The 72,089-nt window shown below is 37.7% G+C and overlaps 1 protein-coding gene across 3 annotated transcripts; it reads right to left on the reverse strand.

Moving 5' to 3' along the window:
• Nucleotides 1-334: 334 nt before the first annotated feature.
• Nucleotides 335-46,810, reverse strand: GALNT3 (polypeptide N-acetylgalactosaminyltransferase 3). 3 transcript variants are annotated; one of them, XM_046019462.1, is made up of 12 exons: nucleotides 46,189-46,327; nucleotides 28,739-28,779; nucleotides 24,834-25,454; nucleotides 20,742-20,914; nucleotides 16,041-16,190; nucleotides 13,934-14,168; nucleotides 13,307-13,424; nucleotides 11,621-11,821; nucleotides 8,871-9,002; nucleotides 8,555-8,656; nucleotides 3,535-3,687; nucleotides 335-2,666 (listed from the first exon to the last, which is right to left on the reverse strand). In XM_046019462.1, the coding sequence occupies exons 3-12, from the start codon at nucleotides 25,343-25,345 to the stop codon at nucleotides 2,544-2,546; spliced, it is 1,899 nt and encodes a 632-aa protein (XP_045875418.1). In that variant the 5' UTR covers nucleotides 25,346-25,454; nucleotides 28,739-28,779; nucleotides 46,189-46,327; the 3' UTR covers nucleotides 335-2,543. The 3 variants fall into 3 exon arrangements, with proteins under 3 accessions (XP_045875418.1, XP_045875420.1, XP_045875419.1); XM_046019464.1 differs by lacking the exons at nucleotides 28,739-28,779; nucleotides 46,189-46,327 and adding an exon at nucleotides 46,670-46,810; XM_046019463.1 differs by lacking the exon at nucleotides 28,739-28,779 and having other exon boundaries at nucleotides 46,189-46,321.
• Between the last annotated feature and the right edge of the window lie 25,279 nt (nucleotides 46,811-72,089).

Below are 72,089 nucleotides of genomic sequence, written 5' to 3' on the forward strand. Positions count from 1 at the left end.
AGACTCCATAAACAGATTCCTTTTAGCATTGTTTCAAAATTCAGACTTAAAAGATACTACCTCTATCCAGAAGGGTAAATCCCTAACGAAATGAGTTTTGTGACACTTGAACTGAGGCTGCTAAATCAGGTAAGAAGGACCCTACCTTTGATACATTTAATACAGCTACAATAAAACCAACTAATCTAAATAGATTTGGGGTTGAATCTTGACATGACAATGCATGCCTAATACACAGCCGGCACTCGAATTTTTTTTTAAATATGATTTTTATTTACAAAATATCTTTGAGGATTTGTTTTGTGAGATATAATGAACTCTAAGAGCAGTATTTGCTCCTGGATGTTTACTCTAGAGTAACAAACTGACAAACAGGAATTGTGCATGTGAGTGGGCACCAGCGTTTGTTTCACAATACATATTAGTATTTAGCTGTGGTAATAAAGATGTCTTCTTAAAGAAATATCACATATGAATAAGCTGTCATGTCATGAAATTAAATCATAATGTTACTATGCTATTTCAAAAAAATTTTTAGAGATTTTATTTGAGAGAGCGAGCGAGCCCACAAGTGTTGGGGAGGGACAGGGGAGAGGGAGAAGCAGATTCCCTGCTGAGCAGGGAGCCCAACCTAGGGCTGGATCCCAGAACCCTGAGCCAAAGGCAAACGCTTAACCAACTGAGCCACCCAGGCGCCCCTATGCTATTTCAGAATCATTTGTCTCTCTGCTCTATAAGATATAAGCTCGAAGACAATATAAGACTCATTCTGCCTACCATAACTTTGGCACGTTAAACATATAATAAATATTAGTTGAATTGAAATAAATGTTGGCATTATAATAACTTAAAGAATGCAGGTCTTTTTTTTTTTTTAAGATCTCATTTATTTATTTGAGAGAGGGAGAGAGAGAGAGGGAATGCAAGTGAGTTGGGGAGGAGCAGAGGGGAAGGGAGGAGGGGAAAAATATGTTCAGCAGACTCTGCACTGAGTGCAGAGCCTGACACTGGAAGTTAGTGCTGCTCAACCTCAGAACCGGAGATCATGACCCCAAGATTGTGACCAGAGCAGAAACCAAGAGTCAGTTTTCTAACCAACTAAGCCACCCAGGTGCCACAAATCCCCAAGAATGCAGGCCTTTTAATGCAAGTTCAAAGTTACAAACAATGAAGTGATAGGGCCAATGATTTAAAAATATTTTCTTTTGTACAACTGAGGATCAGCAACATTTCAAATATGAAGCCAATCATACTTTAGTTCTTAAATAAGAATACAAGAGATCTCTATATAAAATGGGCCAAAAAGAAAAGTGTTAAATCTCTGTAGGCATCACATTTTTAAAAAATTACTCCATCAGATGCTCAAGGACTATCAGAAATTAGTATAGAATTTTCAAAATATCGAACACACAAAATCTTCTCCATTCCCCATCTTTTATGCCATCATCACGAAATACTTGCGTATTCCTTAAGAAATACCTGACGGCTCTACAGTAGGTACTTAAGTACAAAATTCATGCTCCCCCACTTAATAGGAATTATATATTTTATCCAAAAGAGGAAAGAAATTTAAATAAAAAAGTTACAACAGTGATAAGGATTCATTTTATTGTGTTTTCCACATAGAAGATTTTTTTGATGAAAAAAATCTTTACAAAGATGATCTAAATTGAATCAGTAACACCCAAAATTTAGCTTTTAAATGAGTCAAGTATTCTGCGTTTGAAATTCAATTCCACAAACATTCAAGATTAGTGAATTTTGGTAAGGAAAAAGGACAAGTAGAAAGGAAAAAGACATCTTTTCAACAGATAGTATAGTTTGTTTTTTTTTAATTGCTTTGGGAAAACACACGGTATAGTTATTTAAGAAATATACTTTAAGCAAGATTTAAGTGCTTTAAGTCAAGTGGACTTCAGACTAAAAAATATTTTAAAATTTGCCAAGATACTGAAGTGTTAAAAATATCCTTATTCATTTAATTTCATGTTTAAGGAAACCTATGACAGATAAGAAAACAAAAGGCAAAAAAGTTTACCTGCATTTTTATATAATAAATTCTAGATCTATAAAAATTTCCTGGTTTATACACAAAGGCCAATGCTTGACCTTCATTGATCCATTTCTATGTAGTTAAAAAAATACAGTATCAAATCTTTCTCCCTCCCCCCAAAAAACTAGAAGAAATATTTTAAAGTGTGAGTGTGTGAATGTAGCTATGCATATCTTTAAGTGTACAAAACACACAAATATCACTTTACTTAGAAAATTATTTTCATCATACTGTAAACATCTCTTCCCCTACATCTGGACATTTCAAAATAGTCTTTGGTATTATTAGTTATTGTGCTTTGAAACGGAAACTTAAAAGATTTCTGTAGCAATGCTACATAGATATTTTAAGACATAAATAAGAAAAATGCACTTGGAATAAGTTACAATTAGCTGCTTTTGCATAATTTTCAAAAACTACAGTGTATGCCTAGTCACAGTTTTATGAGAAAGAATATCTCCTTTTTCAACTCCTTAATTTTAAGGAACACTTAATCATTTTGGCTAAAAATCCATTTTTGGAGTGGATCTGATGGATTGCATGACACCAAGCTCGGATGCTCTCCATTTGCTGAAAGGCACATTTTTAAGAATGGATTATATAGAAGTTGATCCTAGAATAAAAGGAAACACAACAGACATTAAATTTCAAGACTCATGGTTAACTGATAAATATGAAAACTACATCATAGTCTCATTGAAGCTAAAGGACACTCACAACCAAATGTACACAGTTCTTGACTTTTAATCTTTCTCAGATCAACCTTGTCTGATAAAATCTTTCTGGTTTCTGGTATAAACCATATCATTTATGCCACTACTGTTCAATTCACAGGAGGTATTACATAAATAAAGAGATGTATAGAGAGTAATGTCTGAATCAAGTTTTCAAATAAGAACCATTCCATTGTTATATCCATTAGTGACAAACTCTTTAAAAAATTATGTTATAAAAATCAGTCTTTTAGTATTTTAGTAGGGTACAAAATAATTTTCAGGTAAGGACTGACTGCTATATTCCAGCTAGACTTTAATATATATATTTATAAACAGCAAAGATTTTTTATGTATTCCCTCAATTCTAAATTCATTAAAAAAGCACAAAAACAGGAGAAATTAATCACTTTAGGGAGGAAAAAGATAATGATTTTTTTCTCTCTGCCATGATAAAAAAAAAAAGTGACTGCTGCCAGAAGCATTGTAAGAAACGCTAAAAAGACAAACATAAGCCACTATTATTAATAATTCACAAAAGTGTTGACTGTATAAATCATGCTTTCATTAAGCAACTTGTTCCTACGAGTATTTAATTCATAGAAACATTCTCTCATCACATTGGTAGACAGACACAATAACAAAGTTAACAAAGAGAAATACTGACGGATCACATTTCTATGCTATGTTTCATGCATTTTCCCAGATAAGAAACTCGAGCTAATCAAAATAATTATGGGAAGGGGTGAATTAATTGCACTGAGGTACCTTCTGGATCTCCCATATCTGTTCTCCACTGGCCACTGTTCTGTGACCTTTGTAGGCACACGCTCTCAGCTGAACAAGACCTTGAGCAGCATGAAGACATAATTCCTTCTGGATGTTATGTCGAATTTCATGTTGAGCCGAGTATTCAAAATACTGTGAAAAGAAGAATGTTGTTACTGACCTGTATCCTCAGCTGCAAAATAATGGTCCAATAATAATAATTTTAAAAAATCAGCAACTTACTGAAGTCCTGTGTACTCAACAAAATAATACAATAAAAATAGGTGTTAGAAATATGAGTTTTACGACAGAAGATGCTATAACCCCTTCCCAGCCTATCACCAGCAGGTAGTTACATAACAAGGTACTGTCTCCCTCCCATGTCAGAAAGGGGAAGTAAATCAGGTGGAATGGAGGTTAGGTAGGACAGGTACACCACAGAAAAGGACCTGGAAACTTCTAGTAAGCACATTAACCACCTCTTCTTCCTCTCCACAAGTGTTCCTTCTTTCTTATTCATCTCAATTAATGGCATTTTCACTTACACCAGGAAGAATTAAATGAGGTAATCTCCATGTCTCAGTTTCCTTCCCTGTAAAATGGCTGATTTAATAGTTTTCCTGCCCCACAGGGTTATGAGGCTAAGAGGACTAATCTATGTAAGACATTCAGAACAATAACTGGTACCTGGTAAGCTTTTAATTCATCTTAGCTGCTATGACTAGGATTAATGTTTCTCTCCCCCCATATGTCCAATTTATTAATCAGCCCCTGAGCTCTCCTGAATTTCCCTCTCAGATGTCACCATCACACTTTGCTCTGTACCTCACTTCTCTTATTCCAGCATTCAGAAACTCCACTGTAATACTTCCAGCTACCTGCAATTTCTGCAATTTCACTCTGCTGCCAGTTGGTCTTTCATAACACTGATTTGATGCCCTACCTCCCTTCCTCGAGTGAGTCACTACTGCTGCTAAGAGGAAGTTCACACTCCTTAACAAGTATATGAACTCCTCCGTTTTCAATCTTACATCAGCCACTGCCTGAACCGTACACCATGTTCTTCTCACACAATTTTACCAATGTAGAATATATGCATCCATAAGTCTAAGACTGCTATACTGTGCTCCGCCTGGAATATCCTTCCGGATCCTTCTCTGCCTAGCTAATTCCTTTTTTATCCTTGCAAAGCCAATTCAAATGTTACTTTGCTTCTTTGATTTCCCTGAGTTTGTCCTACTGAACTAAATCACACCCTTTTCAGGCTTCCTATAGTACATCAGAAATAACTTTTATAGCAGTCTATTGGAATTGTGAATGTAGCTTGCTGGCTTCATCATAGACCAAAGTCAGGCAGTGTATCTAGTAATAACATCCCTCACAAATCAAATATTCCATAATATTGACATTCCAAAGATAAAATAAGTGAACATAATGGATTTTCAATAATGAAGTAATTAGTCTTAGCACTAATATTTATTGAGCCCTTCTTATGTGCTAAGCAGGGGTTTTTCTAAACCCTTTATGTGTATTAGAGTAGGCACTCCACAAACATTAGCTGAATTAATCTTGAGTTCCCCTGGTCTTGGCCTCATGCTTAATTTAGCTCCTTCCACAAATATATCCATCATTTTTATAACTGATAGTTCTTCAGATGAAGACACTGAATGAAAATGAGTGTAGATCATGAAAACAGCATTTTGGCTATACTTCTTGAAGAGAGATAAATCTTAGGATCTCAAAGATGGTAGGAAGTCTGTCCAATATTTTACTTCACATACATCATTATTTTTTTTTAAATCATTAAAAGGCAAGTTATAAGGAATAGGAAATAGTTGAAGATACTTTGGCAATCAAAAAGAATATGCAATTAGCTACTTGGGAACACTAGAGAAACATAACCTAGAACCAGGACAAATACCCTGGAATAAGAAGCCACAGGAACAAAGCCCAGTGTTACAAAGCTGTAATGACTTACACGGCACTGCACCAGTATATTGATCAATATAGCCACATTATCAACATATTTACTTTTAGTTGGCATGTACAAATACTGTTACAATGGAGTTTTATGTTATACAAAGATCATTATCTGGTCAAAACAGTAAAGGGGCACATAAAGAAATGGTCAGGTTAGATGATATCTCAAAACGCTTAGCACTCAAGGAACTAAAATTTGCAAAGCAGTTTAAATGCAGTGCTTGACTGAAAAAAAATTTAAAGAAAATAAACTAAAATAAAATCGATGGCTATATTACAGTGCTAGAAATCAGAGTCAATTTCTTAAAATATAAACTGGGAAATAGTATCCTCCTGCTCAACACCCTCATATGGCTTCTGTCAAACTGAGAATTAAATCCAAGTTCCTAGGGGAGGCCTGCAAAGCCTTCTATGACCAGGCTTCTTATCCATGTCTCTGACCTTGTTTCCTACCCTGTCTTCCCAGACCACTCCTCTGCAGCCACACACTGGCTTTCTGACTGCTCCACTGACCCGCCCCTGGTTTCTAGCCTTGCACCCCCTCTGCCAGGATGCTCCCCTCCTGGAACATGGCTCCTCTCCAACTCCTTTAGGCCTCTGTTCCAAGGTCGCCTTCTCATAGAGGTCTTCCTGAACCTCCAAAACCAAACCCCTCTCCCACTCCCCAGGTTCACATTATGCACCTATCCTGCTTCATTTTTCTTTATGCCCCAAATTACCCTTTTTCCCCTTCTTGAAAAACACAAGCTCCACAAGGTAGAGATTTTTCCTTTTTCACTACTGTAGCAGTGCAAGTGACATTATAGACATTATAGACAAATATTTATTGAAAGAATATGTGAACTACTTCTCCATTCCCAATGGAATTTTTAAAAGACAGCTATGTTGTATTTATAATTTACAAGTTTTTTTTTTTAAAGATTTATTTATTTATTTGACAGAGACTGAGAGAGAGATCACAAGCAGACAGAGAGGCAGGCAGGGGCGGGGGGTGGGGGTGGGGTGGAAGAGACTCTCACTGAGCAGAGAGCCCGATGTCGGGTTCGATCCCAGGACCCTGAGATCATGACTTGAGCCAAAGGCAGAGGCTTAAGCCACTGAGCCACCCCGGCACCTACAAATTATTTTAGAGATAAGACTATTATAAACATCTTTATGGCAATGACAAGAGAAAAACATATAAAACAACATGTAAGATATTTTCAAATTTTATGATAAAATGAATGTAATGATAGAGGAAGACTGAGGAAAATCTGTGATTAGATTTTTACAAATGACAAAATACTTCTCATTGTCCCAAAACTTAATTTTAACTAGCACAGTGTTATTTCCAAAAGAATGCAATTATTTATATAATTATTTTCTTCTCATATATAGAAGGAAAATTTAAAATATGTATATAAATGTATTTATATATGTATTTATAATTGTATTTACACATATACATATTTTAATTTATTTCTTTAAAGATTTTATTTTTATTTATTTGACAGAGAGAGATCAAAAGTAGGCAGTGAAGCAGGCAGAGAGAGAGGGAGAAGCAGGCTCCTCGCTGAGCAGAGAGCCCGATGCGGGGCTCGATCCCAGGACCCTGAGATCATGACTTGAGCCAAAGGCAGAGACTTAACCCACTGAGCCACCCAGGTGCTCCTGTATATACATATTTTAAATTTTCCTATATATACACACATATACACATGTGTAGATATATATGTATCTAGATATATAGATACATATGCCTGTGTGGGTATCTGTGTATGTGTATCTCCATCCCATTTCAGAATTATAGCTTAATCATCCAGCAATGGATCCTGTTCACTATATATGGCTTCTGGGCATCTGTGCCACCTACCCTTGGTAGACTGGCTCATTTGGATGAGTAGGGATTGGAACTAAATTTAGCTGAGGCTAATGAGTAGGAAGAAACATGGAAGAGGACAGACCAGGAGATAAACGGACTCTTCTTAAAACTGACATCACTAAAGTTCCATCCTGCTAAAATAGAACATCATGAGTATTTAATATTGTAAACATCCTCCACACACATCTTGGACTCCCTACCAAAACACCTGCAATTCACAGAAAAAAAAAGACATACCAGCTCCTCTCCTTTGTAACCCCCTCTTCATACTCTTCTCATCCTGTTCTCATTCCAAACAGCTACCTCACTAACTCCTATGCGCCTTCCAAAAAATGTTTTCAAATGTCTTCTCTCCAAGGAAAATGTATGGGCACCCAGTCTAATTCATTCAGATGCCCTCCTTCATACTCTTGAACCGCTCTGAAGTCTTTATTCCAGACCTTCCCATGCTGACTGTGACCACTGGCTTTGAAATGTAGATTTCCTGAAGGAGTTAGAATCTAAATTGCTTAACCCAGCAGAATATCCTTCTGGCACGCAGGGGTTACTCGATGAATTTGTTGAATGAACAAATGAGAGGGTCCCATCTTTCCAGGAGTAAACTTGTAAAAGGCAAGGCAAGGCAGCTAAATACTAAAAATGTTATTTTTCTAAGTTCTGTACCCATGGCAGGCCAAATACTCACAAGTAACATTTGAGCAGGTATACCAGTGAAGGGTAATCAAGAACAGGCCCTTATTCAACAACATATTGAAACACTATCATGACCCACCAAGATAACTTCTAATACTACTCTTTTGGTATTTACCCTTAATACAATTTGCTATTGAATGCAGTTAAGTAAATGTAGCCTTTACGTACAGTTTTGCAAAATCACCTTGCCAGTAGTCTCCCAACATCAAAGATCCTCATAGAAGATCTTGTTTTTAAATTTCAAATGGCTTTATCCTATTATTTTTTCATTTGCCGTTCTATTGAGTAACTGAGCCATTTCAAATTGTTTTCAGAACCAGACTGAGAGTCAAAATCAAGCACTCAGCAACTTTAATACTAATTGCCACACTTAACCCAAAACATTTTAAACACCCATTCACCCGAGTACAAAGGTGATGTGGGACTTCTGACAACCTACTCGTGCTTGCATCAGTGAGAAGGGAGGACTTTTAGCGCAGGGCTCACCTGGTTTCCCCCGAGTCCATGACACGTGTACAAAATTAATGGTTTGCCTCCTTGATTATTTTCTCCAACATCCAGACACAGAGGCTGACCAACGCTTTTAATCTAAAGGAAAATTTTCAAGTTATAAAAAAAATGTAATCTATGTGGTTGATATGTATTTTTTTCAATTCATTCCAGGAAGCAGTATTAATAAATAGTACATGTAAATTCTCAAAAGCCATAAACCAGAAAGTATGTCAGAAATTTTCCCTGGACCACATAAACGTTTGTGGCAAAGGCATATACACCAAGCAAAAAGGAGCCGGAAAATACTCACATATCCAGATATAACAGGATTAAGGTCTGGCACATATGCTTCTGGATAAATAGTGTTCAGGTACCATGTAAAATTTTTACATTGAAGGCGGTGCTTTATTTCAAATCTCTTTGAAAGATCACCAAATGACTTCTGGAGAAAGATGAGAAATACAACGAATGCTTAATCAAAACAGCACCAGTAAAAGAGTTCAAATGTTTTGTATTTATATTTGGGCCTTAAAAAAAAAATTCTGGCCAAAATGCAAGATGCGTTTTAATTGAATTCACTGTTTATTCAGGCAATAAGTATGCCTCCCTGCTTGTTTCTTCCTTGAAGGAGAACCAAGTTACCAGCTTGGTGACATAATGCTATTTTATTCTTTTTTTGTGTTACCAAACCTCCCTCGCTGGGGCAAAAATCTCTAGAGAAATAGTAGTGGGAGAATCCAAAATTGATTCTAATTTTACACCCAAGAATGATCTGTGAAGTGAGGTGTGAGGAAGCAGGTATAAAGAAACAGTTGATAGGGCACCTGGGTGGCTCAGTCAGCTAAGCATGACTCTTTCTCTTTTTTTTTAAAGATTTTATTTACTTATTTGATAGAAAGAGATAACAAATAGGCAGAGAGAGAGGGGGAAGCAGGCTTCCCGCTAAGCAGAGAGTCTGATGCGTGGCTCGATCCCAGAACCCTGAGATCATGACCTGAGCTGAAGGTTTAACCCCCTGAGCCACCCAGGCGCCCCTAAGCATGATTCTTGATTTTAGCTCAGGTCATGATCTCAGGGTCGTGGGATCAAGCTCTACCTTGGGACTGAAGCTGCAGAGAAAATATTTACCTTTATTGAAATGATGAGCTTAAGTATTTAAACTACATACATATTTTATATATATTCTCCCTCTCCCTCTGTCCCTGGCCTCCCCCACTCTCTCTCTTTCTCAAAAAAGTTAAATAAAGAAGTAAAAATACGGTTGCCAATACAGTCTAATTTATATCTCTTCTCTAGTCAAGACTACAAAAGACAACACAGTTGGGCATAAGTTTTTTCTAGTTGTCACTTACACCTTAATGATAACAATGTATTAGCAGAAAAAGGCAAGTTTTTAATCAATTGCATTTTACTTTCCTTTATTTTAAAAAGACTAAGAAAAAAAATTTTTTAGAGAACACTATTAAACTGAAAAGGTATTGGGTCTATAGGCAAAATTTTAAAGAAAAACTATATTTGGTACCTAAAAATATGAAAAGTTTAAACATTCGAGCTCACTATTTCAGTTAGGTAAATATTTTCTCTGCCAACACCAATGTCTTCAATCCAGGGGTTTTAGCAAAAAGTGTAAAACTCTAAAGGACTTCTGGCTAACTTACGTATTTTATAACAGGATCTGTTTGCCCTGTGGTAAAAACAAGGGTTTACTGGCTTGCTTGCCCCTTTGTGGGTGACAAGGGAGTGTAAGCTGCAGTCAGCGCACACCTGCCTGCTCAGCCACGTTCCCGTGTGCAGTGCACAGCCTGCCCAGTTTGTTCTGGCGGCCTTAGATAAAAAGATAGCGAGCTAATCCACTCGTGCTCTGACTTCGCATCTTACTGACATGTTTCAGGGAGATACTGGAGACCAAAGAAAAGCTGGAAAGAGGTAACCAGACCTTTTGTTCTCACAGTCAAAATGTTGACACCCTTTCTTCTCAATATATACCCCCTGCAAATCACCACTTTTCTTCCAAAGGGTTGGAAGCCATTCACTGAGGCACACTCCTAAAATGTCTAGTTCATTTACCACAACCAATACTGAAACTGTTGGACCTCAGGGCCAGTGTATTAAGCATCACAATTCTGCAGAGCTTTTGTCCATGACAGGTCAGTAACAACAGTGCCATACATTTGTGAACACTTACTTCTTATTTCATAACTACTCTGGGAGACATGCAAGTATGTCATCTCTCAAGATGGAGAAGCAGAGAGAAGAAGGTTGGCTGAGCATACACCCCATGCTGGGCCAACTTCTCAACCACTGTATGAAGTGTCATCCCGTTCTACGTCTCAAAGGGGCTTTGCCAGGGTAACCCCTTCCAGCAAGCAGTAGAACTAGAACTTGGGAAAAAAAAAAAAAAAAAAAGGCTTGGGGCACCTGGGGTGGCTCAGTCAGTTAAGTGTCTGTCTTTGGCTCAGGTCATGATTGGGGGGGTCTGGGGATCAAGCCCTGCATTGGGCTCCCTGCTCAGCAGGGAGTCTCCTTCTCCCTCTGCCTCTGCCTCTCCCCTCTGCTCATGCTCATGATCTCTCTCTGTCCTTTCTTTCTCAAATAAATAAATAAAATCTTAAAAAAAAAATTTTTTTTTAAAGTCTTGATATTCCGGTTTATTCTCCTGCCACATTCTGACACTGTCTCCATCCCCAGTTCAAAAAGCCACTTAGCACCTTTCTTTGGATGTTAATCTCATCATCTCAAACCAGTTACAAGTGGTTCCACTGAATCTTACTTTTCCTTGAGGAATATCTTGAACTAAGGCAGTTACAAAAACTAAGTATCTTCCATATTTAAAGAGCAACATCAAGTGGAATGCCTAAATTTTTATTTAAAAGTTTACTTCATTTTTTCCTTAAAAAGAGAAAAACCTGGCATCAATAAGTTATATATTTTGAGTTTAAAAACCAACTTCAGAAATAATTTTTTACAATGTTTTATACTTGAACTGACTCAAGTAAGTAAAAGAATATGAGAATTTGGTGTGGATTTTTATTATGATTTAATTATTTAGCTCTAACTTACTTGTTTAACAATTTTTGCTGCATCTGTGTTTCTCCTATAAAATATTTCCTTGTATTCATCCATCCAGACTTCTGCAAGGCGAACTTGGTTGCGAGCAATCACCTGAGTGCCTTTTGGAAAGCTATGAGGGCTTTTGCTGCGAAAAACATGTCCAACAACAGAGCAAGGCATAATCTCCAACTGCCCACCACATTGCCATACCTGATAATTAATGATATTTGTTTAATTTACAGTATATTAACAAAACCAAGTGTTGCTTTTAAATTCATCTTTAAGATACTAATAAAAACAAAATATAGAAAAATAATTTATTAAAACTATAAATGGTCTCTGTTCCTGGCCAGTTCAACTTAAATTCTTACATATAAAAAAAATTTTTTTATGAAATAGTACAAAAACTAAATACAACAAGGACATATTTTCAGAAAGTAATTTAACAAAACAGTGATTTCGAATCCTTCATAAAAACCAAACCCCATATTTCTTTTTTTGCAAACAATTATGCCAGCACTCTAATATATACCAAAGACCAAAGGCTCTTTTGTATTTGACTTCTATCTTCTTATATAAGAAACATGGCCAGTTTCACTTGAAACTGTTCACTTGAAACAAAGATTCTCTCTTCTATGGCAGGAAGTAGCAGTCTCGGAGTAAGTGGACCCAGACTACATTTACCCCTTGCATATTCAATTTTGTAATTAAGAAAATAATTCCAGATAATACGCAAGTACAAGCTTGTGAAGTAGTTGGTCGTCGCTTAAAAAAACTCATACCTATTTAGAGATAGTAGGTCAAAAAACTTATTTGGGAAATTATTAAATCAATACCTACTCACTTAAATACCTTGGCAATCAGTTCTGCCATAGTCACTAAGTGAAAAACCGAAAATGAAGACATGTTTAATAGTCTGTGCTAGTGTTAGGGCAAGAAGTCATATTCTCTCTTTTTTTAAACAAATGAGAAAACTCAGTGGTATTTTTAATTCAACAAATTGTGCCTGAAATCTATCATGTGTTAGGAGTTGGGAATACTTAAGTGAATAAAGAAAGGCCCTTCCCTTGAGCAGCTCAAATTTGGCTAAGATCATCATTGCCATTCTGTGTTGGAGCCAGAGCTAAAACTTAAATCTTCTAGTCCTAGTTCAGTTCTTTTCCTACTACATTCCAGCCTAATAGATGAAAAATGAATGATAGAGTCATTGCAGAAAATGAACTCATGAAATCAAATAAGTATATTGGAGACCATCCAAAGTTTTTGTTTTGTTTCTCATATTAACTTTTAATACGCATAGGAAAAAAGGAGCTCATTTAATGCAAAGAGTTAATGTCTTTTTAAAATTATACATAAATGTTTTTCCATTCTGACTCCCTTGATAATCAACCCATTTCCTGAAGCACTAGATTGAATTATATTTATCTTGGCTGGAATTCAGTAGCTACAAGTGCATTAATTGGTGTTATTGGCTGGACACAGGCATTTAACTGATTCCTCTTGTTACATTGGCAGCAACAAGTAAATATATTAAGTTACATTTTAAGAGAAATACCCTTATTCTAAAATTTCTAGCAATTAAATTTTAGAAAGCACAAAAAGTAAAGACTGCACACATCTATGACAATCTGTATCAGCCAGTTAGGATGAAATGTGTATTTTATTGTTTAATATGTACTATATTTATAAACTTACTCTGAAAGACATTTCTATATTTTCACCTCCCCAGATTTCCATTTCTTCATCATAAGTTCCAATATATTCAAAATATTCTTTTGATATGGAAAAAAGGCCTCCTGCAAAAGTGGGTGTTCTGAAAAATAATCCATTGTCAAACTTTGTTAAAAAAAATTAAATAAGAAAAAAGAACTTACTTAAAGAGCCAATTGAAATAAATTCCCCCCCCCCAAATTAAAGAGAGATCACAATTTCAAAGGTTTTACATAGATTAATAAAAATGAAAAATCCTATCTTCAGTGTCCAGTTTTGTGGGGGCACAGGGATGTAGTTTAAATATCCTCTCTCAGCAGAATAAAATTATGAAGTGTCTTCTAACCAAGCCTTAAGATTCTGAAATAATGATTATGAGGAAGATGAAAGACCTCACATACTTCTAATTCTGACTTGGTAATATCATGCGTAAGTAAGTATATATATATAGATATATTCATAAATGGCTTTTTTTATTCTCTACATAGAATGTGTGTGTTCTTTATTTTGTTAGTGTGAATGACCTCGGAGGCAAAAACTGTAAAAAGCAAAGAGTGAATACGTATTTAAATAACTGAACTGCATATACAACTTAGAGAGCAATCATCTTACTTAATTGGGTAGGTTTCATCTTTCCTTCTTTGCCTCTCATGATCAGGAAGTGATTCCCAGCCAAAGGAAAGACTCCAGTCAAAGTTTCCACGGTTGTGATTACTTCCATAAGGAGAAGGTTTGTTGAATTCAAATGTGTTTAGATCTATGGATGCAATATCTGGACTCACCACGGCCGTGTAGTTCTCAGCGATTCTGGCCAACAAAGGTTCTAACCAGCCATAGAAACACTCACCTGGAAGGAACACAATTCTAATCAAGCCAATGAAAACACCGAGGGTTTTCTATTTTGTTTTTTGAAGACAGTTTAGAGAAACAAATAATAGTCAATTGTATTTTGAGCATTGAACATTGAGGATATTTCTTTTTTCATTTTCTTTTTTTTTAGATTTTTTATTTATTTGACAGAGAGAGAGATCACAAGTAGGCAGAGAGGCAGGCAGAGAGAGAGACGGGGAAGCAGGCTCCCTGCTGAGCAGAGAGCCTGATGCGGGGCTCGATCCCCGGATCCTGGGATCATGACCTGAGCCGAAGGCAGAGGCTTAACCCACTGAGCCACCCAGGCACTCCTAGGAGATTTCTTAAAGGTTTCTGTGAAGAGATGAGAGTAGAGTGAAAAAGGTAAAGCAAAATTCAGCACAGTTAGGAAAGTTTATTTATAGGAGATGATTTTTTTTTATCTTAGTGAGCAGGTAAAATGACTCTGGAGTATTTAAGTTTCAGATCTGTGTTTCCCTCTGAAATGGGCTAGGAGTCAAAGGTAACTATTTGCTGATTTGCGCCACCTAACTCCATAAGTGTTCTGATTTGCTAAAACTTGTCTCCCTAAGTAAGGTACAGTAATCAAAATCCTCATTTCTCTAACTGAGCCTTAGGAGAAAATAAGTCAAGGAGCAGAATATTTTGATTTTAGCAGTTGGAGAAGTACCATTCAAACCTGCTCCAACCCTAATGGAAAGTGGGGGCAAAAGAATGCTATAAAAAAGTCTGGGCCCTGGTTGTGGGCCAGGCTCACTGAACACACAGAATTCAGGAGAGTCAGTCCTATCCGGGTCTCCCCATCAGGAGAGTTTGGCAGTTATTAGGAGGACCACTTGGCATCAAGGAGATGCATCAGATACATTTGCCTGAGAGGAAGAATGCCCAGTCTGACATAATTGTAATTTTGGACCATAAGAGGCAATATTGGAGAATGAACCATTTCCTTTTTAAAACACCTCTCTTGGATTACCTTCAGACCTCTCTGTTCATTTAAGAGCCAGGTATTAAGAGAGTACTGGATTTGAGAGCTCTAAAGAGACTCAGCAAATCCAAAAGCCCTCTGTAACAACTAGCGTATAACCAAAACCATTTGCCAGGTCAAACATAATCGAAGGGCTAGCGAACTCAATTCAAAACTAAATACTCATACAAAGAGCATAACCCACTAAACTTACAGCTGAGGGACTAACTGACATTTTAGTAATTCCTAACATGCACTTTAAATATGGAGTCTAAAAATGCTATATGCTAATTTATTTTATTTAAAATCATTGACACTGGAGAACAAAACCATTAAAAATAAAAGGGAAAGAAACAGTAGCAATAAAATAAAAACTGATAATATTCATTAAAAAATGCCAAAAGAAGTTGGAAGGGGGTACCCCTAATGTAGCACAAGAGAAGTGTGCAAATCTTTGAAAAAAGAACTAAAATACAGAAATTGAAAGTATCAGGACCAGAACAAAGTTTAAAGATAGAATTCATTGCACTTAAAACTTTCATTCATTTTAAACTGTAAGAATCAAGAATAATAAGGAAAAACATTTTTTTCCCGACAGAATGTGCACCTGAAAAAAATGTCCAGGCAAGAATAACTTGCCAGGGAAGTTGGTCACTGAAGGATACTGGAGTTGAGAAGCCCAAAACACAGAGGAGGTAAGAACTCCATGTAAGTTAAAGGAGGTTCCTACCCAGAGCTGTAATCTGCTTCAGACATCATTGCTATAATCACCAGTTGAAAATGATGTTAAAGAAAATACAATTAGTCATCTAAAGAAAAGTCTTCCTCACTTTTCAAATTATACAGAGGAAAATGTTACAACTATGTCTATACATACATACTTACAGTGAGCATCTAAAAATGTGAGTGTTTCAGCTGTTGCAACTGTTGCTCCTAGCAACCTTGCAGTGATCAGACCTTTTCTCTCTCTTTGTCTGACTATTTTTACTATTGAAAATTGTTTTATATATTCTTCTAGTTTATCATGTAAGTACTCTGTAAGAAAAAAAATCAGGATTAATTCTTCCTAAGTTTATATTCATATATAACATATGGAAGCTAATAAACCACAGAGCAATGATATCTCTACATTCATCATCTCAACAGTTGTACACATTCTTCCATTAAGATGAAAATTGTATCTTTAGTTCTTTAATGAAAAAATAGCCATACACACAAATCTTAACTTCTGAACTACTATAACACAAGATGTTATAACACAGACTTATCCTGTACATGCAATATCAATAAATATATTTGGGGAAAGCAGAGATTTCAAATGGAGTAGACCCCAGGAGTTAAAAAGACCCCAGTTCATTTAGGGGTCTAAGAACATTAGTTAAGGGAGTGAGGGAAACTGAATTTGGCCAAAAACATATTTGACACTTTTTAAAACTGGGATTTAAATCTGGAAATTTCAAGAAAAATGACAAGTATCAAAGGATTCTGATACTTAGTGATAAAAATAATTTAAAACCAAAACATTAAGGAAATTGGCAAATAGAAAAGTCCAAGGTTATAACCGTTGGAAATATTTTTACAAAGAGTTAGCATAAAATTTTTTGAAAGCCCTGGAGTCCCCTGACACAAAATCTTTTTTTCCAGTAAAAATATGCCAGAAGAAATGAGCATGTAAGTGAGGAATGAAGCTAAAACAGGCTAAATCTTATTAATAGGTATATAATTTAAGATATTCAATATTCCAATTTGGATAAGAGACATGAGAAGCAAGAGTTAAAACAGTAGGTAAAAGAAAACACATTAATCACGTTAGTCAGGTGTTGCTCATATCTTGAAACAACTTAAGTCTGCTTTTTTCACCATTAAATTCATGATTCTTTATTGGGTATATAATATAGTTCCTTAGGTAGTCTTCTTAGGCCCATACTATAGCCTCAGAAAGATCTTGGAATGCTGAGAACATCAATCAATGTCCTAGGGTAGGGGCACCTGGGTGGCTCAGTCTTTAACAGTCTGCCTTCTGCTCAAGTCATGATCCCAGGGTCCTGAGATGGAGCCCGCATTGGGCTCCCTGCTTGGCGGGAAGCTGGCTTCTCCCTCTCCTACTCCCCCTGCTTGTGTTCCCTCTCTCCCTGTGTGTCTTTCTGTCAAATAAATACATTTTAAATTTTTTTAAAAAATGTCCTAGGGTAGATGTTCGCTTCTGCGGGATTTCAGAAGCATAAATGACAGATGACTTTATCTGTGATTATGTATGTTTTCTTCCTATTCTTTAGTGGTACAGATAAATGAGTTGCTTATTCAAAGCCTAAACATTCATAAAGGAGGTGAGAGTCCAGGAACAACTTCTGTAGAAAATAAGTCTAAACACTATTGCCATAGAGTAAGAGACTAAATTTTTAACCCTCTTCTAACTACCTCAGAATTAATTCTCTGAAAGACAAGCAGGATTGTAATTTGTCTTAAAATATAAATCATGGATTTTCCTGTTTTAACCATAGACTTGACCTGTACAATAGAAACGTATATAAAAACATTTCAAAGGCCTTAATGGAGATTGATTTTTTTTTAATGGAGTCACTACAGATTTCTTTAGTGAACTGCCCCACTGTTTGATTTGTTAAGGCATTTTTAATTTACCCACAACTTCTGAACTTCCTATAAATTTTTATCTGCCCTTTCAATTCAATCCCCATCCATAACCATCTTTTTGTGAGGTTAAGAGTGCAAAGCTGTGAAATCAGATCTCCTGGGTTTATCTATTTATAGCACCCATTACTTTTAGCTGCATGACTTTAGGTAAGTTATTTTATTTTACCTATACCTCAGTGTATCTCTAAGATGGGGATAATAACACTCTCACCAGGGATTGCTGGGAAGATAAAATGAAAGACTGCTATACAATAAAGCATTTAAGACAGGGCTTACCACATGGTCTATGCTCTGAAAATGCTGATTATTTTTTGTTTTACAATCGTTGGGACTTACCTATCTCTGTCACTTGATTATCCACATATTTTTGCTGCTTTTCCCTAAACCAGCTGAAATCAGGGATTATTGTTTCTACCTCACACACTTCTTTAGACTAGGGATACATTTTCCACAGTGGGTACTTATCATTAGACCATTTATTCAATAAGACAAATTACATTAGTATGCAAAGATATCCCTCATCAAGAAAATGGTTGCAAATTTATTATTTAATTATAATGAAGAATTATAAAAAATATCCAGGCCCTTTGACTAAGCAGTCTAACCTACCTAACAACATAATTCAAATAGAGGAAAATAACATGAGCACAAGGATATTCATTACAATATGATGTATACTAACACTGTGGAGTGAATGAAGGTGAATGGTTAAGTGAAATGCATCTAGTCCATCATGGTCATCAAAAATAAAGTTCTGAAGGTGAACGAAATGGGCTATTAAGAATAGTACATGAAAATGTCAGATTTCAAAATTGATTTCTTAAAAAAAAATAAAAAAAATCAAAATTGATTTCTTGCATGGGTATAATTAGATAAACATATGTTTATTTAGGCAGTAATTAAAAGAAATAGAAAAATTAAAATAAAATAGGAAGATTATGACTGGATATCACTTTTCTTTATTTTTTAAAAAATAATTTTATTTATTTGAGAGAGAGCATGTGTGTGAGAGAACATGGGCTGGGAGAGGGAGAGAGGGAGAAGCACGCTCCCCCGTAGGGCAGGGAGCCCAATGCTGGGCTGGATCCCAGGACCTTGGGATCATGACCTGACCCAAAGGCAGATGCTTAACCAACTGATGCATCCAGGGTCCCCACCTTTCTTTCTGATTTCCTTTAAGTCTACTAATTTTATTTTATAATTAAATTTATAAATTAAATTTTATATTTTTATAAAAAATATAAATTAAATTATAATTAAATAACAGAAGTTACTTTCAACTAAAGGCTACAAGTAGCCTTATTGTGGCCCTAATTTCTCACTGCTTGAAAAATCAAACAAAATAAAAATCATTGGAGAAGAAAGCTCACAAAACCAAAGCAGGAATTTTTTAAATTTTTTTTTAAATGACAAAACATATGAGAGACATTCAGAACTTGAATCTCTTAAAACTCTATGGACTGCAGACCAAGTAGAAAGAATTGGAAAAAATTCAGAACACCATAGACAGTAAATAAATTCGTTGATTACAATTAAGTGGTGATATAACCTGGGTAAAAGGACTAGAAATTCAAGTCAGAGATCTGTATGTAGTGTCACCCATAACGAGGGTACTTAAATTTAAAAACTTGCCCATTTGGTGAATAGGTTTCACATCCAGGTCAAAAATCTCTAGTGATAAGCAATCTTATTCCACCTAGATACTAATGTAACTTCAAAACATAATCTCAGTTCATTCATGGTATTTTGAAATTATAGAAATGTTGAGGATTGTATGAAGAAATAATTAAATAAATCAAGTTAATAATCTTACACTCTATTGACTTATTATCATTTCATAAGTCTGGATAAATCTTGTTATTGGTGACATGTCACTTAATAAGCAGTAACTTTTTCTTTTTTCATAGTACATAAAATAATGGTTGTACATAAAATAATAGATGTTGCTTTGGATTTGATGAAAGAGTATTACTATTCTCGTTTTATAGATGAGGAAATAGCTAGTTAGAATTGGAGTTGGAATTTGACCTTAAAGAATTTGGATCCAAACCCAACTCATTCAGGAATAAATTTTGTGACCATTGAAATAATATGTATCTAACTGGTATTTAAAATACTTGTAATATTTGAAAATTTAGCAACTTAGGGTATTTGATTAGCCTTGTGATTCCAATTGAAAATGTATAAATTAGTAACTGACAATTGACTTATAATTTTAAGTATAAATGCATTAAAGAATTTAGCTAACTTTGTAAACAATATTGGAATATTTAGCAGCCAAAATAAAACAGAATGTAGTGACTCTTTAATGATTTTTATCTACTCATTTATATTACTAATCAATGTATTGTCTATATTAACTCATCTTATCTTCAAAATAACCCCATGACTTACGCATTACTTATGTATTTCATCACTCCTAAGCTGCACAATTGGATACTTCTTATAATCAATGGCATCTTTGCTTAATTGGCTGTGTTTTTTATTTAAGTGGTAAACAAACTAATGATGTATTATACAATAAATTTGATGAAATATGGCATTTCCCCCATTTTAAAGAGAAAGAAACTGAGGCATAGAGGGATTAAGTAATTTGCCCAAATTACACGCTGGTTAGGACCAGAGCTGGGATTCAAGCTAAGGCAGCCTCAGTCAAGGCTCAAGTTTGTGTTCTTAACCGCTACACCTTACAATAAAAGTCTTACACTGAGGACTACAAAGTTATGGATCATGGTACATCATACATTTCTGAACTCTAGAATATTTAAATATGGACACCCTTAGATTCTACTTTCGTCCATCATACCTACCATTTACGGTATTACACTCAAGTTCTGAGGTGGCATACAGAGAGTACAATATAATAAAATAGACTTTGGACAACATCACATGGATTTACTTGGCAAACAATCTAATTTGCATGTGCTTTCTTACCATCTACACTAGCATCATCCACCAAAATGATTTCCTTCAGCAGTATGGCAGGGGAAGAATAAAGCACACTGTGGACAGTTCTAAGCAGCGTGGACCAGGCTTCATTATGAAAAACTATTATGACACTGGTGGTAGGCAGGGGAGGACAGCGCTTAAATTTTTGTTCAATGCATCTAGAAGAAGTCAAAGAAGTAGAAAAACAATTATGAATTTTATTACTTTATTTCACAGCTATGTCATTACTAATAGCATCATTATTTAGCCTTTATCACCATAGAAACAATAGTGGACAAAATTTTTTCTATGTAAGTTGATCTTAATGTTCTGTAAATATAAATAAATCACAACAAATTTTTCTACACTGAGATCATATCCGCTGATACAGACATATCAAAAATTAAAATATGTTATTGTACATTTTCTCAACAAGATAATTCTAAAACACAAATAGTTTTTTATAAAAAAGTAAAATAACCTACAAGTGAGACAACCTGTAAAAATAGCAAATACTTGTAACTGCTCAAATAAAAACCAAGTTTTTCTCCTTCCTTGTAGAAATCATTCATTTTTCTCATTACTTGCAATTTTTTAAACAGTGCAACTTTATTAAATGAATATATATCTTTGCAGAGATTCTTATTTTCCTAAGTATGTAATAATTTTCAAGTTTTTAAAACCAATTTAATCTATACTTGAACCAAAAGGGGAAAAAATGGCTTACCATATAATCTATGTTCATGATTCAGCAAGACTTATTAAGTTGCTACCATATGCCATGCTGTGTTAAAGATTTTGCTCCAATAATCTGATCGATCCATAGTTTACTTAACTAAGACCTAGCATCTTAAAATACTAAACTTAAGAATTTTAAATAAAAATCCCAAGTCCATGTTAAAAATCCTGTGATCCTGTTGTCTTATGAAACATTGATAGGCACAAGGAGAGCGATCCTAAATAGTTTTTGATTGATTAATGGTACTACCCCCATTAGTTAAACACATAAATTATAAATTAATCTTGAATTCATTTTTATAATAATGTCTTCCTCGATGAAAATAATCTTCATATGAAGCCACTGGGTGTGGACGGCTCTGTATGGTCTCCAGTCTTTGAGACTGAAGCTGACCACAGTCCCTCACCTACTGAGTTGGAAGTGAGATCAAAAGATTTAACATACAGCAGAGGGCTTCAAACCACTACAAAACCAAACAAAGTGACCCTGGGGCACAAAAGATGTGTGGTCTATGGTAAAGATAAATAAAATAACTATCTTTAAGTTCACTTAAAAATCATAAATGGTTTTACAATTTTAGACAACAGAGTATAAAATCCTCCCACACAGTCAAAAGGTACAACAAATAGTGTGTGTGAACAATCCAACAGTGTTGTTCAAGCCCAAAGATAAGGACGTAAATCATTCACTTATGGAGATAAGAGCCAAGCGCACTTCAAATGCTCTGTGAGGGTCAATGGAGAAACCAGAACCCCCACTATGATACCAGAGGCCTGGGAAAGCCACCCTGAGAGAGATATCCTATAAACTCTCATGAATCACTCTCATAGCCATACCTCAGTATGAATGTGTTTCAGATCCTTTTCTGAGAAGAGGTCTTTAGGGTGGAATATTTGTAGTGATAAAAAAAGGAGTTAGATTGAAGATAAAGTTATTAACAGAGTATGTCAACACTGCTGAGTAAGAAAAGGAGAGGAAGGTTATAAGTGAAAGTGATTTTGCTCTCTCATGCTTTCATGATTTCAAATAAATATGCATAGTCAGAAGCAAATAACTACATTCATCCTCACTGACAGATGAAAGCAAATGATTTATTTTAGAATGAATTTTGGATAAACTCAATTAGAGATAAAGTCCAAACACAAACTACCTATTCATAATTACTCTTGACTCATAATTACACAGAAACAAATGACTAAATATAAGCTTGTATTTTTATGACATAAAGGTTTACAAACCAATATAAAGTAAAAGTAAAAATTACTAAAAACCCCATGCTATTTTCCTTAAAAAAAAAAAACAAAACAAAACCCTTATGACTTAATTGTCTTATAAACATTTTGGGAAGGGAGTTTGGGGATTAAAAAAGAAATTCCCCTATATTTATTTGTCATGTGACTAATTAATATACTAATTGAGAATTACAAAAAGGCTTTAAAATTTTAAATATGAAACCTCACCAAAATTCACATAAAATATGATCACTTTAATCTTACAAGACTTCCCCTCAGTTTAAGCTAGGATTTATCTGCTTAACTGATAACTACTAATATCAAGTAAAGGTGTCATGTTATACCATTAATGCAAGTGATAAAAAGAATTTCACAGTACGATTTCATAAACCCCAATTACTCTAAAACAATAAAAAAAAGCATGTTAAACTTGTGCTTTAGACATTTTTTCACATGTCATTTAAAGTAGTGAAATCAAATAACTTGCCAAACTGACTGCATATTCCCAGTCAAACCATTTGGAAAATTTGGGATATAGATGGGTGCTTAAATGATCAATTACAGGAACATCTGTCTTTGGGAGACCCTGGATCTATACTTTTAATGAGCACGGAAAAGAGCAGCAATTCTTCAGAAAATGTGTTCCTTGCTCATATAGGTTAAATTTAAAGTAAGAAAGTGTTAAATCTTCACCAATTCTTCACAGTTTTAGGTATCCAGTTCCTACCCAAAAAAGGTTGTTCTGAGTGCTTAGTTGTTTTTCACTTAAAATGATTTCATTAATTAATATTATTGTACCTCCTCATGCTTTACTGGAGGCGGAAAAAACTTACTGTGAGCTGACATTGTTACATCAAAGAATAAAAATTATGCTTCTTAATTTGTGATGTGGATTGCTTTTCATTAAGACCTCTCCCCAAATCAGTCAAATGCAATACTGCATTTTAACTATTAACATAAGAAAGAAACTATTCTGTGCCTTGTTATAAAGGCAGAATATTTTATAGATATTCATTGTTTCTTCACACATTGATTTAAAAATGATGAGCACCTTAACTTTGAATCACACAGATTAGACTAGAGAGACAGAAGTATAACCTACACAAGTTCAAAACTGAGGGATTCATAGTGAGAATGAGAGGGTCTCTCACCAGGTATTCATGATCATAAATCTAGAAAAAAGAAGTGAAGCCGTAGACTTAAGTCTATAAAAGTTCTTCAGGTTCACTTTCAAATATAATTCTACCATAACCAGAAAGCAAATATGCGGGCATCACTTCTAGTTTGTCTACCTTACACTTTCAACAAATGAACAGCTGGTTGGAAAGTGGAATTTATCTTATTTTTAATAAAAAGATAAGAATTTATCTTAGCCTATTTGAATTCAAATAGAGCATTTGAACACTACCTCAAAGATAAGTAAGGAGAGCATAGTAGGATCTGGAGGGAAACCGTAGTAAAAATACTGTGTACTTGAGATAACATGGAAGCAGTGTTGGCCTCTCAGAAGCTAAAGGGAGACAATTCTATACATAAGATACTCAACAAAACGCTAGAGGAAAAATAAATCATAATTGAATGAGCAATTTAACAATATTGTTCCTTAAAAGAAAGGTTACAAAATGTTACACGGCATTGTGAAATACAATTACAATATTGAAAGTAGCTGCAAAGTCTGTGACTTACTTCATATAATATTTTTATCTAATAGCTCCAAAGTCTTGGCATTTTTTAAAACATTTCTATTTATTCCATAACAATACACAGAGGAACAGAAACAGCTCCTCTGCCTCCCACATTTCCTGTAAAATTGCCCCCTATTCCCTACTTAATAGATTAGAAAACTAAAGCATTTAAGAAGAGAGGATTTATATGTGGCTCTACAGAAATCAGATCTAAAATTCAGTTTTCCAATTTGTAAGGTAACAAATTCTCACATCTACAATGGCTCATCGAACATAGGTATGGACAACCTCAATAATAAGGAAAAGCATAATTAGACAAATTAAACAGCAATTGCTGATATTTTGCCTCGGCGTGGCTGAAAAACAAGCACATTCCTTAGTTAATCTCCCTCCCCTGAAACCTCAATTTTAAACAGTAAACAACAAATATTCTTCAACATACTCAGGAGGTCGAGTGTCTGGTCCAAGATCTCGGTGTAAAGAAATCCTGTCACTTGCAAAAGCATTAAAACAGTGTTTTGCTTCTCCACGTTCTTTTTCCTTCTGTTCTTCAACACTTAAATTGGTTGTCTTGAACGCTTTACCAGAAGCACCAGGTGCATTGGAATCCTGAGGTGGGCGGTCAAGAACCGGTTTCAATTCTGCTGCTGTGTAATATCCTTGCAAACAGGGTCTCTCACCAGCATCAATGTTTTGCCTGACAGGTGCTCCTATTTGCATTTTTGGCATCGCATCTTTAATATTGTTTACAGCTTCTAACATTAAATCAAACACCTTGTTTTTGTTTATATTTCTTTCCATCCTTGATTCCTCTTTGGAATATTGAACACTCACTTCTCTTTGCATTAAAATCAAAAATATTATAAAGAAAAAAATTACTGCACCAAGCTTCCAGAATTTTTTATGATAATGTCTTTTAAGATGTAATTTTACTAGTCGTTTTACGTGAGCCATTCTGACATTAAAAGCTTGCCACTTGAAAAATAACAGTTATAGTTTCTTCTGTAACTTATATTTTTTATCATAGATTTGCTGGCAAGAAGATTTCATTAAAGGGTAATACCTATAAACAGAAATGATAAATGGCATTAGCAGCTATTCATTCCTTTAGGCATGGCTCAATTCATTCATTCAACCAACAACTAAACATAAGCTATAAACAATGTATTCTTACGGTTAACAAAAATACAAAGATACCTTGCCCTTAAGAAAATTACATTTTTGGAAGAACACATTGTTATAATTAGCTATAATCTACTGACTCTATAAAATATTAGAGATTTCTCTCCAGTAAAAAAAAAATACCTTGTAAACTGTGGCTAATATCTATTATGTGATAGGCACACAATTATTTTTATAAACAAATTTAGATTATTTTTAAAAAGATATCTTAATGACCAAGGGGCCAAAGGACTTCACTGAATTGATTATAAAGAAAGGGGGAAATCCATAAGAAAGCAAAAGTATATAGGTAGTGTTAGGCATACATCTAAAATAGTGGCTTTTATTTTATGGAATTTGCCCTCAACTTATGAACCTCTACTCCAAATGAATCAGTTAAGATTACAAAGCAACTTCAAAAACTCATAAACTGGCATGTTCTCAAATTTGTTCACCTGATAATACTTGTGAATCCTGACAGAACCAATAAAGACTAGAAAATTAAAAGCATCTATCTCATTGTTATTCCACAGCTATTTTCAACAGCTCACACAAGTACAAAATCTAACAGCAAAAAGAAGATGGCACTAAGCTTTACTTGAAATGACTCTAAAGAGGCAACAGAGATTTGCCTTACTTTGAGTTACAAAAGCAGTGTCTGGTTTAATACAATACTGCTTGCAGTTGACCGTAAGAACAGAGCAACATGTTTATTAAACTCTAATATGGGCCACCAGAAATGAAAGAAAGAAAAAGATAAAAGAGAACATTGATGGCAGCCTGAGTCACAGATAAAGCTGATTTTCTTTACAATGATCTTTTAAAAAAATGGTATATGGAAGAGTTTCAGCATGTAATTACATACTATGGACCATTATACTCAATCAAATTTGCAGGCAAAGGGGAAGGAAAATTACTTTTTCCTTAAATCCTAAACATATTTTAGGTATTTTAAGTCAAATTTAATTTAAATAAGTGGAAAACTACATTTGACACTTCATTCAGTTTCCACAGATATTGCTAAATTAAAATTAAAAAGCCAAGTTTTATGATGGATTCTTTGTCTTTAGTAAGACATTTTAAGCTAAATAAATAAAATAGGCAGATCTTAGTTCTATATACTGCTTCTATTTGGAAAGATACATGTATGTATGTGTAGAATATACACTTTGGCTTCAAAAGATAATTATAATGTATATTGCTCATAAAAATGAGATTTTAACATTTCTGAGTTTCTGTTGCTTTAGGAGACTCATGTGAGACTTAAAATGACCTGGTAAGCTTTTTACATTACTTGAAGACATAATATAAATAGTTTCAGAACCACACAATTGTTGCTGTCTAATTTCTCATGTAGCAAATGTTGTGCTAGGCTCTGGCTACCAAATTAAAGATAGTTCTTACTCTCAAGGAGCAGAGATTAGTATGAAATATGGCACGTCAACCTGCAATCACAAAACAATGTGACATGTGCTAAGATGGAAGACTATGAAAGCAATATGGGAGGTAAACAGAAACGTTGGGGAATTTTTGCCAAAGATAACACTGGTGAGCAGTATCCTAAAAGATAAGCAATTTTTAGGCAGGTGGACAAGAGAGAAGAGAGAGAGAGAGTGACTGATGCAAAGACATAAAAGCAAGACAAGACATGGGCAGTCCAAGTGGAAGACACAGATAGGAAATAGCAGGAGGGGACACTGGGATGTCACTTAAAAACCAGCACACAAAGTGACACTGAAATCCACCAATTTTATTCTGAGTGGAAGGAAATGGATGATTTTAAGGAAGACTCATAACCATATTTATGTTTTAGATAAGTCAGTTTCCTCCGCACTGGTAAAGGCGATGAATACCAAAGAAATGAGGAAGGTAGAAAGGATGGAGAGGACTAATCAGGAGCCCAGGAAGTAGAATCAAATAGAAGTTGGTGAGAGAAAGCGAAGAATGGAAGGTGGATGGTTGACGTGATGACATTAACAGAGGCAGGGAATACAGGAAGAAGGGTAGACTTGGGGGTGGGAATTAGATAATCGGTTCTGTTTGGGAGACAAATTTGAGATGCTGATAGGACTTCCAAGGTGAGTTCTCATGAGCAAAAAGATACACAGGACTGAAAATCAGAGAAAAACTCTGTGCTAGAGATGAAAATGTGGGAGTCATTCTTGGGGTATAGAAGAGTTCACCTACGGTATATACAGTAAAGAGGCCAGAGAAATAGCTACATTTAAGGGGTAGGTGGGAAAAGGATAAACCGGAAAGAGCAAGGGGATTATAAAAACAAAATAGAGGGCAGTCAAGGGAAAACAGGTTAATAGATAACGTATCCATGTCAATTGGATATAGCTTCTACAACTTGCAGTTTAACCCTTTAGAGATGTTAATTCTTTGACAGTTCGTTCATCTTTAAAAGTAAACTGCACTAGACCTAGTCCAATGGGCTTTAGGCAACACCAGGAATGAACTTGGCAGAGAATCCACTAGACTTGTTACAGTCTTGCCTCCAAGATCTAGGGTGCATTCAGACTAATGAGTGCAACAACCTGATTTAAGGGATTCCAGGAAGATAAGAACAGGCAAAAGTTGAAGCTTCATAGGATAATTGTCACCTATGAATTACTACCTGATCACCTTTAACCACAGTTTGATAAACAGATATAAATCAGCCTATGTTCACCCTCCTTCCTATCACTGAGTCAATGCCAAAAATCCCCTTCTGCAGTGCTGCTAGTGATACTAGATCTCCTGAGCAACCAGATGTAAACTAGATCGGGAATTAGACAAGGAATGAGCTGTTCTCCTTAGGATGTTTCAACAACACATAAACCAGGAAAGGGTGCAGAGAAAGTACAGAGTAAAGGGAGATGACTGAACTAGATACTTCTGTAACAGTGATGGTTTTCTCAAAACATATGGCAGGAATCATATTTGTGGTTAGGGTGGGGAATGAGAAAGAAGGATGAAATTAATGAGGAAAGTGGAAGAAAGTTCTTTTTTGGGAATAAATTATAAACTAGAGAAGTTCTCCATCAATAGGGCAAATAATCCTATCATTGTGTGTGTTTGTCTACCTAAGGAAGTCACTCAATTAGTCTTAGTTGAGGATGTATCCAATGAAGGAGTCAAGGAAAACTCATGAAGGACACAAACAGTGTCTCCCTTTTTCACGGTTGTTTCTCTGGTACTTACCAGAATGTTGGTGACACAGTGAATACCCAGTATAGGTTTGACTAGAAAAGGAAGAAGAAGGACCAAGATTTCATATATTATTAGAAATAATAAAACAATAATTTATTTTTGTTCAATGTTGATTAGGTCCCTGATACCTTCACATTACACAGGTTCTCATTTAGTCCTCCAATAATCTTGTGAAGTCATTCCCATTTTACAGACAAACACGGACAGTCAAACAAATTAAGGGACCTGGTCAATGCCATTCTTTTTTTTTTTTTTTAAAGATTTTATTTATTTATTTATTTGACAGAGAGAGATTACAAGCAGGCAGAGAGGCAGGCAGAGAGAGTGAGAGGGAAGCAGGCTCCCCGCTGAGCAGAGAGCCCGATGCGGGACTCGATCCCAGGACCCCGAGACCATGACCTGAGCCGAAGGCAGCGGCCTAAACCACTGAGCCACCCAGGCGCCCCTCAATGCCATTCTTTTAAGTGGAACGGTAGCATTCTCCCAGCTGTGTTCAAATTTGATATAAATTACTAAACTTTTAACTGAAGTTATCTGAAATAGACCTTTAAGGGTCAAAAATTGATACTCTAGGGACTCCTAGGTGGCTCAGTCAGTGAGGGAGCTGACTTGATTTCGGCTTGTGATCTTGGGGTCTTGGGATAGAGGCCTGAGTCAGGCTCTGCACTCAGTGGGAAGCATGCTTGAGGATTCTTTCTCTCCCTCTCTCTCTGCCCCAACCTTGCTCGCATGCTCTCTCTCTAAATTAAATAAATAAATCTTAAAAAATTTTTGATGCTCTAAATGTAAGGACATAAGGGAAAAACCTAAGGAAAGAACTACAAATAGCTTCATATCAGGTAAGGTTTTCTGGACAAATGAGTTAAAAAGGGAAAAAAAAAAACTGTTTCCAGAGCATATTTTTAGAAATAAAGATTCAGGATGAGACTGTGGATTTTAACAATGGAGGATTCACAGATTGAGACCTTTGAGTAGCAAGAGTCTACTAAAGTTGGAACAGGATGCTTTCCTCTTTTCAGATTATTTCAGAAGGGAAAAGTCTACTTTTATCAGTTGCTGATCACTTAAAGAATCCAACATAGATCTCCCAGGAATTTTTATATGACTCTTCTGCCCTTTGTTGCTAATGTGCACTATTAGGCTTCCATTAATGAAAATTACACTCCACATCAAGCATATCTATCAGTGGTCTTCAACTCTGGGTACACAGTAGCAGAAAGCTCTTTAAAAAGAGAGTCTCAGGCTTCCCCTCTAGAGAGTTTGATTTAACTGTTCGAGGGGCAGGAATAGGGCCTGTTTTTGTTGCTATTTTAGGCTCTCTAGATAATTCAAAAGGGCAGCAGGTGCTAAGAATCACTGGTCTAGGTCAGAAGATTTTGGGCAAATCAAACTAGCACCTGAAAAAGAAAAGGACTGCGTCCATCCTAAGGCAACCACACTATTAATTTCTAATATTCCAAGGACAGGTTTTTCAAAATAGATTCTTGATATAAAATGAGCAAGAGTGGGGTGCCTGGGTGGCTCAGTTGGTTAAGCGACTGCTTTCAGCTCAGGCCATGATCCTGGAGTCCTGGGATGGAGTCCTGAATTGGGCTCCCTGTTCAGCAGGGATTCTGCTTCTCCCTCTGACCCTCTCCCTTTTCATACTCTCTCCTCTCATTTTCTCTCTCTCTCAAGTAAATAAATAAAATCTTTTAAAAAAAATGAGCAAAAGTTATTTTGACTTAGAGAGATTAGATGAAATCCAAAGCACGAATAACCCAAAGTTTCCTGAAAAGTCTTATTAGAGATTAATGCTGATATAAATGAGGCACTAGGGTTTTATTGAAAATTATGGTGCTGTAAAATCATTTTTAAAATATTTTATTCCCATCAGACTCTGAACAATAAAATACATAATACAACATAATAAATGAATGAATTAAAGAAAACCAGGACTCTTAATTCCCATTCCTGGGAATAACATCATGTTCCTAGACCTCACTACTTAGCAAATTTGAAGACCTACGTGAAAACAGCCAGTGAAACAAAACAAATTTCTCCTAGAATCAACTTCCAATTAAACTCAGAAGTTTCAGAAATGAAAAAACAAAAATCAGCACAACAGCAATTTCAGGATATAGAAATGATTAGCAGGTGAAGGTCTTGTTCTTATTGTACATTCTAAACCTTTAAATACACCTATCTAAAATGGTCGTTTGCTAATTATAAAACATCAGATTCACAGGAGATAGGAATACCATGAAATCATTTTTTAAAACTAGAAAAAATTAATTTAAATTCAAAGACCTTCTAAATTCTAAAGTATAAATGTCTAAAATTAGAAAAAAAAAATTCCAAGGCCTCTGGTCTTAAAGAATATCAATCTATATCCTAGTATTATATGTAGACATTACAAGAGGGCATTAATAATAAATAAAAATATCCACAAAATGATATTTTAAAAGGCTAAAACAATATGCATGAATCTAACAGTCTGTGAGACTGGGTTAAAATCAATGGATTACTCTTAGGGGTAAAAATATCTTTCTCTCTGAACAGAAAGAACTGAAATATCACAAATTAAAATAACTACAAAGCTGTGGCTACCAGTTCTGTAGACTATGGTTTCTCAAACTCAACTATAACAATGAATCACCTGAGGATGTTGTTTAAATACAGATTCAAATAGGAAAAGATCAAGATAAAATCCATCTTTAGTCTCTGTTGTCCCTTCTGGGTGGAAAGGACACATTGTAAAAACATTAGTTGTTAAATTTAAAAATTCCAACTGAAGCAATCTCCTAAAGCAGTGAAAACAGAACATTTCATAACTGCACATGAAAGTAACATTTAATAAAAGAAGAAGAAAGTGTTTCTTTCCATTTCTTGTTCCTATATTCCTGACAATAAAACCTTTTTTTACATCCTCAGGGATTTAGGGTCTGGTTTCAGGTGACTTTAACTGGCACAAAGCCTAATTGGTATATGAAACTTGCTTGCTACCACATGAATGAAAGCATGTTATAAAGGGTTAAGGGTAATCACAAAAAAGCAAAAAATTACAAAACTCTATACTTATAGTGTAGAATAGATCGTAGATTAAGAAAAGTATACCATTGCAAAATTAATACATATTGGATCATTGCCACACATTATCATCTAGATTTCCTAAGCAAATTAAAAAAAACAAAACAACAACAACAAAAAACTTGCCCTAATAATAAACCTTATGTGCTTGGGCAGAAATTTTATTAAGTGCCCTCATCTGCTGGTTAGGGAAGGGAGGAGTGGCAGGAAGTAATTCTGCTTGTATTCATTGTTAAAATCAAATTTCACAGTGACTTGCTGTTGTGGTTTGTTAGTTTTGATTACGTTTAAGTCTGTGTCCACATCCTTGTCTGCAGTTCTTCTGAGCAGGAAGTGACTTGTGGATGTATGACAGGTGACAAACACTGATGCAAAGCAAATTGCACTGAGATGGCTACATGCTGCCTCCCAGGAGGAGGAGGCAGAAATACTCCAAAGATCCCAGCTAAAGACAAAGCAGAGTTGCTCTGGCTGGCTGGAAACCACCACCAGCAGACAGCTAACTGCATGTAATTGTCATAGAGGAAGATGACTTTCTGAACAGTCATCTCTGCAGGTTATGTGACAAATAGCCTAGTGATAGAGCTGACGTCCAATAACTTAGAGGCACAGGTTTTAATATAGGAGAGCATGTGGTCAAACATCCAACTTCTCAGCTAAACCTGGTCAGATAAGTATCTCCATTAACAGTATTATCTTTGAAGGTGAAAGGTTATAGAAAGGCTCTTGATTTCTGGACCAGTCAATTCTACCTTTACAGCTTGGAGCAAACAAGTAATTATGGAATTATAATACTCTTTGGGGAGAGGGCAGGATGATGGTGAGGTGAGCTCACTTACTCTCCAGCTACTGTGAATGAATCTGCAGCTATGAAAGCTATATACGGATAATTTATGGCATAGTAGACAGTAATTTTGAGGAGTGATTTGAGTGGTCCTACAGATTACCCACTTACCTAGTACTTTCCCTGGACAGAAGAATTACATTTTAAAAGATTTGTCTGTGTATTTACCTTGTAAACATAATAGATGGCCCTCAGATTAGTAAGGAGACAGAAACTACAAGTGATTTGAAAAAGGAAAGTTTAATCTATTATTAAGAGAGGACTGGAGTAACAGGGAATTGGTTAGTGAGTGAAAGAGAATTCTAAATAACATAGTAGTAGACATAAAGGGCAACCACTATCCACAAGGCTAAGATGAGGGCCCAAGGAAGAACCCTCCCCTCACCAGCACTGAGAACCAGAGATCTCTACCGAGAGAGCACAGTGTTGGCTTCCTGATGGTGGAAAACTGACAGATGTGTCTCACTAGTGAAACTCGCCCAAAAAATCTGCCCTCTGGAATTCCAGAAGAAGCCTGGAACTTGCTATGAGCTGAGGATAACTGTTGGCTTCTAGGTGCAGATGGCCCCTGGAGTTAAAAAGCTGTCCTCTACAGTCTAGTGCACTTTCATGTATAGCCTGGGCCACTATGGTGCCAAACTGGTCCCTGGAATAAAATTTGGGAAGCAGGCTCCCTAGAAACCCAGTTTTGTGGGGCCCCCAGTGTGCACATGTGTGGGGCTAAACAGAGAGTGTGGGGATCGGTGATTTAGGCTAGGAACAGGTCCATGATGTCTATGATCCCAGGGTACAAATTACTGCCCAAGTCAAGCTCTGGAGAAAGTGGAACGGGCCAGGGCTGTGCCAGCTCTAGAGAAAGATGTACCATGCAATTACCTAACACTAGAGAAAACTATGTGGAGGCTGAGAAGTAGAGAAAAATTATGCCCAGAAAGAGTCTAACCAGGAAGCCACCCTGAAACCAGGAAGGGAAACACCTTTTACTTTCAGTGTCCCTCCAGTGCCCTCTATTGATAAGGCTTAACATCAATGCCAGTCGGCAAAGAAGAAATATCTACAGGGCCCTCATCCATTACTGTAGAGCAGAAGAGAATAAATTTGGAACTGAGAAACAATAAATTGATAATAGCATAGTCTACACAGTTTTCATATGCACACACTTTCTCACACATTTGAACTCCTGTACAATTACAAAACAACTCTATATTCCACCAAACAAGATGCAATGATCCTCCTTACAAGTGCAGAGGAAACCTCAACATGCAATGCAGAGTGCCAACAGCCATTGTACCCATTACTGTGACAATATGAATTACTTTTCAAATTCGGTCACAATCCCACCCAATGTTTTTACCTAAAGACTAAATTATAAACTTAATATCTAACAAAACCAATGTAATAATTTGTTAAAAGAAAAAGAAAATGGAAAGGAGAAAAGAAAATGTTGCCTCCAAAAATAAAGGTCTATTAAATATATTGACAACTGAATGTCCAGAAATGTTACTGAAGTGCTCCCAAATTTCTGTGGGTCTGATTATCCTCGGGTTTTCATATACTTCACAAAGACATCTAAAGTACTTGCTACTTCCTGTTCATCAGATACAATCAATATAATATTATCAACATAGCAAATCAAAGTGATATTTTGTGGATTGTTGGGATAATTAAGATTTCTAGGACAGGAGAACTGACCTGGCCTTGGCTGTGCTAGATAAAAGCCAATTGCCTTTGGTGGCCATTGTAAATTGGTACAGAGAAAAATTAACCAAGTCAATAGCTACACACCAAATGCCAGAGGCTGTGTTGATTATATCAAGTAAAGATAATACATCTGGGACAGCAGGCACACTTGGAATCATCCAATGACTAAGTTTACAATAGTCCATTCATTCTCTAAGATTCATCCAACTTCTGCACAGGCCAAATAAGGCAGTTAAATGAGATACGATAGATATCTCAAGTCTTATTTTGAAGCTTTGATGGTGGCCCTGATCTCAACTATCCCCTTGGGGAAACAGTATTATTTCTGATTTACTATCTTAGAAGGAGGAGAAGTTCTAAGGTCTTCCACTTAGCTCTCCTATCACAATGGTCCTCAGTCTATGACTTCAAGAACTGATATAGGAATTCTGCCAGTCATCCAGAATGTCTACCCCAATTATACATTAAGGAAATGGGGAAATAGGCACAGGGTAGATCTCTGACAGCTGAGCCCCCTATGAGTCAGACTTGAGTGAAGACTCCATCTATTACCTAACTACTGTAATTCCCCATTATGATGAGAGGGCCACAAATGGTATTTTGGCTCCCTAGGAATTGGTATGAAAGGTCTGAGTATTTTCTTCTCCCCAAAGCATGGCTACACGTCCATCGGGAGAAGGCTTTTGAGGAAGATCTGTGTTGTACGCTTGAAGCAGTTGTCGAGCCTTCCTCAAGACGAGGCCTCAAATTCAATCGAAGGGCTCTGGGCCTAAGACCGACTTACGTCTGGTGATGACACTTATCAGGTGAGAGGTAATGATGCTCAACTGTGGCAACTGAAGTCAATGTTTCTCCACTACACCTAGAGTTTTTTCTGCTATATACACAAAATGATACTGTGGTACTGTCCATTTATTTCATTCATCCCATTTGCAAAACAAATGCCTTCTGATTACATCTCTGTCTCTGATTCCCATTATTGTGTATATCCCTACTTTGTTTTTGGTGATTAAATAAATGCTGCTACTTGTCTTCTGCTACTATGGTATCCCACCATCTCCACTGAAACCTGGGAGCCAATCTTAATGGCCTACAAAGGAGAACAACCACCGATTTTTTTTTCCCTCCACTAATGCAGGCACTTCTCTCACTGATGTTTTTCTCATATCTTAGCAAAGGGAGAGTGTACTGGACCTGTCATGGAACATAGTTAGAGGATGGGGATGCAGGTTCCACAGAATAAGTTCATTGAACATTCATTTTTTTGAAGGAGTCCCAAAACTCACAACTAGTAGACAATTGCTATCTACTCATTCTCCCTTTCGAGGCCTCAGAATTTTAAGGGAGAGAGGAATGCAGGAGCAAGTGAGTGAGACTGCTTGCTGCTCAATGGTTGTCACTTAGCACTCACTTTCTACAAGCTTATCTACAACTCGGTGGGTACTCATCCTCCACCTCTCAGCTTCCATTCCTCTAGAAAAAGTGTCAGCAAGCTTTCTACAAACGCCTAAATAGTAAATGTGTTTTACTTGGTGGACTGGGTAGTCTCCATTACAATTACTCAACTCTATTTTTATTTTGCAAAAGCACTCATACACAATACACACATGAATGGGCACAGCTAGTTCCAATAAGATTTTGTTTATAAAAACAGGTGGTGGATAGAATTTGGATCAGAGGCTGTAGTTTGCCAACTCCTGGTCTAGAAATCCAAAAAGGCTTCAACCTGAAATTTACATATTTCCCTATACTTACCTAGTCTCCATTAACTTTCACATCCCCAGATGTAAAAGAACAAAATAGTCCTTCATAAATCCATAACATCATTTTAAAAATAGGCATAAAAGCAATGTCTGCCTTCGAGATTAGGCGATTTTGCACCTATTCTAAAACATACAATATCCCTCCACTTATCTAGTCACCATTTGAAATTCCTACATTATCCACCCCTCACAGGGAAAGAATGAAAAAGTCTTGTTAAAACATGTTTCAGATGGGGGCGCCTGGGTGGCTCAGTGGATTAAGCTGCTGCCTTCGGCTCAGGTCATGATCTCAGGGTCCTGGGATCAAGCCCCGCATCCCAGAGCCTGCTTCCCTTCCTCTCTCTCTGCCTGCCTTTCTGCCTACTTGTGATCTCTCTCTCTGTCAAATGAATAAATAAAATTTAAAAAAAAATGTGCCAGACTAAACTTTAATTCTTTTCTCAAAAGCTGACCTCAGACAGAATAATTTTCCTCAGGACCATACACAGACAATTACATAGTGAGGTCAATAAGAATGCTGAATGCCAAGCTCCATATAGGGAAGAGAGGGGTACCTAATTCTGTGGGATTTGTACTTAATTCTTTAGGCAAAGGGGAGAGGCACTGAGGGATTTTAAGTAAAGTGATGACCTAATCTCATAACTGAAATTTAAAATGGTTATTCTCGAAGCTGTGCTGAATATGGATTTTGGGGGAAGAGGGAGGCATGTCAGAAAGAAGACTGAAGGTGGTTAGGAGACAATTATAAGTAATCCATGTGAGAGATTGAATAGGAGGGGTGTGGAGTCTTGAGAAGAGATCTGGAAGTTAGGGTTAACTGACTTCAGCAAATGAATCAATGTGAAGCTTCAGAAGGTCGTTAATGGTCAAGTATGTGAAGATGGGTTCTTGACTTGTGTGTTCTCTGTTCTAGATTATCTGCAGAGGAAGACCTGGAGCTAAAATAACAGGGCAAGAGGCCACGAACGCTAAAAGAGGTAATGATAAAGGGTAATGAGTATGAGAAGGACACTGAGGTAATGACAGCAACAAGTCTTAACAAGTTCAAAAAGTTGGGTCATATCTGAAAAAACAAAGGTCATGGTCAAAAAGCTCAAATAAAACAAAGAAAATAATAATTTGCATCAGAAGCCCTCTCTGCACTATTAACGGTCCCGGAAGGACCCACCCTGCCACCAGGTATTTAGCATCAAGTGTTCTTTTACCCTTTCCCCAACCCATCTGACTCCAAACTTTCAAGATCTCATACTACTTTGCCTCCATCAATGTATCAATCAAGTGTAAGGATAACGTCTGGAAATTTACCCCACAGATATGCTAATATGCTAGTATCCAACATCAAAATGCTGAAACAACTGACAACTCTACCAACAGAAGAATAAATTGCAAAAGATAAATAAATCATGATAGGTTCATATGATGGAATAGTATGCCAAGTTAAAAACAAACAAGGTGGGGCGCCTGGGTGGGTTAAGCTTCTGCCTTCGGCTCACGTCATGGTCTCAGGGTCCTGGGATCGAGTCTCACATCAGGCTCTCTGCTCAGCAGGGAGCCTGCTTCCTCCTCCTCCTCCTCTCTCTCTCTGACTGCCTCTCTGCCTACTTGTGATCTCTCTCTGTCAAATAAAAAAAATAAAATCATGTAAAAAAAAAAGGCACTTTACATGCTGATATGAGGGTATCTCCACAATAAGTTAAATTTTAAAAAGATTAATTTGCATTTTTATGTATGCAACTTATATATATTATGTATATACACATATGCACATAAATATAAAGAAAGCACTGTTTGCTCACAGGGAGGAAAACCAGGTGTCAGAGGGCAACAGTCAAAGGAAGATACCTCCTTTTTTTTTTTTTTTTTAAATTTTGGACCATCTGAATAGAGTAACTACTTAAAAAATAAGATGGAAAAAATTGAAGGTAGAATAAAGATTTTCTGACATATAATATCTCAAATTTCTTAATTCCATTCATCATTTCTCAAGAAGCTACTGGGGAATGTATTCCATCCATATGAAAAAGTAAATAAACAACAAATTCACTCATATCTAAGAAATAGGGACTCCATCAGAAATGTCAGTAAAGAGAAATCCCAAACAACTGCTGTGGAATAGGTCTAGAAAGCAATAGTCCAAATTCGAACAAGAGGATAGAGAGCTTCAGAAGAAACCAATAAATTTGTGTGATTATGTAGAAAAATCATACTGAGATGATGTGGGAGTATATAGAAATAGAAATTATATGTGGAAAAACCAAGCTATCTTTTTCTTAAATGGATTATTAACTCCATGATTAAAAAATTTTTACTCAGACTCACAATACACTCATGTAATTAATTAGCAAACAATATGTACATAATAAGCATAAGTAAATACTAAAATGGAAACAATAATGTGAGAATTATATTGGAGGTGGAAGAAGGGAGAGCAAGGGTTATGTGTGTAAAAGAGCTAGATAGTTATCTATTTTAATGGGAAGTCAGTAGATAATATAAAATATTGATAAATTAAGAAATAGCAGTATATGCATATTATTGCAAAAGGCAAATACTGGAAGAAACACCTAAAACAGTTTAAAGTTGTTGCCTGGAGGCAGCAGGACTGGGGAAGATGAGAGCTGACTGGATTTTTTTATTTTCTATTCTTAATTTTTTTAGAAGATGTATTTATTTGACAGAGTGACTAAGAGAGCAGGAAGGGAGGAGGCAAGGCAGAGGGAAAGGGAGAAGCCACTGAGCTCCCCACTGAGCAGGGAGCCCAGCACTGGGATCCTGGGAATCCCATAGATATGTTAGTATGCTAGTAGAATGATAACCTGTAACTGCACACTAAAGCATCATTTTTATCGCCACAATAAGTTAAATAAATAAAAAAAGAGTTGAATTTTTGTTGCTATTGCTGTTGTAAGCCTTTTAATAATTCTTTCTAATTTTATTTACATATAAATAGGATACAAGTACAGGATTTGGAATCAGACAGCTTGTATTTGAATACATTTCACTGGCCTTGTACACAGATGCAAATTACTTAATCTCTCAATTTTCCTGTCTCTAAAATAGGGAGAAAAACAGCATGTACCTCGTTAAGTGGCTTTGAAGATTAAATGTTTAATTTATGTAAATTGCTTAAAATATGCCTGGCACATAAGTGCTCAATAATAAAATAGTAAATAAGAGCTAAATCTTAAGACATCAGATATTAACTTTTGTTACTTAATAAAAAATATAAAGACATTAACGACTAAATTCTAATTTTAAAAACATGAACCACATATTAAAGTTTGCTCCCTTTGTGAGAAAACTCACAAAGTTAACACTCCCAGGTACTAAGTCGGACTTTATTTCTTTTTTTTTTTTTAAGATTTTATTTATTTATTTGACAGACAGAGATCACAAGTAGGCAGAGAGAGAGGAGGAAGCAGGCTCCCCACTGAGCAGAGAGCCCGATGCGGGGGGGGGGGGGGGGGGGGGGGGGGGGGGGGGGGGGGCTCAATCCAGGACCTTGAGATCATGACCTGAGCTGAAGGCAGAGGCTTAAACTGAGCCACCCAGGCTCCCCGTGTATATATATATATATATATATATATATATATATATATATAAATATTTAAAGATTTTATTTATTTAACAGAGAGAGCGATCACAAGTAGGCAGAGAGGCAGGCGGCGGGGTGGGGGGGGGGGCAGAAGCAGGTTCCCTGCTGAGCAGAGAGCCCAATGCGGGGCTCAATCCCAGGACCCTGAGATCATGACCTGAGCCGAAGGCAGAGGCTTAAACCACTGAGCCACCCAGGCACCCTTCCCCTAATATTTTTACTTCACAATAGGCTTAGAGGAAAGAGAAATATTCCATGCTTTGCAAATCTAAAGGTGTGTGTGTATGTATGTGTGTGTGTGTACAGGCACAAAAGCAGACTATATTAAATCATATATGTAAAGTGCATGACAGAATAATGCATAGGACATCTCCCCCCAGCTCAGGTGTATGTTGAGGTGTGTGTGTGGCCGGGGTACAACTTCCTAAGCGACGTGAGAACTGAGTCTTAAGAATCAGAGTTATAGAGGTAAAGATAAAAGGAAGGTATCTCAGAAGGGGTGATTAACAAGAGAAAAGAGCACAGGAAAAAACAATGAAATCTGTTGTTGGAATATAAAATTTTGGTTTACAAAGGACAGATCCAGGGTTAAGCAAGGGTCAGATTTTGTGGACCATTTTAAGGGTCATGAGTTCTATCCTGAGCAATGAGAAGTTATTAAAAGATTCTGGGTACCTGGGTGGCTCAGTGGGTTAAGCCTCTGCCTTCGGTTCAGGTCATGATCTCAGGGTCTTGGGATCGAGCCCCACATCGGGCTCTCTGCTCAGCGGGGAGCCTACTCCCCCCACCCCGCCTGCCTCTCTGCCTACTTGTGATCTCGCTCTCTCCATCAAATAAATAAATAAAATCTTAAAAAAAAAGATTTAAGCAGAGGAAAGAGAAATTCAGGTTTACATTTTTTTAGAGATCATTAGCTGAGGGGTTCTGATGAGGATGGATTTGAGCTTAATGCCATCTGCTAAGATATTAGGTAGCAGGTGGCTATGGTACCCCAGTTAAGACTTGATAAGACCTTGAACTAGAACAGAAGTAGAATTTGTGGGAGAAGGAAAGGCAGAAAATGTTAACAGATTCAGTGATCTGATAGTTGTGGAGGTTAAAAAAAAAAAGATGGGGCGCCTGGGTGGCTCAGTACGTTGAAGCCTCTGCTTCGGCTCAGGTCATGATCTCAGGGTCCTGGGATCGAGCCCCGCATTGGTCTCTCTGCTCAGCCGGGAGTCGGCTTCTTCCCTCTCTCTCTGCCTGCCTCTCTCTCTCTGCCTACTTGTGATATCTCTCTAAAAAAAAAAAAAAAAAAAGAGTAAAAAAATGACCTCTGAATTTCTGCCATGACAGTTGTTTAGTGGTACAGATCCATAAGCCATTCTCCAAAAATCCCTGGAGCCAAATACATTTTAAAACTCAGAATATTGGGGTACCTGGGTGGCTCAGTGGTAAAGCCTCTGCCTTCGGCTCAGGTCATGATCCCAGAGTCCTGGGATCAAGAGTCCTGGGATCAAGAGTCCTGGGATCAAGAGTCCTGGGATCCGAGCCCTGCATCCGGCTCTCTGCTCAGCAGGGAGCCTGCTTCCCCCTAGCTCTCTGCCAGCCTCTCTGCCTATTTGTGATCTCTATCAAATGACTAAATAAAATCTTTTTTAAAAATTCCTATCATTAAAAAAAATAAAACTCTGAATATTTTGAAAGAAATCAGAATATTTTGGATGTTAGAAAGGAGATATGGTTTACATACCCAATATAAGAGTGTACCCCCAGCAGTGCCTGGAACAGTACCATGTAAGCAAATAAAGCAGTGTATCTGTAGCAAGACACATTCCACCAAGTGGAATAGATGATAAATAGCTTCCTGACCGTGCATTTAGGTTTCATAGCAAATTGAGTTCAAGTTTTCCTGACAAATGAGTTACCAAAAACATTTTGGTTTTCAGGGATTTTTTTTTTTTTGGGGGGGGGAAGGTTGGAATTGTGGATATGAAATGTTAAAAGTAGTAACACTTATAAATAAAATATAGGAAGTAAAATAGGTTGTTTTTGTTTTTGTCTTTGATGGGATGAAGTTTCTGGTTTACTCATGTATAAACTCAGATAATTATGACATCTTAAAGATGTCCAGTGGGCAATGGGATAGATGAACAAACTGGTTGGAACAGTTTAAAACTAAAACAATTATAGGGAAAATGTACTCTAGGGGGAATATTCTCTATTTGGTGCCAAAAATGTGAGCCCAACTCAGAGAATGACTCAAGGAAACTTCATCTGTCAATAGTTACTAATGACCTACAATTCAGAGTCCTACCTGTCTCTGCTTTACCACATAAATTAATGCATTTGAGGCTCTTACCATTGCTGGCATTGATTTGAGTTCAATGTTGCTATTAGCAGTACATTAATTATGTTAAAATTACTGAAATTACAGAAAATGAATTATTCTTATATTAACTAGAAGCATAATTAGGTGATTGATAATACGTCCTTCTCAATCAGAGTTTCTAGCCATAAAAGATCTGTCATAATAAAGGCATTTCTACATTTTATGAATGAGAGAACTGAATATGTTCTAAAGATGATTTGCACATTGATCATTTGCAAAATATTAGATATGCTAATTCTCTTTTGGAAATAAATTCCTTCTATCAGGAGTGAAAATTAAAAGCTTCTTAATCATCCCATCAGAGTTTCCAAGTCTATATCCCTACAGGTCACTTAGGGATCTCATCCAATCTCTCAGTCTCCCAGTCTAGTCTTTTTAGGGGCTAGGAGTCTGATTTCTAGAATTTGTCTCTTACATCTGTTTCATAGTGAAAGAAAAATACATATAAAATGTTAACAGACTACAAACCAACAATAAACTGGCTTATGTTTACTCTAATAATTTTTTTTAACATCCCATCTAAGCACTATTAACATGCCATAAAATTTAGGACTTAGAACAGAGCTGGAAAGAATTAATTTTCTCTCAAACTTTCACTTGATAATTGTTACCATCAAAATCCCCTGAGAAAAACCCTTCCGTTTTCCCTGTCCAAACATACTACATGAGGTTGAAGGATCCATTTAAAATACGCTAACGTACAGTGAAGTTTCATGCTGTTCCTATGTTTGAGAGATTTAGTCTAGCATCAGGCCCTAGAGTCTCAAACCCTAAATGTTTAATGAGGATCAGAGTATAATTTTATATTTTTAAAAATGTACAGTTTGGTTTTCTTTCTTTCAAATATGTGTGTGTACATGATGCAGTACGCTAATAGAAAAATCAACCTTCAAAATCCCAATTCAATAGAATGCTGTTATTTTGCAATGTAGGTTCCAACCCATTTGTGGTCATAAAAAATCAATCCAGTACGTTAAAACCAGAATTTTTTTTAAATAATAGAGAAAATCCACGTGGTGAGGTTAAATACTGTTTTGTGAGCCTTGTTACACAAACACATACACACACACACTGCACTGAAGCATAGAATACATTTCTTAATGAGGATTGCAGTACAAAAAGAAGTTTTAAAAATACTAATGTTGAAGAAGTGTGCTTGCCCGTCAAAAATCTAGAGTGTTGCCAATGGAGGGATGACCCTGGGTTGCTGCCTCATAAAATATATTTTAAGCCAATATAATAAAAGATCAGAAGACTAAATTATGTTGTCCGTGTTGACTCAAAAATTAACTATGGATCTGAAATACCAAGAAAGGATTAAACATCTCAATCCACATGGCATCTTCAATACGCATGTGGTCCACAGTAAGAGAAGAATGACATCCTCACTCATTCTCCCTACAGTCAGGCATCATCTGGACAAGTAGAAATTAAGGTAAATCAGAGCTGGACAAAGAACAACAGACTATTCTGTACTCATAAAGGTCTTACAAACTGTATGAAAGACAAAAAGATAAACGTCTTATGATAAGTGGGATTAAGGGTGGTAGAAGAATAACACAGGCCTTGAGTCAAGTCTCTGGAATAATAATGCCACATCTACCACTAACTTGCTGGCTGAACTGCCCTTAGAATCTCTCAGCCTTGGTTTGTCACCAACTGATTGGACTGACTGAGTATCCAAAGTGAGAAGAGGATCTCTGTAATACTAGGACAGGGGGAGATTCCTGATTTAAGGCCTCATTAACTTAATCTAGGGAAGTATTTTTTTTTTCTATTTTACAGATAGTTTAACAGAGGCACACTGTTACTCTAATGTAAACATATTACATTTCTCCCTTAAGAATAAAGATAGTGTAATAACATCTGGCTCAATAATCCGTGAAGTTTAAATTAATACCCTAAGCTTGAGGAACAACGCCTACCTCTAATTATTAAATAGTATTTAACATATGTATTTCTCTGAATGGAGATAAGATTAGGAGGGACAGCCAGGCTCTTTTGACAAAAGCAGAAAGCACTGGTTGAAAATATCATTAATAATTTGGGGCGCCTGGGTGGCTCAGTCATTAAGCATCTGTCTTTAGCTCAGGTCATGATCTCGGGGTCCTGGATTCGAACCCCACATTGGGCTCCCTGCTCAGCGGGAAGCCTGCTTCTCCCTCTCCCACTCCCTCTGCTTGTGTTCTCTCTCGCTGTGTCTCTCTCTGTCAAACAAATAAATAAAATCTTTTTTAAAAATGTTAAAAAAATAATTACACCCTGTTTGTGTGGTTGACTTTTTACCTTTAATTGCACATTAAAAAAATAAATAAAAATAAATAAAACAAAAACAAGAGAGGGAGGCAAACCATAAGTTTTTTCTTAACTATGGAAAACAAACTGAGGGTTGCTGGAGGGGAGGGGGTGGGTGATGGGGTAACTGGGTGATGGGCATTAAGGAGGGTACGTGATGTGATGAGTACTGGGTGTTATATAAGACTGATGAATCACTGAACTCTACCTCTGAAACTAATAATACTGTATATGTTAATTAAATTGAATTTAAACAAAAAATTTAATAAAAATGAATAATAAGCTGTAGGATTTGCCAAAGACATTTTGCTAAATGTGCAATTTAAAACATTTTTTTTAAATGAGCAAATATAGCAGTAAACAAATGTAGGCACTGGACTTGCCATTTATTATTAGAAATCTCTATGTAAAAATGCTGTAGTTAAAGCAATATAAAAAGAAAGATGCTTGGTACAAATAAACTGTCAGAATGTTTAAACCATTATGTATGCTAGACTTCGGGTATGAAAAGCAAAAGTTCAATTTAAAGAAATTCTAATTGTAGGGTATGACTTTAACCTCATGTCTTTTAGCCACAGACTCAAAGAAAATGTATACAGTAAAAGAAACAACATATTTTCTTACAACCAGAAATTCTCAAATGAAAATACAGCAATTTTCTTATTTTTTAACAACAGAATTTGAATTTAAATGTCTTCACTATGTAGTATAACTTTTATAGCAAGTTACATTGGCTTAATAACATTTTTCTAAAAATCAGATAAATAGTTAACTCTATGGGGTTCTAAAAACAGAAATAGTTATTTGATGAGTTTGAAGTGTTTTTGATGAGTTTTGAGAGAGAAGGAAATAAAAGGCTAAGGTAAAGGACCAGTTTCATCCTCATTTCTTAAGCTTCAAACGCCTAATTAGGCAGGGAAAGGAATTTGGGCCTGGCACACCCAGGTTCAGTCGTGGCAGGATCCCGAAACAAAAGTTTTTCTGAACCTTTGAGTCATATGCCACGGGCAAACCAGAGCCTCGATCTACAGGTCGTTAAGTCAGCAGGTCCTTTAACGAGATGGTGTGCGGTTGGTGAGTGGCAGTTGGATTTCTTCCTGCCAAGAAGAAAATAACTCTTCTCGATCAAACCGGAAAGTGGGCGCAGCTCTGGCTTAGGGAGTGCACCCGGAAAAGTGTAGAGACCAGAAAGTAGGAGAGAGAGGGAGAGAGAGAGGGATGTCCGCGTCCCGACCACAGAGCGCTTTCCAAACCACTCGGAAACCATTTAAATGGCTCAGGCGGCCGCGGTTTCCAGCCTAGGACTGTCTGGGGTCCGGCTGGGAAAGTTGCCTGGCAAAGCCATGCCCTTTCCCGTCGCGGACTTGCCCCCCCTCCACACCCCCCCGCCCGTCCCGGCGCAGGGACCAGAGGAGACCGGCAACCTGTTAGCACGCGTAGAAACGCGGCCGTCTCGCGCCTACCCAGCCCCTGAGACCCCCACTCTGAGACTCTCCCAGGGTCAAGCTGCGGACCACCGGGACTTCTGCCTGGGTCTGGCTCCTCGGGGGCCTCCCTACAGAGACTGCCAGGGGCGACAGGGCTACCCTCGGAGCGCCACCTGCCCCGGCCTCGGGCGCCCCTTTCGGCGTCTCGGGAGGGGCAACTGAAACCCTGCTCTCGAGACCACCTCCAACCGGCCGCTGGGACCGTACCCCTCTCCCCACCACGTGAGCCTCGAAGTCCGTCCTACCGCCCCCTCCGACGCTGCCCAGGGTCTACTGGCCCCCTTCCCCTGGCCCGAGCGCCGGCCCGCCCGCTTACCTGGCGGGTGGGCACGGCTGGACGGCGGGAAGCAGCGGCCGGGCGGGCGCTGGACTTGGGCCGGGAGCCAGGTGCAGGTGGTGGCGGCGGCGGCGCCTCTGGTTGCTGTCGCTACAGTTGCCGCTCAGTCCAGCTCCTCCTCCGCCGCCGCCGCCGCCTCCTGCCTTCCCGCTGGGCCTCCTGCGTTGCCAGGAGAGGCCGAACCGAGGCTCCGCTTCCTCTTGGAGTCTCCCAGGTGAGCTCCAGCCTGCGACGTCGGCAGGGGCGAGGCCCCCGTCCCGCGCCTGCGCGCCAGCCTCCCGCCCCGCCCAAGCCCTACCTGAGCGCTCCAGGTGAGGACCGAGCGCGCCCCGCCCTGGGTAGGGGCGCGGTCCGGGCGGAGAGCAACCGCCGCGCCCCTTCTGTCTCCGCCGACAGGGAAGCTGGCTCTCCAAGCGAGGCGCGCCTCCGCCCGTCTACATTTGAGGAGTCCTGCACTGACCTGGTGGCAGTGGTCGCCTTGGAACCAGAACTCAGTCTGGGTCCTTGGGGAACCAGAAGTCTGTATTTCCCTCACACACGTCTGCCTTTCTCTGCGGTTCTCCAAAATGAAGGGGTGCGCTGTCCGGAGACTGGGGGGCCCAGTGCCCCCGAGAACCACCTCATGACGGCTGCAACTGTTAGCTCGTATGGTTTCCTCGAGCAAGGTTCAGCAGCTTCTGTCACCAGTTAGGTTCGTGAGCTATTGGGTGAGCTTCCTTCCCATGTACTAGTCTTGATTTCATCACTTGACTCACTTCGGCACAGCTAGTGGTTTCCGTTTCTGTAAGCGCGCGCTCTGGTAGGGGCGCCTCACGTCCAAAGGAGGAGCCTCCCTCTTCCAAAGAAGAGCCTCTGGTATTTGGCAGAGCCCCGCTAACTTGGGGCGCACCACCCCTTCCTGGGTTGCTATCGGAAGGGAAACCAATTTCCAGACAGAGAGAAAGCATCGACAAAAGAAAGAAACCCGCTGTCCTTGTTTGGAAAGACACTGGTTTCCTGGAGAGGTTTTCCTTCTACTGTAGGTTTGCTTGAAAGCTCCCCATCCATTGAGAGGCTGACAATGCAGACTCTAGGGAGACAGGGGGTTTTGCCACTGTTTTTAAAGACAGATTTTTTTTAACAGTATTTTTTCCTTTTATGATATTTACAACCTTGTTTCTGCCTTCCTTCTGTTATGACAAACACTGGCACACCCAAAATCAGGACTTAAAAATGACCTTTATACCTTCCTATAAACTCATTCACTATTTGGCTCTATCTTCAATGTATGTAGAAATATAAATAGAAAAATAGCCGAAAATGTTTTAGTAGCATGCTTAATTACATGATGGTAGGTTTTTCTATAAAGTTTAGCTGTGGTCTTCCTCCTGTATTTTGACACATACACTTATGGTTTCTTTTTATTGGTATATTAGTGTTAAGTGACACCTAAAATTAAAATTTGAAAATACTGGTTAGTATAGTATCAATAGGTGTAACTTTAGAACTCGGCTAGTCTGACATTGGTTTAGCATCTGCGATAATATTCCTTTTTTAAAAAAGATTTTATTTATTTGAGAGAAAGAGAGAGCACAAGTGGAGGAGAAAGGCAGAGGGAGAGGGACAAGCAGACTTGTGCTGAGAAGGGAGCCTGCTGCAGGGCTCCATCCCAGGATCCATCCCAGGACTCTGAGATCAAGACCTGAGCCAAAGGCAGACACTTAACTGACTGAGCCACCCAGGTGCCCCCACCACAGCTCTTTCATACCACACCTATGTATCAGCTTTAAAATTTCGGTTAGTTGTTTGTATTGTATTTGTTTTGCAAGCATCAAGGAACCTTTTTTGTGTTTGTGACATTTTAATATCACTACCCACAAACAATTTTTAAGCTTTCCCTCTCTCCTCCCCTGCAAAAAGTTTAGGACCTACTTATGTGTATAACCGTACTAACTTGATCGTATTTGTTCTTAGGTCCAGAACTGAAAATAGCACCTACCCTAATCCACCTACCCCCCCCTTTTTTGAGGTTCTGCTACTTTCTTTGTTTTTTGCCTCTAGATGGAGATTAGAGTCTCGGTCTTTGGGAAATTTGGGAGAAATCCTAAATGTATAACCACGGAATCTGTATCCCATGTCTTGTGTCACCCATCTCTGAATGAGGCAGGAACCAAAGATTATCAGTTTTGAGGTCCCACCAGGCAAAGAACAACAATTTTTGCTGACAAGAGCAGAACAGAGCAAATGGATATAGAATAGCAATTTGGAATCCAAGGACTGAGATGCACTGGCAGCAAGACAAGTAAAGTCAAATAATAACTGGAAAAAGAAGCTAGGACAGACTACAAAAAGAGAGCAAGCAAATAGGACCAAAATGGTGCATGAAGGGTGAAAAAAGAACAGAGCAAATATAAGAATCAGAAATTACTAAAAATTGCCAGTTTTACAGTAGAGACAGATAATTTAAATAAGGAAAACTATTTTGGGGTCTGGCATACCAACCAGCATTTCATTCTGAAAGCAAAGTCTTAAAATTAATAAAAGTTTTCACTTAACAGTAAAACCAAAATGCTGCAGGCCCAGAAGAAAAGTATTATGCTACAATCTTTAATGCCCTAAATCCAATGAGCTAAAGAGTTTTTGGAAGTATCATCTTATTCGAGATTATGAAATAAAGAATTTGTGTTATAAAGGGGAAATTAGTATTTATGAAACAAAAATAAAACCCAGGAGTCTTAGTTTAGACATGCTTCTCAGAAACAAGCTTATTTCAATACTGCATATTTGTCATGAAATGGCAGCTAAAATAGAAAATTAAGAAGATTTCACACAGGAAAGAAGAAACTTATCTATCTACACACAGAGAGGGGGGATAGAGACACAGAGAGAGAACTAGCCAAGAAAAGCTTATTTATATAAATTTAAAATAATATTCACTATTTAATAATATTTGTTAACATTTAAATTAATGCCAAGACCAGTATCTAACACTTAGTAAGTACTCAATAAATATTTGCTAAATTAGTAAGTTGATGCATTAAATACTATGAAAAAACATTATGCATAATGTCTTAAGCTGAGTACAAATTCAAAGAATGGTTTTACCAAATGATACGGAGAAATGATCTAAGGCAAGTAAGAGTAAGAGACTAAGAATTTGAGGGACAAACATCTAATAACAACAGCTGTCAGTTATCATGTACTGATATTTCAAAAGGTGTTATGCAAAACAACTTACTCTCCTACAAGTTACTTTACTTTTGGACTTAAATTTCCTCTTCCCCAAAATGTAATACTGGTACCAGGTGATCACCAAGTTCCTTTACACAATGATTCATGTAACCTCCATGATGAGATAATGGTCATGCAAAAAACATCCTCTAGATATAGGAATAGCAATTAATAGAAAACAAGGATGAAGGAATGGGAGTTACTTAACTAAGATAGAAACTTTAATTCATAAAATAAATTATAATATATAATGTAACTAGTAAAATTATTTAGATTCACTACATCCAATTTCAAGTGTTTTTAATTTGTTAATTGCTTAGTTGTTGGTTATCCAGAGCTTAGCAACTTTAGCTTGAAACTTACTGCCTCCTGGCTTAGCCTTTAAAAACAATTTTGCCTTATGTGGAAACTGGAGCCTCCAGTCAGATCTCGAAGTCGAATTGAGAGTTTGGCTCAAAGACTAAACAGATTGAAATAATTTCTACTAAAAGAATTGAAAGGCTATTGATTTAAAAGGAGAATAGTGTTGGTATCATAGTGAAGAGCCACAAATATGTGGGTATTTTTTACAACTATCCAGCATAGTGCTACATTGTGTTTAAAATATTAAGAGTTAAAACAGTAAAAACATGAATAGATTATTTTTAGTATGAACTTTTTTGGCCAGTGTCTTATATGAAGATTGCTTATTAGGGTTTTCCCCCCTAAGAATATCAATAGAACAACCATCTGTGACTTTCAAAGAGATACAGATTTCTGTGAGTGTGCTTATTGACTTAAAAGGCAACAGAACTATGTCTTGTTAATCTTGTACCCTTAATGCTTGGCGCATAGTAGGTGCTCAATAAATATTTGATGAAATGGATTGAGTAGACTGTTTCAAGCTTTTAAGCATTAGCATAAGAGCAAAAAGAAATACCATGCTGAGTCAGGCTAATATTCAATCTAGCTAGCTCTAAATTCTGACAGTGGCATCAAATGCTTTCTTCTGGGAAAAGATGGTGATAGTCTTGCATGATATTGACCTCAGATATGTACTCCAGGTGTCCCTGACTCACTCTTTCCTAAACCGATCTTTTTTTTTCTGTAAAATGGCTTATTATATTCTAAGTCAATTCATATTTATTTTAGAAAAATCAGAAAATACAGATAAAAGAAACCAGTTGGAAACACCCCAAATTCCTCCCATGTAGATGAATCAGTGCTAACTACCAGACCCATTTCTACTGTTTATCTCTCCAGATACTTTTGAAAAACTAAGGAGAGTGGAATGGAAGATATAGAAGGAGGCAGAGACATGTTTTTAAAATAAAAACTAGGTCATATGGGGTGCCTGGGTGGCTCAGTGGGTTAAAGCCTCTGCCTTCAGCTCAGGTCATGATCTCAGGGTCCTGGGATCAAGCCCCGCATCGGGCTGTCTGCTCAGTGGGGAGCCTGCTTCCTCCTTCCTCTCTGCTTACTTGTGATCTCTCTCTCTCGGTCAAATAAGTAAATAAAATTAAAAAAAAAAAACTAGGTCATATTGGGATCTTGTTTTGTAGCCAGTGTTTTCTACTTAACATAGATTTCATGTCAATGAATTTTTTTACAGCATTGTTTTAAATTATTGCATGGTTTCTTTTTGTATGAATGTATTTAATCAGTCACTTATTGGACAGTGAAGATTGTGTTTTTTTGATGTTTTTTTGATTTTTTTTGATTGTTTTTTTGATGTTGCAAACAGTGCTGTGATGCTCACATTCTTTAGTGCTCACTATCTACATCTGTGGAAACATTTACACTGCTTTTCTTCTGACTTTATTAAACCACTTTGTATCAGCCACCCAAGAGCCTAAACAATAATGATATTAGAAGAATCACATCACAAAGACAAACATAGAAAGTATATTAATGATTTAGCACAACTTATTTGTAAAAATATTAATTCTAGTTACCAAAACTTTATGTAAAGCATGCTTATTATAATTAAAACCTTATCAGAAGGATGTTTGGCTGGCTTAGTTGGAAGAAGGTGAGACTCTTGGTCTCAGAGTCATGAGTTCCAGTCCCACTTGGGTATAAAGATTACTTAAATAAATAAATATTTTTTAAAAAACATTATCATTTTAGAAATAGGAAGGTAGAGTGTGCCTTAATATGGAAAAGTCAGATCTCTTACCTTCTCCTGATCATAGCACACTTAGTTTCTGAAAATCTGTGTGTCTCTCTTCGCTTCAAATCCCCTCCAGCCCAGCCCACTGAAGGCTCTAGTCTCCTACGGAACCTCCTAGACCAGACCAAATCACCTTGGTATTTCTTAATTCCAATGCAGTGTCATAAAGTAAACTTCCTTCCTTCCTTGGTCCTTGCCTCCCTCCTTCTCCAGTATCAAGAAGGGAGAACTGTGGAAAGACACTGCCTGGCCATGATATCATTTGTTGCCAAATAAGTTATGATAATTTGTTAAATAGCTTAAGCCACAGAAGATAGGAATGTTCTTTTAGCACAATAGCTCTCAGGTATTAGACCAAAAGAAATAGCATCATTGTGATTAAATCAAGAGAGAAATAGTGATTTTTCATGCATATTAGAAGGGGAATTTTGAAAGAAATTATATTTTTCAGTGTCTTTGATTTTTTTAAAGATTTATTTATTTGATTTTTTTAAAAAAGATTTTATTTATTTGACAGACAGAGATCACAAGTAGGCAGAGAGGCAGGCAGAGAGAGAGGAGGAAGCAGGCTCCCCGCAGAGAAGAGAGCCCGATGTGGGGCTCGATCCCAGGACCCTGGGATCATAACCTGAGCCGAAGGCAGAGGCTTTAACCCACTGAGCCACCCAGGAGAGAGAGAGAGAGAGAGTGGGGGGAGGGACAGAAAGAGAGGGAGAGAATCTCAAGCAGACTCCTGGCTGAGTGTGGAGCCCAATGCCAGGCTTGATCTTATGACCATGAGATCATGACCTGAGTTGAATTCAAGAGTCAGAAGCTCAACTGACTAAGCCACCCAGGCACCAGGTAGTGTCTTAATTTTTAATCTGTTAATATAAAAGTAATTTGCTGCCCTAGATAGTATCATCATCATACCTCCTTCTCTACTCCTTTTTTTTTAAATTAGAGAGAGAGAGAGAGAGAGAATGCACGTGCACTACACATGAGTGAGAGGAGAGGGAGAAAGTCTCCAGCAGACTCCCCGCTGACTACGAAGCCCAATTTGGAGCTTGATCCCACTACCCTAGACCATAATCTGAGCTGGAATCAAGATTTGGATTCTTGGGGCGCCTGGGTGGCTCAGTGGGCTAAAGCCTCTGCCTTCAGCACAGGTCATGATCCCAGGGTCTTGGGATCGAGCCCCACATCGGGCTCTCTGCTCTGCAGGGAGCCTGCTTCCTCCTCTCTCTCTGCCTGCTTCTCTGCCTAGTTGTGATTTCTCTCTGTCAAATAAATAAAATATTTAAAAAAAAAAAAGATTTGGATTCTTAACCAACTGAGCTACCCAGGCACTCCCCTCCTCTAGTTTAATCACAAAATCAGAATGTACCTGTTCTCCACTCCCAGAGGTTTGAGCAGACTCTAAGACCACAGTGAATTCCTCACTTCTGCAAAACTTCAGAGACAGGGATTCCTGACATGTAACAGACATTTGGGGCTGCACACAAAAAAAATCACTGTTAGGGAAAGACGTTTGGAGCAGTTTGTGAATAAGGGAGAAAAGGGAGTGGAAATGGAGATATTATAGAAAGAAGTTAAATGGCTTAGAAATGGCAGGGAAGGAGAAGAGTAGAGAACAGAGGAATCTCCCTCGTGGGACATCCTTTCAAGGCTTAAGGAGAATCTTTGGGGACATATTCCCCCAAGGCCTGGTAATGTGGCTTCACTCTTGGGAGTGAATAGGGAGAAGAAATAAACAAGGAATATCATCCAGTTTCTTCCCTCTCCCCTTTCTTCCTCCCCACCACTGCAAACTCTGTACAGCTTTGGAATGATTAGCTAAAATAAACTCTGTGGTAAAGATCTTAGCATTCACTGAGATAGAGTGTGTATTTGACTCAACAGTAAGATGATACCCAGCAGGACCTCTACTAGCCTAAACACTGTCCTGTGTGAATTAGAAAAAAATGTCATCCATGAGCAGAGAGAGTACATGGTTTGGCAAGTGGATGACCCCTTCCTCGAAGTAGATGCAAATCTATTCCAGGGCACCCAATGATCTGAATGGAACCCAGGCTGTATATCAACCCTACTTGACCTTTGGCAGTATACTTTTATGCAAGGCACAGCATAACAACCTGGTGTCCAATCAGGTGAAATCTGTTTCCTCATCTTTTGTAACTGGAGTGTCTGTGCCACTTGCATTAACCAACAGAATATGGTAGAAGTGGTGTTATGTCACTTCCATGGCGACACGTTAAGTGATTTTTTTACCCTCAGGCTCTACTCTCTTGGAATGTTGCCATGGTGTGAAGAAGCCTGGAGTGAAAGACCATGTAGAGAGAAGTCCAGCTGTCCCAGATGTTCAAGCTGAGCTCAGACCCCAGCCAACCAGCAGCTAAATGCAACTTTGTGACTGATCCCAGGGAAATACCAGCAGAAGGACCACCTGATCAACCCACAAAACCATAAGAAATACTAATTCATTGCTGTTTTAAGCCACTAAGTTAAGGGAGGAATTTTTAAAAATTTATTTAACTATTTCATCTAAACTTGGTGTCTTAATAAGAACAAGAACGTAAGCACCATTTACATTTGTGCACCCTCTGTACTCTCCAGAGAAAGGTTTAGAGATGCAAAAGCTTGGATTTATTAGAATTTTGAAAGTCTAAGCCTTGAATGACTGCACGAAATATGTGGTATAAACCAAATATTTTAAAGAATATGTGCTCAGTCTGAATCAGCTTTCTATCCCCACCCTAAATCTTGATAAAATTTGTGCAGAATGGGGAAAGAGAAGAGAGTTGGGGGGATTGGAGATAGTGGGCATTGCCAGCATACCTGACCAGAAACTCTGGATTGTCACCATGGAGGAACGCCATATTTCATAACTACCTGGGCCACCATTCATAGAAGAAGATGTGCAGGAATGCGCAACTGACCCTAAAAAACCAGCCATGAAGGGACTCTGAGAGCAAAAAAGAAGCTACTTTGGAGAAGAGTAAGACTCCAGGGTTTATTTCTTGGCCAATGTTGAAGAATGGTAAAAACAGAAAACTTTTCTAAATGGAGTATTGGACAGCCCCAAGGCCTCTTGTGCCCCAGGAAGATTCAGAGAGCCCCCAAAATGTTTCCCAATGCAGGAGTGAATGATTTAGATCTGGATATCTTTGTAAATTAAATTTTGTCAGAAGAGAGGCATGTCTATTCCTTTACCTATCATCTGTGACTGCTTTGATGCTACCAAGGCAGAGTTGAGTGTGACAGAAACTGCATGATCTGTAAAGCCCAAGATACTTATTATCTGGCCTTTTATAGAAAAAAAATTGCCAATTCCTATTTTAGATGAAGCACAGAGAGCTAGGAAAAGCTAAGTTTTCTGCAATGACACATAACAAAAATGAAATTCTAACCATGACGAAAAGGTGCATTGAGACCAGGATGTAGTATCAGCAGATGACAGCTTGGATACCTATGATGGTCTAATGCCAGTTATCTCACACAACTACATTTTCTGACTCCCATCCCATACCTTGGAACATTCTAGGAAGAACCCATGGAATGCAGTTGTGTTCCTCATGAAACAGGAGAAGTCCCAGAACTACTGATAGTTACTACCACTGGGTGTTATAGGAATTTGAAAGAGAAATTAGATATAGGTATAGACATCAAAAAAAGTTTTACATTGAGTTTCTTATGTATCTGATTCTGTCTTCAGAAACTAGCACCCACTACAAGGCCTTCCATAGTAATAAGCACAGCACTGATGCAAGAAATCTATGTTGAATGTTCAGCCTCAGAAGGATTTCTTTTGATCTCTTACCTTACAAAACTTCATAACAGCATTGTCTTTTTGTATAGGAAGTGTGTATTCACAACTCATGTCTTATATAAGCTTTCTCTGATGATGCTGATGCACATTCCTTTTTAGTTCCATTCCTTCCCCCCATTGTAAGTTTTTTCTTTTCTTTTTTTTTTTTTCTTTAATTCCCTGAGACAACCATTCTCTTATTCCCAGCCTCAAAAGTGAAAGAGAATGGTGGTTGGGAAACATATTAAGTGAGTGGGAAGAGACAGTGGGGCAGGCATTCTGAGGTCTGTGGTTTATGTCACAAAAAAAAGTGGTGAGAGCTCTGAATGAAAAGGAAGTTGCTTCTAACCTGTTGAGACGACTTTATGTTCTTTTACTGAGAAAATTTTACTTCCTGCTTTGAGCTGGGATGTGGGGCAGGGAGAATGTTTACCAAGTACTCACTTTGTCCCAGAAATTCTCCCTACATTATCTCATTTATCTTCCACAAACCCCTGTATAATCTCTAGGGGGAGGAGGCCTCAAGAGGAGCTCAATCAAAGATGCATGGCTAATCAAGTTGGACTGGGAAAGCAGGTCTGTCAGACCTAAAACCCATGCTCTGTCAAGCCCATCATATCATAAAAGTCATGAGATTATTTTGCCCTGAACCCAAGGGTAAGTGATTTTGTATCTTCAGCTTATCTTTAAAGCATTCATTGACAAATTCTATTTTCACAGTTTCTATTTCATTTGTAAATGATGACATATGGAAGAGTTAAGCAATATACAGGTTTTTCCCACATATATATCTTACAATATCTTCAAATATGTTAAATCCGAAGTTGTTAATTTTGTTTCATATAGAGATTCCTTTAAATATAAGATGCTGTGAAACAATGTCATACCACAAAACAGAGCCACTGATTTCTGTCTACAATCAGAGCACTGAGGATCACAGGAATCTCTAGATAGCACATGAGGATAAAAGAGGGCCAAAGCTAGCTAATACAGCTCTCCATTTTAATAATAGATACACAAGTTGTTCATTTGGGCACTTTTTTTTTTAAAGATTTTTTTTTTATTTGACAGACAGAGATCACAAGCAGGCAGAGAGGCAGGCAGAGAGAGAGGAAGGGAAGCAGACTCCCTGCTGAGCTGAGAGCCCCATGTGGGGCTCGATCCCAGGACCCTGGGATCATGACCTGAGCCGAAGGCAGAGGCTGTAACCCACTGAGCCACCCAGGCGTCCTCATTTGGGCACTTTAAGTATAAATTTAAGTATAACAAAGATTCCCCCAAAGTGGTTAAAATTCTGGTTGATTGTATAATAATTGGTAATGTTACATTTAAAATCATAAAATCCTCCAAAGTACTGTTTCATACTATTTAATAGTATAATTTTGACCATCTAGTTATAACTAGAAAAATGTAATAAAATATCTCCAAATTGGTATTTTGACACAAAAATACAGGTATCTCTTATTTTTAAGTAATATACAAATTTCAGGTGAAAGTGAAGCACTTGTGAAGAATTTGGGGCCCAAAATTCTTAACTATATCAATCTCTTGACAGAAGCAAAAATGTGAATTGAGAAGATACAGTAAAATTCATTAATATAAAAAAATGGAATTTTGTGAGTTTTGTAATTTAATTGTATTAGAGCCCATACAACACAACAGATAGATGTATGGAATTGCAGTGTGTGGGCTGTACTCAAGAAATCATTCAAGAGGAATATAATATAAAGCTCTTCAGTGAAAAGGTAGACTAAAGTAAGAATCATCATGCATAAATATGCTTTACAACATCTCAGTGAGAGAGCTTTTAAAATAACTCTTCATTTCTAAAGATTGCCAAACACAAAGCACCTAAGACAGCCTGTCAGTTTGTTTCATGGAATTTGACCTTTGGTAGCATCGCAGGCCATTATGAACTGGACTGACTAGTTTTGCCCTTTTTTTTTTTAGCAGCAATTAAACCTTATCATAATCTCGCAAAAATCAGGAATTAATGTTCCAGGCCACACACAAGTAGGTGAGTTACAAAGGACTGAAAACTATGTTTTCAAAACATTTTTCTTAAATATAATAATGGTAATGGTTGTGCAGCAGTCTTTGCTTTTTATTGTTTTTACCAAAAACTGGGCAGTTTCAAAAGTTTCAATACATATTATATGTATTGAATACATATAATACACAAAGAATGATAATACAGCAAACAGCTCTGTACCTACCACTTAAAGAGAAAGAATATTATTCTAATACCTTCTGTGGGATCCTCTCAGATCTTACCCTTTCCTAACTTTGAATTTTGTATTAATTCTTTAGAGTTTGCACGCATGTTTGTATGCCTAGACAAAGTACTGGTTAATTGTGTACATTTTTTTGCCCTAGGTCAGTTCCTTTTCTTTTTAAATTGAAGTATGAATAACCTACAGTATTACATTAGTTTCAGGTGTACAATATAATAATTCAACAATTTTACATATTACATTGTACTCATGGCAATAAGTGTACTCTAAGTTCTCTTTATCTATTTCATCCATCTGCCCACCCACCACCTTTCATACATTTTTACATTTTTTTGAAATATTTATTTATTTTAAAGAGCAAGCTCGAGTAGGAGAGGGGCAGAGGGAGACAGAAAGAATCTGAGGGAGATTCCCTGCTGAGCCCTTGATCTCATGACCCTGAGATCATGACTTGAGCTGAAATCAAGAGTCAGATTAACCAACTGAGCCACCCAGGCATCCCTGCAACATTTTTACATTTTATATATTATAGAAATGTATGTATGATATTCTGCTGCTTGATTTTTTTTGCTCACTATTTAGATGGCATTTATACATGTTTTCTCATGTAACTGTTACTACTTAATTTCACACTGTGTTGGGTTTATCCATTCTGCTCTTGATCAACATTTGAAAAATTTCCAGGTGCATGTATGAGAGAGAGATTACAAACAATATTGCTAAGAACATTCTTATACTTGCCTTCTGGTACATATGAAAGAGCTTCTCTTGGATAAATATCTAGGAGTGAAATTGCTAGGTTATAGCAAATTTACCAGATAATGCCCAGTTATTTTCCAGAGTGGTTATGCAACACATCCTTATGGTTTAGATGGCATGCTCCTTTACTAAACTATACTATATATGTGTTTATATATAAACACATATATGTACACAGACATATAATTATATATATTACTCCTTTTAAACTACCATTTCTTTTCTGAAAATAATTTTATATGCTAGAAATCTAAATAATAGTGCTGCTTTTTCAAAGAACCAAGAATTGTGAAAGATGTGGCTGATTGGGAATTTTTGTTATTTGTTGCCAGGAAACAAAATATTAATGAAAAAAAAAACGGGAAGAATGTTTTAGTTATGTCTTAACAGATGGAAAAGCAACTGTATTTATTTTTCATTTGCCTTCCATTACCCTACTGATGTCTTCATTTCTAGGACTGAAATAGGCATTCACTCCATTCTCATTCTTGGTCTTTGGTCTGCTACAGAAGAACAAGGGCTGACTGCTGACATTCAAAATAATGTGTTATGCAAGAAACCAATTTCAGGCATGGAGGGAAAGCTGCTCTTCTTTAGCTATAACTCCTAAAAATCATCAGGATGGGAGTACTGGAAAAGATTTTAAAGTCTTTTTGTCTCCTCCATAATTTTTTTATACTTTTTTTTATTTTCTCTTGTAACAATCCTCCACTTTAAGTTGAAGAGGGTTCTTCAACTGTCCAACTGGGTATATTTCAAATATTCTAAAAGTTTAGACTTTACTTAACTAAAATCCTCTGGGTACAATAACACCAGAAGCACATGCTTCTCATTTATATCTAATAAGATTTCTTTAATCAGTGCAGGCCTATAAAAACGGGTTGTTCTTTAGAAGAAACATTTTGTAAAATGCTAAAAAAAAAAAGGACGGGGCTTTAAGGGAGTTGAGGGAAACTGGAAGGGGAGATGAACCATGAGAGACTATGGACTCTGAAAAACAACCTGAGGGTTTTGAAGGGGCATGGGGTGGGAGGTTGGGGGAACCAGGTGGTGGGTAATAGGGAGGGCATGTATTGCATGGAGCACTGGGTGTGGTGCAAAAACAATGAATACTGTTACGCTGAAAAGAAAAAAAAAACTAAAAGACAAACAAACAAACAAACAAAAACCCTTGCCTTTGTGTAAACAGCCTGCTTTTCCAAAGCTTCCTGATGCTATAAGAACTCCAAATTGGGTGCCTCGGTGGCTCAGTGCGTTAAAGCCTCTGTCTTCGGCTCAGGTCATGATCCCAGGGTCCTGGGATCGAGCCCCACATTGGCCTCTCTGCTTAGGTGGGAGCCTGCTTCCCCCCACTCTCTGCCTGCCTCGCTGCTTATCTGTGATCTCTGTCTGTTAAGTAAACAAATAATAAAATCTTTAAAAAGAAAAAAAGAACTCCAAATTATTTAAATTAGAATCAAGGAAGTGATGATATTATCTTGAAAATTCCTTGAGTGGTACCCTCCCAGCTCATGTGTTCAACTGATTAAGGTGTGTGCCCTAATAATCTGTTGCACTAGGACCAGAAAGCTATAAAATCCTATCTCGCAATTAGTGGCACAGTGGCTTAGATATTTCATGATGTGTTCATTCCAATGGGGTAGTGCATTCACTAATAATGTTTTGTAAATACTAAATGAGTAACCTGAGTTATTTATAAGAAATCATTGTTACTAAACTCATAAAGAATGATTGGACATTGAATACTATGGTAAGAAATACCTCACATGTCTCTGTTAAAAATTAAATGGAGAAATGCAGAAATGTTCTAAGCTTTCCAAGCAAAATATATATGGGCCCTAAATTATTTGGTCATTATTAAATTGCTTTGTTGATAGAGGGCTACTCAGTGCAGAGATGCTTTCTAATCTACAATCCAAAATTGCAAAACAAACGTATCTATCAGCCACTAAAAAAATCAAACATTTTAAACTCAAAGAATAATGATATTAAGGGTGAATATTAATGAGGGGTTCCTGGGTGGTGCAGTCAGCTAAGCATGTCTGACTTTGGTTTCAGTTCAGTTTGTGATCTCAGGGTCCTGAGATCCCTGAGGCAGTCTCTGTGCTCTGCCAGGAGTCTGCTTGGGATTCTTTCTCTCTCTCTCTCCCTTTGCCCCTCCCCACCATGCACACACATTCTCTGTCAAATAAATGCATAGATCTTTTTTTAAGAAAAGAGTGAATATTAATGAATGCTTATTATGTATACTAAGTATTTTACCTACCTTATTTCATTTAATCTGCACAAAACCCCTATGATGCTGGTAATGGTACCATGTTACAGATGAGGAAAGTGAGATTTAGAAAATTATGTAAATTACTCAGACTAGAAAGCTCTTGAAGAGCAAAGTGAGGCTAACCACATGCAGGCTAACAGAGAAGATTGTGTCCTTAATCACACTGAGCAATTCCAAATAATGGTAGGAGGAGTTTTCCATTGGTAGCTACCTTCTCACATCTAAGAACTTTGATGGTCCAAAACAGATATATACACTTAAGTGTGAATGAAACGACTACTGTGTACGTTGTGCTATGGGGAGTATTACAAGGTGGGGTGTAATACAAGGGCTCATTCAGTGCGAATGAGTGTAGATGGGACAGGGTTGGGGGATAAAATACAAAACACATAAAAGCAAAATATGACAAGTGCTATATGAGATATACTGTGGTGATGCATGAAGGAAAGAAATCCTTTTGGCTAGAGGGATGTGAAGAGTAAAACAGGTAATATGAATCTTCTGAGGAGGGTGAAAGGGAAAATCAGGACTTTGCACAAAGCCTGTCCTGCAGCCAAATGCTCGAGGCATGTTAGGCATGACTTGTTCTATTTCAACCTGGTTGAGCTAGGACAGATTATGTATAAAGAAGATCTAGATGCCAGGGATGAAGAATTTGTGTTTAATTATTAGACAAAGGGGAGGCACTGAAAGTTTTGAAGTGTGGAGTGACACCATTCATTCAACAAATATTTATGGTGTGTCAGTGTGTGCCAGGCACTGTGTTAGATGCTGGAGTGAAAAAAAGGCCAGTCCATTCCCTGCCTTCATAGCTCTTACAGGTTGATGGCAGAGAAAGAAACCAGTTGTCATCATCAATGACAAGGTGATGATTGTGCACAGCACAGGGGCAAAAACTGTGTAGAAAAGAGCTTTGATGCTTTGGTTTCTCTGATTTTATTTTTCAGAAATAAACATTTTGCTTTAGAATAATTTGAGATTCTACTAAAAGTTATTTTAAAATAGTATTAAATAATGACTTTTTTATATTTAAAAAAGTACATAATGAATCTGAACTTCAGGGATTATGTTTATAGATCTGCAAAGCATTCTTTTTTAAAAGATTTTATTTATTTATTTGACTGACAGAGATCACAAGTAGGCAGAGAGGCAGGCAGAGAGTGAGAGGGAGAAGAGGCTCCCTGCTGAGCAGAGAGCCTGACGTGGGGCTCGATCCCAGGACCCTGAGATCATGACCTGAGCTGAAAGCAGAGGCTTTACCCATTGAGCCACCCAGGTGCCCCTGCAAAACATTTTCTTGATAGTAGTTTCTAGCACAGGTGATTTGCAAAATTCATCTCAGTCAATATTAAAACTGCTAATTGATGATTTAAGGCCTATCATTCCATCTGAGAACTCTGTGGAATAAATCCCAAAAAGACAAAGGCTACTTTTTACAGGTTGGTTCCTGGCACAATGCAAGCTGTTCCTGTCACTAAATCCATACCCATGTTGAGGGGATGTCTTTGGACCTTTTGAATTTGACTCTAATTCCTCTAACTATAACAAATCACGAAGTTCTATTTGAGTTGGAGAATTCTGTAGTGATCAAATAAGTATCACATATAGGGGAAAGCCAGTTTCAAAAGAGGCATATAAACTAATTACCTGACTACAATCAATCACCTTTATGATAAAAATGTTCGTGGTAAGACCTGCTTGAAGTAAAAGTTTTTAGAGACATGGGAGCATAAAACTCAGAGATGTCTGGAAATGAAAAACTAAAGAAGGTTACTGAATTTATTCTACAATAATAGTGTCTCAGTAGAAAATAACAGTTTAAGGTAAGTACAGCAAAACAATCTAATCCACATGGAGACACGAACTGATAGGTGGTGGTGAGCGAAGATAAGTTAGGAATAAGAAACCAGATTGCAGCAAAACTTTAAAAAGAATTTAAATATACTGAGGTTTAGTTTCCTTTTTTTTTCCATTTTATTTATTTTTTTCAGCGTAACAGTATTCATTGTTTTTGCACAACACCCAGTGCTCCATGCAATACGTGCCCTCCCTATTACCCACCACCTGTTCCCCCAACCTCCCAGCCCTGACCCTTCAAAACCCTCAGGTTGTTTTTCAGAGTCCATAGTCTCTTATGGTTCGCCTCCCCTTCCAATTTTTTTTTTTTAATAAACATATAATGTATTTTTATCTCCAGGGGTACAGGTCTGTGAATCGCCAGGTTTACACACTTCACAGCACTCACGATAGCACATACCCTCCCCAATGTCCATAACCCCCTCCCCCTCTCCCAATCCCACCTCCCCCCAGCAACCCCCAGTTTGTTTTGTGAGATTAAGAGTCATTTATGGTTTGTCTCCCTCCCAATCCCATCTTGTTTCATTTACTCTTCTCCTATCCCCCTAACCCCCCATGTTGCTTCTCCATGTCCTCATATCAGGGAGATCATATGATAGTTGTCTTTCTCCGATTGACTTATTTCACTAAGCATGATACGCTCTAGTTCCAAACAGCTCCATACCTGATGCTGACAAATGTGGATACGAATATGGTAAAACGGTGTGTGTTAATTGCCAACATTACATAACTAATATTTACTCTAAAATATTTCTTCCAAATAATTTTGTTCATCAGATATCCATATACATTAGGTGTTCTTTGCTTTAAAATCTGTATATATTATATTTTTCTTTCTTCTTTCAGGATTAAAACAAAGTTTTATGTTCTCTACTATAACTACCTTAAGAATATTCTAAATATTAAAGATATTATTTGCTCAAATAAATTGTGTTATGACAGAAAGAACTCCTCAATATTTCCATACCAGTGATATTTCACTCTAGTGTTTATCTGATGTGAAATTTCACAGCAACAAAAATCCTACTAGATATTATGTTTTATCTGGTATCTATTAAGAATGTGTTTGACTGCAATTTATGGGACAAAATCTGACAAGCAGTGACTTAACAAATAGAGTTTTATTTTCTGGAAAACTACACAGCAACATGCAGAAGAATGAAACTGAATCACTTTCTTACACCATACACAAAAATAAAGTCAAAATGGATGACAGACCTAAATGTGAGGCAGGACACCATCAGAATCCCAGAGGAGAACACAGCCAGCAACCTCTTTGACCTTGGCCACGGCAATTTCTTCTTAGACACATAACCAGAGGTGAGGGAAACAAAAGCAAAAATGAACTATGGGGATTTCATCAAGATAAAAAACTGCACACTGAAGAAAATAATCAACAAAACTAAAAAGCAGCCCCCAGAATGGGAGACAATATTTGCAAACGATATGTCTGATAAAGGGGTAGTAACCAAAATCTATAAAGAACTTTTCAAACTCAACACCCAACAAACAAATAGTTCATTAAGAAATGGGCAGAAGGGGCACCTGGGTGGCTCAGTGGGTTAAGCCTCTGCCTTCGGCTCAGGTCATGATCCCAGGGTCCTGGGATCAAGCCCCGCATCGGGCTCTCTGCTCAGCAGGGAGCCTGTTTCCTCCTCTCTCTGCCTGACTCTCTGCCTACTTGTGATCTCTGTCTGTGAAATAAACAAATAAAATCTTTAAAAAAAAAAAGAAATGGGCAGAAGACATGAATAGACATTTTTGCAAAGAAGACATCCAGATGACTCACAGACACATGAACAGATATTCAACGTCACTCATCATCAGGGAAATATCAGCCAAAGCCATGATGAGATACCACCTCACACCTGTGAGAATGGCTAAAATTAATAATAGGAAACAACAGATGTTGGTGAGGATGCAGAGAAAGGGGAAGACTCTTATGCTCTTGGTGGAAATGAAAACTGGTATAGCCACTCTGGAGAACAGTATGGAGTTCCTCAAAAAGTTAAAAATAGAACTACCCTATGACCCGGCAATTGCAGTACGAGGTATTTACCCAAAGAATGTAAAAATAATGATTCAAAGGGGTACCTACACCCTGATGTTTATAGCATTATCAACAATAGCCAAACTATGGAAAGAGCCCAAGTGTCCATCAATAGATGAATGGATAAAGATGTGGGATATACATATACATTATACATATATATTGTGTATATATATACACATTATACATAGATACATATACATTATACAAATATATACTTATGTATATATATATTATGTATATATATATGTACATATTACTAGCCATCAAAAATGATATCTTTCTACATGCAATGATGTGGATGAAGCTAGAGTGTATTAGGCTAAGCGAAATAAGTCAGTCTCATAAACACCATAAGATTTCACTTATATGTGGAATTTAGGAAACAAAACAGATGAACATATGGGAAGGGAAAAAAAAGAGTGAGGGAAGCAAATCATAAGAACTTCTTAATGAGGGACACCTGGGTGCCTCAGCTGGTTAAGCGTCTGCTCAGGTCATGAACCCAGGGTCCTGGGATCCAGTCCTGCATCGGGCTCCCTGCTGAGCAGGGAGGTTCTCCCTCTATGAGCTGCTTCCCCTGCTTGTGCTCTCTCTCTTTCAATCTTTTTCTCTGACAAATAAATAAAATCTTTTTTTTTGAAGAAACTCTTAACTACAGAAAACAAAGAGGGTTGATGGAGGGAGGTGGGTAGTGGATGAGCTAAATGGATGATGGGTATTAAGGAGGGCACTTGTTATGATGAGCACTAAGTATTATATGTAAGTTTTGGATCACTAAATTCCACTCCTGAAACCAATATCACACTATATGTTAACTAAAATTTAAATAAGGATTTGGAAGAAAAAAAACTGAGGGTTGTTTTCTCACATAACATGTCTAGAAGTAGGTGGTTGCTGCCTTTGGTTTACTCAGTAATATAATCAATAACTTTTATTTTTCTGCCCCACTTTCATTAGGATGTTGGTTTTCCTTCGCTCTGGTTACCATCTCAGGGTCACAAAATGACTGCTATTGGCCAGCAAAACATACATGCTCAGGCTAAGGTGGGAGGGAGGCAGGGGCTCTCAGCTACTTCTGTCTCTTGTCAGAAAGGCAGAAGCTTTTCCAGAAACCCCCTTAGCAACTTCTTACATCTTAGGGCCACCACAGGTTTCAAAGAAGGCTGGGAAAGCAGGAAGCAAGATTCTCATGTTTTGGATTATTGTGAGACGTTGCCCAGGTGTGCATACATTGACATTTCAAACAAAACTATAAATTCTCAGGAAAGAAGGTGGGGAATGGATATTTGATTGGGAGCAAAAAAGGGTCTGTTTAAATGCCCTAATCATTTGGAAGGTAAAATTCGTAAAGACTGGGATTGTGTCTCGTCCTTTTCTTACATACAGGACTTAAGTCATAACAAAAATTGTTGATGGTATAAATCCTGTATGAGATAGAGATATATGGACTATATCTTTTATTTTAAAAAAAAAGATTTATTTATTTATTTATGAGAGAAAAGAGAGAGAGAGGAGGAGCAGAAGGAGAGGGACAAGCAGACTCCCTGCTGAGCACGGAACGGGATGCAGGACTCTGAGATCATGACCTGAGCTGAAATCAACAGTCAGCTACTCAATCAACTGAGCCACCCAAGTGCCCCTGGACTATATTCTATGTATTAAGGCAGTATCACTGAATTTCATGGCATTGTACCAATAAGAGAGGTACTATACAGAACTTAGCTCAGACTTCTGTAACAAAATACCATGCACCAGGTGGCTTACATAGCAGGTATTTATTTCTCCCAGTTCTGAAAGTGGAAAGTCCAAGCTCAGGATGCCACCAGATCCAGTTTCTGATGAAAGCACCTATCCTGGCTTACAGATGGCTGACCACCTTCTTGCTATGTCCTCATATGATGGAAAGACAGTACTCTTCTTAAAAGGACACAAATCCCAACATAAGGACCCCATTCCATGACCTCATCTAAACATAATTACCTCTTAAGGGTCCTACTTTCAAATACCATCACATTAGGAGTTAGAGCTCAACATAGGAATTTGGGGAGGGACAAAAACATTTAACCTATAACATATATAAGTACTATCCAATTTTACGTATATAAATATATATAATGACACACATATATGCATACTTTGATTCCAAGTCTTTGAATACTTATTATACATTCCTGTGACCAAAAAATTGTAGTCACTGAAAAACAGTAACAGAAAATAGTTCTAGCTTTTAAGGCATCAAAGCCAAGACATAAAAGCTAAATACAAATCAAAGCTGAACTAAAATATTATGGAATCTATATAATAATGTCAGCCTTTTTACTTGATGTCCATTATATATTAGCAATATAACATGTTTTTATTTTATTAGAATTTCCCAACAATGCTGCGAAGTAGTCACTGACCTCATCTTAAGGATTAGGAAACTGAGGGGCACCCAGCTGGCTGAGTCAGAAGAGCATGTGACTTTTGGTCTCAGTGTCTGAGTCTGAGCCCCAAGTTGGGTGTAGAGATTGCTTAAATAAATTAAAAAAAAAAAAAAAAAACACTTGAAAAAGAAAAGAGATTAGGAAACCGAGGACACTGAGAGTTTAAGCAACTTGTTCCAGGTCCTCCAAGTCATAAGCAATGGATCTGAAGTTTGGAATAGCTCTCTCTTTTCCCAAAACTATGCCTGCACATAGCACAGACACCACCACAGGTTGCTTGCTTCCTTTTGTGACTAGAAGCCTCCCTCATCATGTTGCTTTGTTTTACCCTCCTTCGTTCCCAACTTTTCCATGGTGACTTAGATAAATGGGCAGAGGGAAACAAGATCAGACTTTGGAGATGATAAAATGATGAGGGATGAGATCATGAAGAGAGACGACGCTAAGAGCGAGAGGTGAATGGATGCATGGAAGAAGAGCTGAGAGAGCCCGCTGAATTCTGAAGGGAGCAAACAGGAAAGGGGAGAGAAGGGAATGAATACCGACGGGGTATTTCTCCGGCTGTGGGTCCGCGGAATGGCAGGATCCCACTCCATGTCCCTGCTCTCTCTGATCTCTGGCCATGCATGTGGCTTGGCATTGTCCCTCTAACAGCAAGATTCTGGGAGAGGCTTGTGGTAGTGACTGAATTACACTTTCCCTAGCTATTCTTGTGTTCCAGTTCTCCCTTGAAGGTCATTTATGGTTAATCTCAAACCACATACATATTTAACTCTCCTTTTAGTTACATTCCAGAAGGCTGTTCTCAAACAAGCATGAGTTAATACTCTAAGCTTCAGTAACCACAAGCTGAGATTAATCTGCCCTAATGTCACTGTGTTCTTCCTCTTCAAGGGAGTTTAAAGAATGATGTGGGAAAAGCCTTGCTCAGTTTGCCCCTCCTTTTACTTCACTATGAATGTGGCATAGAATCTCCTATACGGGAAGGAGCTCAAGGTCCTAACCGCTCAGCCAGGATTGCAATCTGACCATCCCTCTTGAACATCCTCCGAAGTGGTCTTGTAGCTATATTTGAATGCTTCCTGTCCCGGGAGTTCACCACTTCTGCAGACAGTCTTCTCCATCTTTGGACGACTCTTTCAGAGACAGCTTTATCATTTGTTTGTTTGGTTTTTTGCCAGTCAGGATAACTGAGATATACCACAAAAACAAAGGCCATAAATTGTCAGCAAATTTTAACAGCAGAGGCTTATTTCTTTCTTACATTATGTGCCTCCCCCAGGTCAGCTTGGCTGTGCCCCACTTGGACTTCCCTCTGGGAAAGGAGGTAAAGAGGAAAAGAGTCCATGGCAAATCCCACGCTGTACTTTAATTGTCTGCATTTCATTAGCCAACAAAAGTCACACTAAATCCCAAGCCAGGGTAGAACAAGGAAAGGGGAGAAACATCCTAGAGAAAAAAAGCAAATATTTTGAATGATAATACAATCTACCACGTATTTATTGAGTCAAAATCCTTTTCCAACTAACATCCCACCTGTGGTTCTTGCTCATCATCTTTTCTTCCTACCAGTTCTATAAGTATTAGGACACTGTAGTCATGTTCTCTCTGAACTGTCTTCCTTTCCGTCTAATCAGCTCCAATTCTTTCATCAAACTGTTCCCTATATTTAGTGCTCTCACCTAACACCCTCTTTTAAAGCCTGCTCAGCCATCTTAGGCCCCCTGATGAGAAAATTGTTGGCTTATTCTCCAGAGGAGGGCATCCCTTGACACACTCCTTTTTGGGATGATGGGTTTTGTCTGATACTCAGTGTACAAGCCCCCACCCCCTCCCAAAAAAGCTTTTCTTAAAAAAAAACCCTATCCTACCTATAGCTCTCCATATTTTTCATCAGCTCAGATCTTTCAGCTTTCCACAAACTTCCAGGTCCCTTGACTGTTACACATCAGAATGTGGGATTCTCGTGAGATGAGATGCAGATGTTATATCCCTGACTATACTTGAGTTAGCTTATTAGCAATTTGAAAAGGGATGTGAATGGGAAAAAGTAGTTGTACTGGCAAAATTGCCTGAGCCTCTTTTTGTTGTATAGGACTGGTGCACAGTGTAGACTTCGCACACAGATGGTCTCAGATCAAACCTGACTCCACTAAATACTACCTATGTGACCTTGGGCAAGTGACTTAACCGTGAGCTTTTATTTCCTCACCTAATGAGACTGGGATAATAGTAGTTATTTTCTCCGTGTGACTTTTGAGAGGACTAGACGGCAGGACACTGGAGCTCAGTGAATGTATTCTCTTGTTACCATATTGGGGTAAAGGTCAAACCTGTGTCTGCTGTCACTTAGGGAACAGGTCCTCTAGCATCCTCTAGGCTCTCCATAGCTGTGCACACGGTCTCTCCCCAAGATGCCCTCTGGCCTTATGACATCTTTCATTCCCAATGTTAAAAAGAGAACTAGAGGCCAAGGTAGAGTCACTTACCCCAGGACAGTCAGCCAAGACCCAATTCAAGTTTCAGCCTCTCCAAGAGTGGAATTTAAGACTAGCATTCTGGAGTTCTCTGGTTGGTACCCATGGGGTAATCTATCACATCAGCGTCTCCATCCCCCAAAGGAAGATGAGGTGATCCACTTAAAGAGACCCCCTGCCCTTTCCCCCAGGGAAAGGTGACCTCGCTGGAAAGAATCCTTTCTCTTCTTTTGCTATTAACATCCTTGCCCCACCCTTATTCTTATAAAAATCTTACAGTTTGTAAATTTCCTCAGAGCTCCTTCCTGGGATGCTGCCTGACTCGTGAACTGCTTAATCAAGCCAATTACATCTTCAAATTTACTCAGCTGAATTTCTGTTCTTTAACACAAAGTTGGCATTATCCAAGCTCAACTAGTATCTCTCAACGTGTTCTCTAAGAACAAGCTGTACTGAGGGGTGCCCGGATGGCTCAGTCAATTAAGGGCCGACTCTTAATTTCCGCACAGGTCATGATGCCACGGTTGTGAGTCTGAGCCCCACGTCTGTTTCCACGCTCCGCTGGAAGTTTACTTAAGATTCTCTCTCTTCCTCTCCCTCTGCCCCTGCCCCCTGCAATGCCCACACGCACTCCCTCTCTCTCGCTCAAATAAATCAATCTTAAAAAAAGAACAAGCCAGCATTGAAATCACCTGGTGGACAACTTGGCCCTATTTCAGATTTACAGAATACAGAACTGGTTAGTCTGCATTGTAACAGGCTCTCTGCGTAGGGTTGCCAGATAAAATACGGGATTTCCAGTTAACTTTGATTTTCACATAAGACATATTTTTAGTGTAAGTATGTACCATGCAATATTTGGGACATACTTGTGCTAAAAAATAATTTGTTATTTTTAATCTTGAATTTTAAATTTCACTGTGTTGTGTATTTATTTTTTTATTGAAGTACAGTTGACACATTGCATCCTACCTTTTTAATTGCTGAATTTGGCAAACCTATCCCAGATTTGTGATGCCTACTAAATTTTAGAACTTCTGATATAAGAGATTTGGCAAAAATGTCAAATCCAACTTCATGAGTTTCCTCTCAAGGAAAAAAAAAAGAAAAAAAAAACTACAGAAATAACCTACATAACAGTTTAGCTTTTGTTCCAGTAGCCACAACAGCAAAAGTAAACAATCCGTAGCCAGAGAAGAATCCATGTCCTTATTTCTCTCATGCGAGTCTGTGTGTAGCTTTGGCTTGGGCTAGGCCATTTCCTCTGTGTTTGCCTGTCTTTTTCCTTTTCTTTTCTTTTCTTCTCTTTTCTTCTTTCTTTCTTTCTCTCTTTCTTTTCCTCCCTCCCTTCCTTCCTTACTTTTTTTCTTCCTTTTTATTTCTTTCCTTTGTTTTTGCTTGTTTTTGTTTTCACTTTAATTACAGAATTTTCTCCAGCGTACACACAAAGAGACAAGTGCAATGAACCCTCACATACCCGTCACCCAGCTTCTACAGTTACTCACCTTTGCCCATCTTTTTCATTTATAACCTGCTGTCTTTGGTTTTGCTTTGTTTCCCTTGGGGTTATGGTATTTTGGAGGCCTTGCTTTTTGTTTTTGTTTTTTTCTAGTTTTTATTTAAATTCCAGTTAGTTACTATACAGTGCAATATTAGTTTCAGGTGTACGATATAATGATTCAACATTTCCACCCAACACTCCACGCTCAACACAAGTGCACTCCTCCATCCCCATCACCTATTTCACCTGGCCCCCACCTCCCCTCTGGTAACCATCAGTGTGATCTCTATAGTTATGAGTCCATTCCTCGGTTTGCCTCTCTATTTTCCTCCTATGATCATTTGTTTTATTTCTTAAAGTCTCACATATGAGTAAAATCATATGATATTTATCTTTCTCTGACTGATCTTTCTTTCTATTTCTTTTTCTTTTTTTTTCCCCTTTCTTTTTCTCTTTTTTTTTTGTTTCTCTCTTTTTCTTTCTTTCTCCTTCCTTCCTTCCCTCCCTCCCTCCCTCCCTCCTTTCTTTTTGGTCTAATATCCCTATGTTGGTCATCATCTACTCATCTTCCATTTGGCACTTCCTCTTTTGCTCTCCCAGAAGACATACTGGGTGTGTCTTCCTCTGTCTGCCCCAGCTTCCAAATATCAGAATACTCTGCCACATGGCCGTCAGTCACTTAATATCCAACCTGGTCTCCCTCAATTTCAGTCCTCTGATGGCAACTTCTTAACTCATAACTCTTCATTTTTATGTGTGATATAGTAATGCGTTGTGTTTGTAGGGTTTGTGCGCATTTATAGTGTCCTTAAAATAAACTTTATCTTAGTGGATTTTCACAAAACCCCTATAACATAAGCAGTTGAGGTGCCAGGGCTCAGAAAGTGTAAGCGACAGCAAGACTTTAGTCTGATGGGTTTTATTGCTAGAGCAGACCCTTTTCACTCAGCCATTGCTTCACCTCAGCTTATTACACTTACATCGTTCATCTGTCCTTTAGGATAGTGATTAAAACACAGCTGTGTAACTTTGGGCAAGTTTTTTTTTTCTTTTAACCTTTCTAAACTTCCATTTCCTCATTTGTAAACTTAGGTTACTCGTCGTACTTACGTCATGAGGCACTGGATTTGATGAGACGGTCTGGGT

This window comes from Meles meles, chromosome 9, assembly GCF_922984935.1.
Source record: "Meles meles chromosome 9, mMelMel3.1 paternal haplotype, whole genome shotgun sequence".
In the NCBI taxonomy this organism is placed as follows: domain Eukaryota; kingdom Metazoa; phylum Chordata; class Mammalia; order Carnivora; family Mustelidae; genus Meles; species Meles meles.

What these genes read in the sequence shown, in the direction of transcription:
- GALNT3 (XM_046019464.1), bottom strand. Translation starts at nt 25,345, where the DNA reads ATGGCTCACGTAAAACGACTAGTAAAATTACATCTTAAAAGACATTAT. An exon ending in ATGGACTCGGGGGAAACCAG is followed by an intron (nt 3,688 to 8,554) that starts GTGAGCCCTGCG and finishes TTCTTTTCACAG; the next exon opens with TATTTTGAATACTCGGCTCA. An exon ending in AGATATGGGAGATCCAGAAG is followed by an intron (nt 2,667 to 3,534) that starts GTACCTCAGTGC and finishes CTTTTATTCTAG; the next exon opens with GATCAACTTCTATATAATCC.